We start from the raw sequence: 72,089 nt of genomic DNA, 5'->3' as shown, positions 1-72,089 counted from the left end.
AGCACAAATTTGAGCTTTCAAAACTATTATAATATGATAAATTTAGGATTTATTGAGCTTATAAATAAATTATTCAAATACAAGGTAGGTTAGGCTAGAATGTTTGAATATGTGCACAACTAGACTTCTTAGAGAAAGAGGAAGGGAAGAGATAATTATTTTGCATAATCTTTTTTTTTTTTTTTTGCATAATCTTAAATCTTACTAAAATGATATAATTTATCTATGTTCTCTATATAATATAAGACTAAAGACATTTGACATTTTGTTGACCTCTTGATGGTAAGCCAAATGAGGAGTTCCATGCATGGGATTGTGAATGGGAAATTTTCAGTTTTTTTTTTTTTTTTTTTTGAGAAAGAAACACACACACAAGAGAGAGGAAAATGGAAAATTTTCAATTCATAAAACTCAATCATCCCTAAAATGCTCAGTAAAATCACTTAAATGTCTTAGTTATACTTATATCCTTTACCACTAAAGCACACCCTAATCAATTACATCAGATTGTGCATGTTGAAATGTATTTTACTTGCTCAGAAGAATTAACATCAACCTGAAAGTTGTATGCTTACATTTTCATATAGTTGAGCCCAATCAATGATTATTTATGTTTAAAATTGAAAAGGATTAAAAGACATAGATGACGGATCCGTTTGAGTAAACATGACGCCTATAGATTGGTAGGATGATAGTAGACGGATTCAAGATGCACAGACAAAAGGTGGACGGATCCAGGGTCACGTGACATCCATCTAATTTAATCCATCTCCAAGGACTCCCAAATGGAAACAACTTGCAGCTCACGATTAACTCTAATTTATAGTATCCTAATGCATAAAGAATCCTAACTGAAAAAGATTCCATGATATATGCCCATTAATGGAGATCTTTCCTATAAGGAAATGCCTTGATGCGCAAGAAACGAAGGTCAACTCTACTATAAAAACCCATGAACCCTTAGCATACCAGGTACGCATAATTCATCCCAGCTCTATCACTCTAGAATTGTGAAAAGTTCTAACTTGACCTTCGGAGGGTTTTTGGCTGGAACCACACCGGTGCTCTCTGTTAGGTCTTCTCTTTTTGTGTTGTGCAGGTGTTATTTCGAGCAAGTGAGAATCATGTGACTAATTGGTGATTTTTCATCATCATCAGTTGGTGCCGTTTGTGGGAAAAGAAAATTTTGGAATAAGCCATACGTGCCGCTTCCCGGACAAAAAGTTGCAGAGTACTCACTCGTTCGATGGCAACAACCAACAATAATCAGGGCGACGAACCGCACACCACAGCCTTGGAGAGGCAAGTCCAAACGCTCGCAGCGGCAGTTGAACGCCTAACCAAGCAGAATCATGATTTGGAGGAGCACTTGCGGAAAAAGAATGCAGGCCTTGGTATACAAGAGGAAAACCAAGAAGAGACAAGCATTGAGAAGAGAAACCAGGAAGGACCTGAAGGTAGCAACGCTCTGAGCAGATTGGAACGGCAGGACACAAGCCGGCCATCTGTCATTGATACTCTCCCACCTCACATAGCCACCGAGATGCAGATGATGAGGGAACGGATGGACGTTATGATGAATGCCCTCAGAGGTCGAGTATCCAACGACCTCGATGACCTAGTCCAGCGAACTAATTCGCCATTCACAGCGCCATTCAGTTCATGCCCCCTTCCCCCGAAATTTTGCATGCCTTAGGTGGAAAGTTACGACGGGTCTAAGGACCCCTTAGACCACTTGGAGTCTTTCAAGACCATAATACACCTTCAAGGAGTACTGGACGAGATCATGTGCAGAGCCTTCTCCACTACGTTGAAAGGACCTACAAGGACTTGGTACAGCAGACAGACGCCCAACTCCATTAGCACTTTCAAGGAGTTAAGTGCTCAGTTTGAGTCACACTTTATCGGGGGTCACAGGTATAAGAAATCCACCGCATGTTTGATGAACATTAGGTAGTGGGAAGATGAAACACTAAGATCTTACATAGCTCACTTTAACAAGGAGGCTCTCTCAATAGACGAAGTAGACGACAAAATACTCGTGGCGGCATTCACCAACGGGCTGTGGAAGGGTAAGTTCCTATTTTCTCTATATAAGAACGACCCAAAGACTATGTCAGAAGTACTTTACAAGGCGACCAAATACATGAACGTGGAAGATGCGCTACTGGCCCGAGAAGAGAAGCCTAGAAAAAGGGAAAGACAGGAAGATACATAACTGGACGGAGGACAAAAAATGGCCAGGACTGGAGAATGGCGGGAGGACAGACGTTCCAAACCACACACTGGGAAATTCATGAGCTTCACCCCGCTGACGGCTCTGATCGACCAAGTGCTAATGCAGATAAAGGATGAAGGAGCCTTGACCTTTCTCGGCAAATTAAGAGGGGATCCTAACAAAAGGTCAAGGGACAAATATTGCCACTTCCATCGTGACCACGGCCACGATACAGCTGACTGCTACGACCTGAAGCAACAGATTGAAACTCTTATCAGACAAGGAAAGTTGCAAAGGTTTATCCGCAAAGAGAAGACGGATCCACCACAAGATCAGGCCCCTCGACGGGAGAATGAGCATCCCAGACCATCGATAAGAGACATAAGGATGATTGTTGGGGGTACTGCCACTATGGGATCTTCCAAAAAAAGCCTGCAAAACATATCTACTTGTGGTTTAGAGCGTCCAACTGATGGGTTCTACACCAAAAATGGTGCGAATTGATAACCCGATCATTGGGTTTTCAGAAGAGGATGCACGACATCTTCACCACCCGCATGACGACGCACTTGTCGTCAGCATACGAGTGGGAGACTACAATATGTTAGGGTTTATGCCCTAAAATCCTATTGGCATGCCATTAATAATTAAATTATTTAATTATAGAAGACTATTTATAAATGAACTAATGGGACATTATCTTAGTCCATGAGATGCATTGTATGTGATTTAGTCACAGAAGATGTAAATCACAAGTTCCTTGTAAACTCAAAATGTAGTTCGTAGTCAGTGACGAAATTAGGCGTTCCATCTGCGAAGACTATAACATATTAACTAAGATGATTTGTCTCGATCATGGAAATGGAGATTTCTAGTTGGTATGTTGATATGTTTTAAGTGTTAAGACATACTGAACTGGACCGCTGTGAGATTTATTATTCTCCTAACGACTGTCAAATGAATAATAAATCTCACAACTTCTATTTACATCAACTCTTAATCCTGAGAGAATAATGGACCTGGTCATGAGATGTAGGTTACTTTGATATATTAGGAGTGAGATCTATTAGTCATGATCAAAACCTCAGTATGTTGGGCAACCACATTTAGTGTTGATAGAACATATATTCTCAAGATGGAATTCATAGTCTCTTAACGGAGATACAAAATATTCCCTTAAGATAAGTTTAATAGGTTTGGTTATTCAGAGAGTTGGGCCCAACTACTTTAGTAAGGAGTTACTAAAGTATATATTTATGAAATTGGATTTCGTAAATATATGATGAATAACATTAAGGATTAAACCGGGTACTCAAGGATTAAGATGTAGTAATCCTCAAAGTGGAAGTCTACATTCATGACTTTGTATTACTACGAATATTTTATGAAGGGGTTGCATGTACAATAAAGTCTTGGGATATAATTTATAGATAAGGCCTAGAGTGCAACTATATTTATATAGTAGTATTAAATATAGTTAATGGTAACTTTGGACTTGTCAAGTTTTGACAAAAAAGCCCAAGGCCCATTGAAGCTAGTGTCTTATTAGACCCTTTTGGTCCCATTCCAAGCCACACAAAAGAGCCCAATTGGAATAGCCCAAAAAGCTAGCCCAATTAGATAATCAGTTATAAGGAGAGAAACATACATAATTTCATGTATGGAACAAAATCATTGTAAAATGGTTTGTATGTGAGTGTTGGACACTCTTCTATTCTCTCTTTGGAAACTGATTGAGAAACCACATATCTTGGGCATTAAGTGAAATTGGAGTGAAGATTAAAAATGTTCCCAAGTGCTTCTGATCTTCGATTTTGAATTTCACCACACCAAGGTACGCTTTCTTGTTCTTTAATTCTGAAACTTACATAGTATATGTTATCAATTGCGAATGAAGTAGATCCGTTACTTTTCCGCTACACATGTTTTGTATGAGATACAAACAAGTATTTTTCCAACACAATATGCATCGAGTTTTGGTTGAAAACGGAAGCTCGGCTAATATCCTCTACTACCCCGCATTCCAGCAAATGGGGATTGGTAGAGAGCGACTAGTTCCAACAAATGCCCCACTCATCGGCTTTAGAGGGACAAGGGTCTACCCCTTGGTGTTGTCACATTGTCTGTGACGGTGGGGACTACCCCCAGCAGATCACTAAGGATGTGGTTTTCCTTGTGGTCGATTGCTCATCTACCTACAATGCTATCCTTAGACGACCCACTCTCAATGCATGGAAGGCCGTGACCTCGACCTACCATTTAATGATCAAGTTCCCTACCGAGTATGGAATAGGAGAGTTGTGTGGAAATCAAGTTGCCGCGCGCGAATGCTACATAGCGATGATGGAGATAGACGATCATCTCCCAACCATGAATATAGAAGAACGGCGGATGGTAGCAGAACCGGTGGAAGAACTGGAAGAAGTACCCCTCGACGACTCTCAGCCCAAGCGGACCACAAGAATAGGCACTTCGGCTAGCCAGACAGTACGACAAGCAATCGCAACATTCTTAACGAAGAATCAGGATGTATTTGCTTGGAGTCATGAGGATATGCGGGGATCGACCCATCGATCATAGTCCATAAGCTGAATTTATCACCCTTGTTTTCTCCCGTCCAACAAAAAAAGCGAGTGTTTGCCTCGGAGCGAGACAAAGCCATAGCCAAGGAAGTGCAGAAGTTACAGGAAGCGGATTTCATACGTGAAGTATACTATCTGGATTGGTTGGAAAACATGGTGATGGTTAGGAAGGCCAATGGAAAGTGGAGAATGTGTGTAGATTTCACAGATCTAAATAAGGCCTGCCCTAAGGACAGTTATTCACTCCCACGCATTGATACCCTGGTGGACTCGACGGCAAGGCATGAACTGTTAAGCTTCATAGATGCGTTTTCCGGCTACAATCAGATTAAGTTGGATGAAGCTGACCAGGAGAAGACCTCGTTTGTTACAAGTCAGGGACTGTTTTGCTACAAAGTGATGCCCTTCGGGCTCAAAAACGCAGGACCACATCTTAGAGATTAATGAACATGTTTGCGCACCAGATTAGAAGGAATGTGCAAGTTTACGTAGACGACATGCTGGCAAAAAGCATACAAGAGTTCGACCACTTAAGCAACCTGCAGGAGACCTTTGACACCCTTCGGTCTTACAATATGAAATTAAATCTGAACAAATGCGTGTTTGGGGTAACAGCAGGAAAGTTTTTAGGATTCATGGTATCCCAAAGGGGTATCGAGGTCAACCTAGAGAAAGTAAAGGCAATAATGGAATTGGCTCCGCCAAAGACAGTAAAAGAAGTACAAAGCCTGAATGGCAAAATAGCAGCCCTAAACAGGTTCGTGTCAAGGGCAACAGATAAATGCCTCCCTTTTTTAGGCACACTGAGGAGGTCATTTGAGTGGACAGACGAATGCCAGCAGGCATTTAAAAATCTGAAGGCATATCTCTCTTCTCCACCATTGCTCAGCCCATCCAAGCTGAGCGAAGAACTATTCCTATACTTGGCAGTCTTCCCAACAACCATCAGCGCGGCTCTTGTTAGAGAAGAAGATAAGGTGCAAAAGCCTGTATATTTTATAAGCCAAGTGCTCAAAGGAGCAGAAGAAAGGTACCCTCAAATGGAAAAGCTAGCCTTCACGTTAGTGACCGCCGCACGAAAACTCAAACCATGTTTCCAAGCACATACCATAATTGTCCTGATGGATAAGCCTTTGCGAAAAGCTATGAGTGGCCCTAAAGCTACAGGACGGATGGCATTATGGACAGTCAAGCTAAGTGAATTCGACATGCAGTACTAACCACGAACTACTGTAAAGGGACAGGTAGTAGCTGACTTCATCGTTGAGTTCACACTTGTGGAAGACCAGGGGGCAGAGGAAGTTCCCATATAGAGCCTTCACACAGACAGGTCCTCCAACAGACATGCAGGTGAGGTTGGCATGGTTTTCCACACCCTAGAAGGAGATAAGATCGAGTGCATGATCCGTCTAGACTTTTCCACAACCAATAACGAAGCAAAATACAAAACCTTAATAGCAGGACTGGACCTTGCAATAGCTGTAGGAGCCAAGAGTATAGTCGCATACTCCGATTCCCAAATCATGACCAGCCAGGTTAATGGTAGTTACGAGTGCAAGAACGAAAGAATGAAGAGGTACCTCGAGGAGGTGAAGGGTCAAACAAGTAACCTCTAGATCAAATTGGTTCAAATCCCAAGTAAGGAGATCCAAGGTGCCGACCGACTTGCAAAAGCAGCTTCAGCAGAACCTATGATTGTCCTCGACCAGGTATTATCCTTCGTTCAACTCTCATCACTAATAGACAGTACCGACGTGCAGGAAGTAAGCAATGAACACTGTTGGATGACCCCGATAACCGCCTACCTAAGGGACGGCGAGCTACCAGATGACAAGGAGGCTGCAAGAAAGTTGAAGGTTAAAGAGACCCGATTCATCTTGATTGAAGACATTCTATACAAGAGGGGTTTCTCCCGACCCTACTTGAGGTGTCTCGCCTCTGAAGAGTCAAACTACGTTATGAGGGAGGTCCATGAAGGAATTTGCGAAAACCACTTTGGATCGAGGTCCTTGGTGCATAAGCTACTTCGGGCAGGATATTACTGGCCAACAATGCAAAAGGATACTGACGCATACGTCAGAGCCTACAACAAGTGCCAACGGTTTGGCAATCTCATAAGGCAACCAACAGAAGAACTCATCCCTATGACGGCCCCATGGCCGTTCGCGCAATGGGGGTTAGATATCATGGGCCCCTTCCCAATAGCAGTAAGGTAGCTGAAGTTCCTAGTGGTCGGCATCGACTACTTCACTAAATGGGTGGAAGCTGAGACTTTGGCCACTATCACAGAGAAGAATATACGAAGTTTCGTATGGTGGAACATAATTTGTAGGTATGGTATTCCAAAGGTGATTGTCTCAGGTAACGGGAAGCAATTCGACAACGACGCATTCCGAGATTTCTGTTCACAACTAGGGATCAGGAACCACTACTCGTCACCTGCCCACCCACAGGCCAACAGATAGGTTGAAGTCACGAATTGATCCTTGCTCAAAATCATCAAGACTCGGCTCGAGGGGCAAAGGGCATATGGCCGGATGAATTACCAAGTGTTTTATGGGCATACAGGACAACGGTAAGGACACCAACAGGGGAGACACCGTTTCGTCTGGCATATGGTAGCGAGGTAGTCATCCCAACAGAAGTAGGGCTTACAAGCTACCGAGTTAAGAACCATGACGAGAGCAAGAATGATGAAGCCATGCGCTTATAGCTTGATCTAGTGGACAAAGTCAGAGCAACGACCGAGCAAAGATTAGCACGGTACCAGAACTTCATGGCGAAGCATTATAATTCTAAGGTCAAGCACAGGGACTTCCAGGTTAGAGATCTTGTCTTAAGGAAAGTAACCGGCGCAACAAAAGATGCCTCCTAGGGAAAGCTAGGACCTAACTAGGAACGACCGTATAGGATCACCTCATGGCATAGGAAGGGAACGTACTACATGGAGACACTAAAAGGATAGAAGTTGAATCACCCATGAAACACAGAGCACCTGAAAAGGTATTACCAGTAGATGATGACATCACATTCTTTTTCATTTTATTTTTTCAAACAGCTTTAGTTTTTAGTTTTTATTTTCTACAATACACCTAGTGCCCAAAAGGCAATTTTCTTGTTTTTTATGAACAATATTCTACTTATAAGAGTTTATACAGGACACATTGAATGTTTTCCGTTGAGATTCATCTACTAAGTCCATCAAATGGACGAGTCGTCCCATGAAGGATAAATCTACTAAGTCCATAAAGTGGATGAATCATCCTAGGAAGGATGAAATTCACCAAAGTCCATCAAATGGACGGGTCATCCCATGAAGGATGAATCTACTAAGTCCATAAAGTGGACGGATCACCCTAAGAATGATGAAATTCACCAAAGTCCATCAAATGGACAAGTCATCCCATGAAGGATGAGTTTATTAAGTCCATAAAGTAGACAGATCATCCTAGAAAGGATGAAATTCACCATGTCCATAAAATGGATGGATCATCCCATAAAGGATGAATTTATTCAATCTATAAAGTGGACAGATCATCCTAGGAAAGATGAAATTCACCAAAGTCCATCAAATGGACGGGTCATCCCATGAAGGATGAATCTACTAAGTCCATAAAGTGGACGGATCATCCTAAGATGGATGAAATTCACCAAGTCCATCAAATGAACGGATTATCCCATCAAGGATTAATTTATTAAGTCTGTAAAGTGGACGGATCATCCTATAAAGGATGAAATATAACAACGGCCCGTCAAAGCCACATAAGTGGACGGTTTCGTCCAATAGGAATTCAACGAGTCCATGAGGTAGACGGGCTCAATGGCCATTCATATTTAAAGAAAAGGCCTTAAAAGGACGGCTACACAAATTTAACACCTAATGGAGGGGTTAAATGATCAAACTTTAACTATGAAATGAACGGACTCATTAACTAAAACCAAGATGGGTTTGAGCTATTTAACCAAAGTTATTCCCTTACTGGATGGATCATCCTTGACAAGACGGGTTATCCCATATAAAATAAAAGACGGACAGAAGTGTATTGAAAAATGCAGTCAAAATGCAATAACTGTTTACAAAAAGCCTATAAAAGGCAACGGTTGAAAAATGTTAAATAAATTGTTCTCCCATACAAGTCCAAAATTAAATAAAGATAAAAAAAAAATATATGCTACTCCAGGGTGATGGGGTTATCCTCCTTATCTTCAGATTCCAGGGCTGACGATTGATTGGCAAAATCCTCAATAGACCTCATGGTGTTATCCTTTTGAACCTCACCGTCACTGGGGTCTTAGCCAAAGAGCTCGTCCGTTCCTTCTGAATCTACGGGGCGAGCAGGGGTTTGGCCCTAAGGATCGATGGTGATGTGTGCAAGGTTCAAGTCAGGGAATGAGGCCTTGACTTGACGGAGGCATTCGTTGAAACTGTCGGCAAAGGAGGTACCCAATTCATTCAGAAGGACATCAGAATCTCGGTATTCCCGGATAGCCTCAACTTTTGCTTAATGGAGACTATCCTCTTTATCTTTCAAGGTTTCCCTCAATAACTCTACCTCTTTCTCCACATCACCACAAACCTGATCGGACAGCTTTAGCTTCTCTTCATGACGAAGCTTCCAGGCTTTCAACTCGTCTAGTTCTTCCACCGTTGCCTTTAACTTTGCACAAACATGCTCCAGCGTCTTCTCATGGGCAAGGCAACGGTCCATTAATCCCTTCACCATTAGGACCCCCTACACCAATATCAAAGAGTAAGTATGAATTGATAAAAATATGACGAGGCATATAGTGACAGGTACAAACTTGTGTAAGGCTGAACAATGTCGTCTCCCTCATTGCCTCCGTAGCATGATTGCCCAGATCCTCGTAGTCCTCATCCTTGATGATGGAGGTAACTTGATTAAGGGCATACTAGGAATCTTCTCGAAGCAGGACAAGAGGTTTCTCCTTGACTGGGTCTGGATTAACCATCAGACCCTTACCCTTGCCTAAGCCCAGCTTTAGGGGCAATTTAAACACGTCGGGAGCTTGACCAGCAGCCAGCCCCGTCACCAACTTTTGTTTCTTGCTATGACGGTCAATCTTTTCGAATGGTTGCCTCTTAGTGGACGGGAGATTTGAGCTCGTCTTGGGGGCAAGATCACCGCCTTGCTTTTTCTTAGCAGCAGCTTGCTGCTTGATCACTACCCTTCTCCTAACATCTTCCATTTCTGCAAAAAGTGGACGGGTAAAAATGATGGTAGATAATAATACAAGCATAATAAGCTAAGGACTTACGTCTGCACATTCTTGTGTCATATCGACGGGCAGCGATAGTGGATTCTGGACCGTCACAGTACCAATGAAAGGTGTCCAAAGTGACAAGTTTTATCCAAGTCCTCTCCTACAGTCTAGTGGTCTTGAAAATTTTCTCAAGGAAACCGAATTGCTTGACGGTAACCAGTGGACGGTTGCGAGCTGAGAAAAGAGACGGTTAAAATGACAAACTGAAAATATAAGGACAAAACCTAATAAGGACGAACACATACCAGACGGGGGCATAATACCCCATGTCGTATCGACGAGCATATTCTCATGGTCACCTGGACGACCCATCCAGTTGTCCCCACGGAGAAAAAAATAACAACCCTTCCAATTCCTGTTAGAGTCCGAGGTCTTGCACACTTACTTAAGTACCAGGCTTCGGGGAAGAAAACTATACATCCCCTTTGATTGGGCAATCTTAGAAGGACGATAACAATGAAAAAATTCGTCCATTGTCAGCCGTCGCGCACCATTTGACATCACCCCATACAAGACTTCTACACCCAAAAAAACCCTCCATGCTTTCGGAGAAATTTGGGAGATAGACAGTCCCAGATATTGTAGAAAACAACGATGAAGAGCACTAAACGGAAAGTGAAGCCTAGCTTTCAACATTTGCTCGTACAGCCCAACGTCTTCAAGACCCTTATAATAGCATTTCTCTGACTTGAAGGGTAGACGGATAGATATGTTGTCGAGAATCTAGTATTTCTCCCTAAGTGTATTGAAGTGTGGTTGCTTGATGGAAGAGACGAAGTCATTCACCGTCCACAGAGGGAGCATGATGAATTCCCTGAACCCATCAGGACCTATGACGAACTGGATGGGAGGGTCTATGCCATCTAGGTCATCATTTGAGTCATACCCGGACCCGTCCTCATCCTGCACCTCATCCTCCATATTGGAAGGAGAGTTGGCTGACGGTTCCCTCTCCTCATTGGAGGTGCCCAGGCTGTTTGACCTGACGGAAACACCTCATTGTAGCCCGCTCCCTCGCGGACAAACGACTGACCACTTGACGCCTCACTAGACATCTGACACCTACAAATGACGGGTAAAGAAAACCTAAGACTCTAGGTCTACACTAACGATAGACTAATGTACGCAAATAAAGAAAGAAGAGAAATTGAGAAAAATAAAATACTCACAGCTTGACGATACGATAAAGGTGACAGAAGAATGCAAAGAACGGTAATATCAATTTGTTGAGGCGACAGATCGAGTAGAGTGGACGGTCGTGCTCTAATTAGCCAAAAAATTTTCCAAAACGTAAAAATGAAAGGGACAGACAGTATATATATAGAGGGAACGGCGCGAAAGATGAAGGGATGCCTCGATCCAAGCAAACAGTCAATCAAAGTCTGCCACGTGTCCCTGACGCATTAATGACTCTAGTAGCCTGTCAATCAAAACACGATTCTCAAGGATGGAGGCAAACAATTATTCCATGGGTCCACATAAAACAGATGACAGATCCATGGAATGAGGGGGTAACTGAAGAGGATTAAAAGACATAGATGACGGATCCGTTTAAGTAAACATGATGCCTATAGATTGGTAGGATGATAGTAGATAGATTCAAGATGCATGGACAAACGGTGGACGGATCTAGGGTCACGTGACATCCATCTAATTTAATCCATCTCCAAGGACTTCTAAATGGAAACAACTTGCGTCTCATGATTAACTCTAACTTATAGAGTCCTAATGTGTATAAAATCCTAACTGTGAAGGATTCCGTGATATACACCCATTAATGGAGATCTTTCCTATAAGGAAATGCGTTGATGCGCAAGAAATGGAGGCCAACTCTACTATAAAAACCCATGAACCCTCAGCATACCAAGTACGCATAATTCATCCCAGCTCTGGCACTCTAGAGTCGTGAAAAGTTCTAACTTGACATTCGGAGGGTTTTTGGCCAGCACCACACCAGTGCTCTCTGTTAGGTTTTATCTTTTTGTGTTGTGCAGGTATTGTTTCAAGCAAGTGAGGACCGTGTGACTAATTGGTAATTTTTCATCATCATTAGAAATGGTTTTTATTTATTTTTTTAATTTAATTGTGATATTTCTGTATTTTGTTCTTCTTACTCAAATATATGTTACCGATTGTTTAACTTTCTATCTAAGCCCACCACCCAATAGTGAATGAACATAAGTATCCAAAGTTAATACAAAATCAATTGTGAAAGCTAGCTCTTATCGCTCTAGTTATGTGAGATCTGTAAAATTTTCCTCATGATTTCCACTTGAATGAGCTAATGTCAGATACTTAACAAAAAGAAAGTTGCTTTAACCACCACTTCCTTGATTCCTTTCCATCTGAGAATAAAGAAAATTTTCTAATGCTATAGATAGCTTATCCTAATTTAGCCAAAAAAAGAAGTATACTTATCCTAAATAACACTACACGAATTACCCATATCGATGCTATAGTAAGCTTAAAATAAAGTGGCTCAATAGAGATGAATGAGCTATTTCCAGCAGCATGTACAATATGTTCAATTAATTGCGAAATACTATAATAGGAATTGAATCCTAAATTTGGAGGAGGTTCAGGCAATATATTGAAGTTTTCTTTTTCTCTATTCCCAATGTAGAGAAAGGGTCAGCACTCATGTGCAACTTATGCTTTGCAATTACAAAATCAAAGAATGGAGCAAATTATAAATATGGTAACATTTAAATCTGGAAATATAAGACCATCACACACGCACAAGGGAAGAAAAAGAAGAAACAAAGTGATAAAATTACTCTTTTTGGTCCTAAAACTATTTTCTTTTGATCTCAAATTTAGTAGTTTTTCTATGCATTCCACAAGTTTGCAACTAGTAACTTAAATAGCATATTATTTTATGAAGCCTACTAATAACATGATCAAAACAACGTCAACCTCCTCCTAAAACTAAGGAACTTATGTAACTGATTCCCTCATCCATTAATTCCTTCAATAGAGTTAAGGAAGTAACTACTCCTTTATCATTTCATTCATCCCATGACAAGTTCCCTCATCATTACATCTGATACTATTACTCCTTGCTCTCCACGTCCATGCTATTCAAATTTACTTCGCATAGAGTCATGGTGAAATTATTGACTCCTATGGGAGGAGTCCTCCCTCCTCTCATAGGAGGTGAGTCCACATTTGTTGTGAGAGAAGGGAGGACTCTCCTGTAGGAGTGAAGAATTTCTCGGCCCACATGTGACTTTGAATCATAAAAATATTATATGTTCAATTGATTCAAAACTTGGGGTTATAATCAATTTGTACCCCCAAGGTTTCCTTGGCAAGCCAGATCAGTTTTATACAGGAGACATTTTTACACTTAAAAGATCAAGGTAGAAGTAATGCAAACTTGGAATGCCGTGATCCAAATGTGTATATAAAATTTGATTTGCATATATGGTAAAAGTTGTTGAATCCAGTATTTACAAATCCATTTAATGGTACAGGCCACAATTACATTCAACAACAGGTGCCCAACTGTACTAGTACTAGGCCACAATGTCTCCCTCATACGACTTTCACAATTTTACAGCTGTGTTTTAGTAAGTAGGAATGCACAAAGTTGATAATGATGCATCCTACCATTTTGGCAGTTAACCTACTCAGCTATCTCTAGTATGCATTTTGGTAATTATCTAAAATATAACTCCTTCCACATGCTTCTGAGAAATTTGACACTGCTCTTAGACACGGCCACGGCCACGGAAGCCCCATCTTCCAGAACTAGGCATTGGCACATCTGTTGAGCACCCAAAAAAAAAACACACCGATGTGATGAAAAATAGAACGCAATTAAAAAGGTAAATATTGGAATGAAATGTCAGACTTCCCGTTCATCACAGAAACATGCTCTTTTTATTTTGATATTTCAAACAAAACCATTATGCAAAAAGAATTCCAAAGAATAGCAAGAGAAAGCAGCAAATAAATTTATATAAAAAGCTAATGACAAAATTTCTATAGGTGGTCATGCTAATGGCTGATAAATGTAATCCACAATAACAAAAAAGAGAACCCTTGTATTTTTGCTAATACAATGCTGTCCACTAACAACAACAAAAATGACCCTCTTTCTGCACCCTTCTATCATATAAATGACAACGAGTGATCCATTTTGAAATTGAAAGATGGTAAAGAGGATCAACTGCTAACATGAATGAGAGCAAAGTATAAAATACTTCTCCACCTTCCACAAAACCATCTTCCAACCCCAAAATCAAATTATTGAACCAGTCCAACTGGAAGTGATATATAATGCAGTAAATATTGAATAAGTACATCTTTCTTGCAAGTGTGATTGCACAACATAGTTTACTCTATGGTTTTATCTTTCACAACTAAAAACCATCCAAGTCCACTTTCCAATTCAACATTACATACATTGAAAAAGTCAGCAGGTCAATTTATTTTTCTTGCAGCTTGTTGGCTTCAAGTGAATTTGGCAACACCATCATGTCAAGGGTTGAAAAGAGAAACCAGAGGTCAATTTTGATTATGATTTTGCTTATTGAAACAGGACTATTTGAATCTTTAGCACCATGATCAGTCTTCCATGAAAGCATGCAATTGGTGCAGGTGTGATCAATGCAGACTACCGGAGTCAAATTGGGGTTATGCTGTTTAATTCCAATTTTACTAAATGATAAGACATTTCTTCGGGAATTTTTCACTAGCATTAATCCCTTAAAAAGTACATCTGATGCATCCAAACTTCATACAAAATCAATTGTGAAAACTAGCTAGTTATGTGAGATCTGTAAAATTTTCCTCATGGTTTCCACTTGAATGAGCTCATGTCAAATACTAAACAAAATATAAGTTGCTTTAGCCACCACTTCCTTGATTCCTTTTCAACAGAGAATAAAGTAAATTCTCTTAAATGCTATAGCCTATGGTAAGCTTATTTATAATTTAGCAAAAAATAAAATAAAAATAGAAGTATACATATCCTAAATAACACTACACGAATTACCCGTATATATTGCTTTAGATAAAGTAGTTCAATAGAAGAATGAGCTATTTCCAGCAGTAAGAATACTATGTTGTCAATAAAATGCGAAATACAATAATAAGGAATTGAATCCTAAATTGCTAATAGTATTAGTTGATAGAATTATGATTTAAATCTTATGCTTCAAATGAGTTTGAAGTATGTCTTTAGATAGAATGATGTCAAGCTTAACATTAGAAGTTTATTTCAAGAGTGTTGACAATAAACAGGGAACTTTTGTTGCTAATGTAAGGGTGTGGACGGTGGAGTATGGACTTTTATTGCAAGCTCAACATTAGCCTTTCATTGTGAAGGGTGTGTGCAGTACGGACTGAAGGCTGTGACACTGAATTTGCCCATAAGTTAAACATGGCCACTGTATAGAAAGAATGCTAATATGTCCTTGGTTATAACTGGAAGCTCAATGTTTGCCATGTAAATCACATAAATGTAGAAAATGAAACTCTGAGTGAAGAAAAACTCGTTTCAATAACCTCGTATGTTTTTCGGTATGCATTGTGGCGTGCTCAATTTATTTATTTTCTTATGGCTAAGCTAATTTGTTTGAATTTTTAGGAAAATATGGGCAATTTGAGGTCAGGAGTAGCAGATTGTTATATGATCAATTCACATATTAGCTAGAAGAAATCTGCAAAGACTTAATCTTCTTATTTTTTTGCCTAATTGTTATTTCATGTAAATTTTGTTTAATAACGATTAGCACCGAAACTATACTATGCTGCCTTCAATTTTGTTCTATTTTCTAAACTCATCTGAAACCCAATTCTCTTCCCAAAAAAAAATAAAATTAAATAACTAAATTCACCCAATTGCCTGAAAATCAAGAATTTACATACCCTAGACCAAACGATTAAATTTGGAGGTTCAGGCATTAAATTAAAGTTTTCTCTCTCTATTTCCAATGCAGAGAAAGGGTCAGCGCTCATGTGCAACTTATGCTTTGCAATAACAGAATCAAAGAATGGAGCAAATTATAAATATGGTATAACATTTGAATCTTAAAATATAAGACCACACACGCACAAGGGAAGAAAAAGAGGAAACAAAGTGATAAAATTACTCTTTGTGGTCCTAAAACTACTTTCTTTAGATCTCAAAGTTGTAATTTTTCTGTGCATTGCACAGGTTTGCACCTAGTAACATAAATAGCATATTATTTTATGAAGCCTACTAAAATTGATGCCCAGATAATAACATGGTCAAAATAACCTCAACCTCCTCCTAAAACCAAGGAACTAAAGTAACTGATATTGATTCCCTCATCCGTTTATTCCTCCAATAGAGTTAAGGAAGTAACTACTCCTTTATCATTTCATTCATTTCATGACAAGCTCCCTCATCATTACATCTGATACTATTACTCCTAGATCTCCACATGTCCATGCTAGTCATGGTGAAATTACTGACTCCTACGGGAGGAGTCCTCCCTCCTCTCATAGGAGGTGTGAGTCCACATTTGTTGTGAGAGAAGAGAGGACTCTACCGTAGGAGTGAATAATTTCTCGCCCCACATGTGACTTTGAGTCATAAAAATATTATTTGTTCAATCGATTCAAAACTTGGGGTTAAAATAAAATTGTACTCCCAAGTTTTCCTTGGCAAGCTAGATCAGTTTTATACAGGAGACATTTTTACAATTAAAAGATCAAGGTAGAAGTAATGCGAACTTGGAATGCCGTGATCCAAATGTGTATATAAAATTTAAATTTGCATATGTGGTAAAAGTTGTTGAATCCAGTAATTACAAATCCATTTAATAGTACAGGCCACAATGTCTCTCTCATACGACCTTCACAATTTTACAGCTGTGTTTTAGTAAGTAGGGATGCACAAAGTTGATAATGTTGCATCCTACCATTTTGGCAGTTAACCTACTCAGCTATCTCTAGTATGCATTTTGGTAATTATCTACAATATAACTCCTTCCACATGCTTCTGAGAAAAGTGACACTGCTCTCAGACACGGCCACGGCCACGGAAGCCCCCTCTTCCAGAACTAGGCATTGGCACATCTGTTGAGCACCAAAAAAAAAAAAAAACACTCCGATGTGATGAAAAATAGAACGCAATTAAAAAGGTAAATATTGGAATAAAATGTCAGTCTTCCCGTTCATCACAGAAACATGCTCTTTTTATTTTGACATTTCAAACAAAACCATTATGCAAAAAGAATTCCAAAGAATAGCAAGAGAAAGCAGCAAATAAATTTATATAAAAAGCTAATGACAAAATTCCTATAGGTGGTCATTCTAATGGCTGATCAATGTAATCCACAATAACAAAAAAAAGAGAACCCTTGTATTTTTGCTAATACAATGCTGTCCACTAACAACAAAAAAATGACCCCTCTTTCTGCACCCTTCTATCATATGAATGACAAGTGATCCATTTTGAAATTGAAAGATGGTAAGGAGGATCAACTGCTAACATGAATGAGAGCAAAGTATAAAATACTTCACCTACCACAAAACCATCTTTCAACCCCAAAATCAAATTATTGAACCAGTCCAACTGGAGTGATATATAATGCAGTAAATATTGAATAAGTACATCTTTCTTGCAAGTGTGATTGCACAACATAGTTTACTCTATGGTTCTATCTTTCACAACTAAAAACCATGCATGTCCACTTTTCAATAAAACATTACATACATTGAAAAAAGTCAGCAGGTCAATTTATTTTTCTTGCAGCTTGTTGGCTTCAAGTGAATTTGGCAAGACCATCATGTCAAGGGTTGAAAAGAGAAATCAGAGGTCAATTTTTATTATGATTTTGCTTATTGAAACAGGACTATTTGAATCTTTAGCACAATGATCAGTCTTCCTTGAAAGCATGCAATTGGTGCAGGTGTGATCAATGCAGACTACAGGGGTCAAATTGGGGTTATGCTATTTAATTCCAATTTTACTAAATGATAAGACATTTCTTTGGGAATTTTTCCTTAGCATTAATCCCTTAAAAAATACATCTGATGCATGTTGAGAAATGAGAAATTCTCTGTAAATATAAAGATTTGCAATTTCTTGGGCAGCATACTGTTCAAATCATATACATTAACTGAGAGTCAAGTCAAGCCTTGTCTTACCTTGCTCTTCTTCATCTTCTTCATCTCCATTGTGACTTGTAAAGAATGGGGTGAGGTAGTTCCTATCTAATGCCGTGAACGACGCCGTGCTGACAAGAACAACAACGGGGTAGGAGGGGTTGTTATATTATTTTCTTAACATAAGAATTAAATAAAAGCTTTGAAGACACATATTCAAAGGCATTTTCACAGATATTACCTTTTATGGAACTCTTTAAGTTTCATCTTGATCTTGTTCCCTGATGATAATTCCTCATCATATGAGGGAGCCATGTAGCCATTGTTCTCTTCAAAACTCTTGGAGGGAGGTGGAAAACAAAGAATAAACATAGAAGTAAGAATTTAAAAAGTCACAAGTTCACTAATCATCATGCTGGTAGCAGCAGTCATACTATCTGAGAATTTTAGTACACAGAGCTGATGAGTCTGTTTGGATAAAATTGAAAACTGAAAACTGAAAACTGAAAACACTGTAGCAAAATATTTTTTAAATGTGTGAATAGTGCTGTGGGACCCATTTTTAATGAAAAAATTGCTGAAAAGTGAAATTTGTGGGACCCATGAACAGTGCATTTGTGCACTGTTCATGGCTGAAAAGTCAATACATGCGGCTGGGTTTAAAAAAAAAAAAAACAGAAGCAAAAACGCAGACATGGACGCAGGAACGCGGATCCAAACGCCCTCGATAACTAAGTCATTCTCTGCAAAACTTACTTCACCTAAGGAGCCATCATGGCCATCATGGCTATCACCTACAACGTGTAATGCTTCCAGCATGGTACCAGTTGAACCTCCAATCAACAACACCTGAAAAGTAATTTAAAGAAATATAGATATATTGTGAGAACAAGATGTCTTGTATGCAACTCACAGCATAATTTTTTTTTTTGATAAGTATAACTCACAACATAATTTTAACTCAAATACATCCTGATCCAGTAAACTTATGCAGCAAGAAAAGATGGGTTTAGTGGTATTTTTCAATTGTTATATTTGGGTTCTTTCATATGGGACCCACATGCAACACTGGATCAAGACAAGTCTCATATGAATTCTGTGTGGAATCCCAAATTGGAGAAAACCGTGAAGATTATTGGGGTGGAAGCAGTTGTACGAGTCAAAAGGGGGAAGATTGACATTACTAAAAAGTACAACTGATTTCGTCTCTTTGTTCACTATTCCCATGGTTGTAGCTAATAGATTGGAGAGTTCACAGAGAAATTTTCTCAGCAGAGGCAGTGATAAATTTGAACTCCCTATTGTGAATACGAATACAAGGTGCTTTCCTATTCTTAATGGAGGATTGGGAGTAGCAGTGAATCTGTGGATCATCTGTTAGCCCTGTGACACAACATATTATGGAGTTTTACTTTCTCTATGTTTGGGATACATTGGGTAATGCCTAAAACCATGTTTGATTCCTAAGTAGATGGAGGGATTGGTTTTGTGAACACTTCATTGGTGTTTGGAATTTCACCCCCTCATGCTATATGTGGAGAGTATGGTTAGAGGAACCATTGTACATCTTTATATGTGGAGAGTATGGTTAGAGGAACCATTGTACCTTTAAAGATGTGGGACTTTAGTTGCTTAATTAAAATTGCCTTTGGAAAGAACTTTGTTTGAGAGGGCTCGTATAATGGGTCATAATGAGATCTAATTTGTTATTGATTTTATTGACTCTCTTTCTTTTTAATTCTTTAGGACTATCTCCTTAAGAAGGGGCACGTTCCTTGTCTTCAATAAAACTTATAGCTTATTAAAGAAAAGTAGTCTAGGGTTAAAAGAGTTATGAATGAAATCAGTACACAAATCACAGTTATCTACTCTAAGGTTAAAAGAGTTTTTATTTTGAGTTATTAGTTTACCAGTCACGGGATATGCAGGCTTCACTTAAATTTAAAAAGATTAAAAGGGTTCTCAAAGAACAATTTTCATTTTAAAAAAATGTTTTTCATCCATGTTTTCAATTTTCAGTTTTCTGAAAACTATAATAACTAAAAAATTCATATCTTTTGAAAGATGAAATTACAATTTACTTCCCTTAGTTTGGCCCTATCACAATTTTAATTTACAAACCTCTAATTGCTACATTTGACTCCTAAGGTTTCAAAATAAAATAAAATTGTAGTTTTGTCCAAAGTAGTGTTAACAATTTTATTGTAATCCAAACTTTAAGAGGTAAAATGTAGCAATTTAAAATTTTATGAAGCTAAATTGTGCTAAGGCAAAACCATAAGGGGGTAAGTTCTAATTGAAAGTTTGTCCACAAAATGCAAAATTTGTTAATTTGGATAGAGCATTAATGATTTCATTTTAATTCAAACTTTAAAGGTCCAAAAGTAGCAATTGAAAATTTGTGAACTAGATTGTGATAGACCAAACCACAAGAGGGTAAATTATAATTTTCCCTTTATAAAAACTCCAAAATGGTGATATAGAGAACATAAATTTCTCATTAAATAATTTTGTAATTCCAAAGGCTTGTCACGCTTCAAACATTTGCTTCTCTCTCTCTTCTTTTTTAACTCAGGATTCTTTTATAATCAACATCAATATATATATATATAAAAGTAGAGACTTCATGAGAAAATGCATGAGGTTCTGTCATGTAGCACTCTAATTTTGCATTTAGTCTTTTTTACCTCTTTTCATTTAGTTTTTTTTACTGTTACTCAAAAGATCACATTAACTTATTTTTTACTATTATCTCATTAATCTCTCATTAATTGTCTGATTTACACCACACATTTCTCTCTTATTCATGTTTTTTAGCATAACCATTGTTTTGGTATTAAAAACAAAAGCAAAAAATATTAAGGATTAATATAACTAACCAATAAGGCACTATGGAGAGATAGATAGACACAAGAATATTGTGGATTATTAAATGAAACACATTATTTCACTATTTCCAAAATAAAAAATACTTGAAATTGACAAAGCATTTGTAAGAGAGAGAAATAGAGGAGTTTGAGGGGCTGCCACCATTGTCATGCTAACCTCTCACCACCATCAAGCCACCGAAACCCCTACAGGGTAATTATTTTTTTATTTCTTCTTACAATGAACTCGTTACTAACAAAGTTTTGTAACAATTATACTATAATATATATATATATATACACACGCATACAATATTCTCTAAAATCATCTTACATAAAACATTACAATATTATCCATGCATTGCACGGGCAACTTACTTGTTGTTGAGTAATTTGGGATGTTTGGCGTTGATTTGTGGCGGCCTGGTTGTAAATTTTTAGCTGTTTGATGGTGGTGAGGGGATGTTTATTTCAGGTTAATGAATATCTGGAACGGTGTTCTAGAGGGGAAAAAAAGCAGCTTGGAAGAAAGTTTTTTTCCGTCAAAGGGAGGTGTACTTAACTCTGAGAAATGGTACGTTTTCTAGTCTTCCCACTTTGTTCCATTTGCCAATTGGACTGGCAAATAAAATGGAAAAATTCCAATGTGATTTTCTTTGGGGTGATTTAGGGGAGGAGCAGAAATTTTATTTGTTTAATTGGAATGTGATTTGTAAGTCTATTCATTAGGTGACTTGACAATCAAGATTGGGAGTGGCTTTGGAGGAATATGGGGGAACAGGATAGCTTATAGAGAAAGATTGTGAACTACAAATATGGAGTCTCAGTGGACACTATTAGTTTATAGGGTGTGGTGGTGTTTTTGGGCTGTGGATAAGTGGCAATAATGGAGTTTGGGAGTTTTGGGTGGCGACGAAAGTATGTGGCAGTACCTTGGTGATGTCTTTTAGGGTTGTTTTGGCTGTGGTGGCCAGCAATAATATATCTTAAATTGTACATATATCACCACTGCATTGCTTGTTTTTCTTTTTTTCTTTTTTAAAAAAGTTTGATGCTGATATGGAACATAACTGGCAACCCCCTTTGAACATTTATGAAGCAAGGGAAAGCTGATTCTAGTGCTCAAGCATTAATTTGGGATGTTTCGGATGATGGAGAGCTTACTTAGGACCTTAGTTAGTCTTAAGTTAAATCTTATGAATAGTTTAAACCAAAGACCCATAAGTGTTATTTTTGTGTTTTGATTCCTTTTCCTATTGGTTTAAAAGTGCACAAGGTTTTTTTCTTCTTTGTTCTTAGTAGTCCTAGTCTTTCTAGGAATAGGCTATTTAGAGTCTTAGTACTTCTAGGAAAGGACTTTACAATAGCCCATATAAAGGCTTTATCGTAGCCAATAGCATTCACAGTGATATTGATTTTAGTGAAAGTCCAACAGCTTATTTTTAAGCTTTGACTAGTTCTATTCACTATTTTAATACCAAACAACCATAATATATATATATATATATATATATATATATATATATATATATATATATATATATATATTCAAGATCCAATCATCTTTTTACCCAAACGTACATAAACCCTATTCAACTACGGTAGTAAGGTACCAGACAATGAAATGATTTAATTGCTTTAAGTTAAAATAAAGGTCAGTTTGCCTACCGTCAAAACAACAATTGCAGTGGTTGCAGTGAATATTGTCTGGCCATGTCCTTCTGGAAGATCATGAACTGATTGCAGAGCAAGGGCAAAAGCCATAGCTCCTCGAAGTCCTACTCATCCATAATTCATTATAAGTTGGCAATATCATATTAAGAAATTCAAGCAATTAGCACTTTCTACTCTTCTTACCGCTATACCAAAGTGCTTTTTGATGCTTTGCAGGTATCTGTCGATGTGCAGGTCGGACCATATTGACCAGATATCCACAGGAAAAAACATTCACAGCCCTACATCAAAAGGACATAAATTTCCATACAATACAACTTAAATAATATAACAAAAATATGTTTATTTCAAGATCAAAAGGTTTTCATATTTAAAAAGACAGCATGCTTACCTGGCAACTACAATAAATAACTGAGATAATAGCAAGTTAAGGAGCAACGGCAACTTTCACTTAATGAAATTATCAGTAAACTATCATTTTTCTGACAAATGATGCAAGGATACAATTGAGAAAAAAATGAATCCAACATGTGACCAACTATGCTGTTCCATGGCAATATCAAAGCCCATATATATAAATCTGCAAATTGAAAAACAAGTCAATATCATGTAGACATAAAAGTTCAATCACTTGATTTAAAATACGTATAATGAAAAGCTCCCTTACACAAATGTCTCAGCTAATGATGAAAGCAAATGAAAAAACGCTTGCGCGAATTGTTGAGACTTTTCTGACAAATTTGAATATGTATAATGCTTCATGACCTAAAACAGAAAAGCAATCCATCACATAGCTTCAACATGTAGCAGGTTGTTATAATATAGTTGGTTGTGCTACAGCAAAACAATATACATCCACTTACAATTCCTGTGAATAATATCGATACAATACCAGACAGTCCAACACCTTCTGCAAGCATGTACCTAGAGAGATTGAAGTTTTAAATTAGATTGTATGATTAAGTCCAGACCAGAAAGAATGAACAATTATCAAAATAAATGGCAAAAATATTTCTTACGAGAAATATGGAAATAGCACAAAGAGACAGCACTCCAAGTTTTGAAGACTGAACAGAAAACAAGAAGTAAAATTTGTATCAAACAATTTCATATATATCAGGAGATATTTATATGCTGGACTCACTTGTTAATATATATATATATATACATACATATATATATATATATAATTCTATTAGAAATAAAAGGAGAATGACACAATAACTCACTTGTCAATATCCAATCCTGCATACTTGAAAAGGTTCTGATAATTAAGGTCTCACAATTTTGTAACAACCACGTGTCTACTAAGAGTAAAATGATAGACAGCATATGAGAAAATTTTGTCAAAAAGGATATCAAAGCAGAAGTAAATCCAACTCCAACACCTGCAGAGCCATATGAAATGCACCTGTTAGCAATCTTTAAAAAAAATGCAGCTAGTGAGAAAATCAGAAAATAAGAAAAATGAAGTTTCTAAAGAGCAAGCAATTAAATCAATTGGAACTTCATGTCATTCTTGAGTAGCTCTCTTTCTCTCTCCCCTCCCCCCCCCCCCTTTTTTTACATGTGCATTGTGCAAGTATAAAAGGTGAGCATCCTCAGTATTTCACAATTTAGTACTGGCTACAAGATATATTGAGAATGTTTTTTGATAAGTCATAACATGAGGGGAAATATGTTATCACCTGAGTTAGAATTCCAATTTTTTTTTTTTTTTGATAAGTGAGAATTCCAAAAAAAAAAAAAAATCTTATACTCATTTTAATAAGCATTTTAAAATTTACATTGCTTTGACTATGATGATGTATGGAGAAACATGTTCTTGACCAGAATTCACAATTTAGTTGTGATTCCAATTTCAAAGACATTGAGAAAATATTTTCCAGAAAACCTATTCTTACAATTATGAAACCCACACAAGATTTCAAGAAATAGCCTATTCTTTTATTTTATTTTTTTAAAATTAAGATGACAAGGAAATGTTGATACAGCATGCCTACAATCACTTATTAAAAAAGTAAATAAATTTTGAATGTGCAGAACTCATGTACAGGGGAAACATAACAAATGAATGAGCTTAAGCTTATATAGAAGTAAAAATGGTAAAAAGATTTATCAAAAGACCAAAGTGACTACCAGGGACACACTTTTCAGACAAAAATTGTTGGACGCATAGGCCTAGTTTTGGGCTACCATAAAGTATACTTAGTAACTGACCAGCCTATAACTGCTCTACAGCAACAATTCCCCCGCTCACCAAATAACTCAAGCCCATCAAGTTGGGAGTGGGAACTCAACTAACAATCCCTCAGCAAAGGCATCTGCACGCTTGATGAGGAAGAAGAAAAGAGGGAGTCATACAATATTAAATACATACATACATACATACATACATACATATATATATATATATATATATATATATATATATATATATATATATATATATCTAGGCAACCATCCCATCAAACTCTAACCAAAACACTCAGTGTCCCATTCATTAAAACTTGAAAGACTATCATGCTCTTCTCTATTGCAATTGGATTGGCTCCCACAACCTTAATGTGAAAAAATTGACTACCATAAACCCCAAAATATAATAATATCTTAGAAATTATAGTACCCTAATCAAGTTTCATTGTGGACATAACTTCAATTGACAAAAAAAAACAAAAAAAACAAAAACAAAAACAAAAATAAAAATAAAAATAAAAATAAATTGGAAACCCAACATGTCTTACAACTTAATGCTCCGGCACTGCCCATAAGAAAGTGCTGTCACCAAAGACATAAACTGATTCAGACTCAATGTAATACTACCATTCAAAATTGTAGGACGTATCTCCATCAGGTGTTGAACATGGGCCTAGATGATAGAACTTGAAATTGCCACAATTGAGATAAACAAAATAAAAGGTCCACATAATTTTCAAGGCTGCACCACCTGTCTCACCAAATTCAATGGCTCCCTAGGTTCACTTGATAAAAATTTTGAAACAAATATTATTACTGATGCATGACGCATACTCTGGTGCAATGCTCAAGAAGCTGCTGTGATTGTCATTGTCTAAGAAATCTAGGTCTAACATCTTGGTCCTCCACTCTTCCTTTTCCTATCTCTTAATCCACTTGTCTTCTTTAGTTTTTCTTTCTCATTATTTGACACTTTCTAGTCTTCTTTTAACCAACATTTTCATATAATGCAGAATTTCAATCAATCCTGCTTCAAATTTAATCAAAGCAGCTGCATGCTTCAGTTCTGGTATAAAACTACAATAAGATTTTATTTTCCAATCCAAGAGAAACATTAACATATGAAACTACCACAGATGGTAAAAATCTTTCAAAAAAATTCAATGCATGCACTCCACATGCATCTTCAAACAAATTCCAAAGAGATAATGATATTTCTTTTAAATCTATAATATTGTATGACAGAATAAATCTTGACCTGCAGACAGTGAGCCAACAAAGGTCTCAAGAAACCTGACAATCACCATGAAGAAGTTTTCTCCAGAGGAGGCATGACTTCTGTACAGTGACATTGTCCTGCATAGCAAAACACTGGTTCACTTAGAACAGAACTCCAGTAATATTCTAATTGCGGCAGAAGTGTGTAATTCACTTTACGTACCTGTACAAAGAAATTGCCATCTACCAATGATGCAACATACAAAAAAAAAATCACCCAGTAAACATGATTTGTCTTTAACCAGGACATGTACTCTACAAGAATATGGGATATCGATGACATAATGGCAAAAACTTACTGCATCATTCAAAACGGATTCTCCAAATACCAGGGCATATAGGTTCGTGTCAGTGCCAAGTTCCTGCATAAAGCCATCACAAATATATATATTACCGCAAAAACAACAAACAACAAGCCTTAGTCCCAAAATTTTGAGGTCGGCTACGGATCTTCAATAGACTAATCAGGGTTGGCCACATGTATTCTTTTCCACCATTCTAATCTATCTAATGTCACATTCTCTATTGCCCCCCTCAATTGACATGTACTTTTTTATTACTTATACTAATATTATTTTGAGTCTTCCTCTACCTTTTTCATTCCCATGACTTGAATTAACTCAATCTTTCTCAATAGTGCATTAATTGCTGACCAAAAATTCCAAGCAACTTTTCTCATCTTTCATCAATGAGAGACACTCTTATCTTTAAGCAAAGTTCCTCATTTTAAATCCTGTATTTCCTTGTTTTTACTGAACCCTAAAGAGACTAAAAACTATAGTCAACGATATCACAATGAAGAAGTCAATGATCAGTTGTCCCCCCATTTTTCTTGCACTAATAACACCAATCTACACAAAAAAATTACACTTACTAAATATTCTTCATTTTCACATTAGAAGCCTTAGTTCTAGGATAACCAGTTGGGCAATTTGGTTTCACCAAACCGTATACAATGTCTTACAATAGATATGTGTTTAATGGATTGTATGATACAGAATCAGAGCATGAAATCACCTGAAAGATGGACAAAACAGTGACCGGATCTGTTGCTGATATAAGAGCACCAAACATCAGACACTCAACAAATGGAAGTCTGTACATGAGGAATGTAAGACCACCAAGGTATCTGCACAAACCCCCCAATAAAAAAGAAAAAGTGAGGAAGATGGAAACTCTAATATCATGAAAGCATGGTTTCTATTTTTTATTTTTGATAATTCAGTAGTTACAACAAGTGGGGAGGGGGAATTTGAATTCCAGTTCTCCTCATAAAGGAGACCACGGAGCGCCACCGAGCTACAATGCTCTTGGCATGAAAGCATGCTTATAGGGAGCCAATAAAAACTTACACTAGAACACCAGTAACCATTGAAGCTATAAATGTGCCAAGGATAGCAAATGTCACAATGGCTCCAAAGTTTGAAAAGAATGGTTTCTGCAAAAAGCACAATGATAGTGTACATCACATTAAAAGTACATTAGTTGCAACTAATCCAAATTGGAAAGCAAAACACGCGTGCGCGCACACAAGTGAGCCCCCACACATCCAAGTTGAAGGTACCGAGTACATACAGGAGAGAGACTGAACCCCGACTGAGTAAGAACACAAGTGTCAAGGAAAACCATATGTAGAAAGCCAATTCACAAACATAGTTTTAGTCAGCAATTTTGGACCCTGAAGTTTAAAGTTATCATTTTTAGTCCCGTAGATGACGTGACCAAACTAAAAACTGACACGCCATCACTCCATATCACCAAAAGGCGATCACTTTAAGCTTTTTAGGGACTAAAAGCAATAATGTTAAACTTCAAGGACTAAAATCGCTCACGAGTTTTTGACCATAAACATAAAACATTAAAGTCATAAAAGGATATAATATGATGGGAGGTAACAGGAAGAGGAAGAAAAATTCTTCATGAAAATTGAACCAAGACCTGCAGAAATGAACCCAAAAAGATTATTAACCAAACAGCTCTAACTCCTTTTTTTTTGGAACAATGAACTAACTAACTAACTAACCTGATGCTAGTTTCTGTGTTAGATATATTAGCAAGACCACCCACAATTAAACCTGACCAAAATGGAAACAAAGCTAGTAAATTTTGGGGGTTTTTTATTTTTTTTTTTTTTTCAAATTGCATTGAATGAAGCAAAATACACGTATACCTATGAGAAGAGAGGCACTGGCTTCAGGAAGATAATAGAATTTGTGACGACGGAGGACATGGCCGAGGACGAAGGAGAGAACGAGCATCATGATCTGTAGAAGAATGCCCACTCCCGCTGCCTGCTGCTCCTTTCCAGGGCTGCTGCCGCCGTGCGCATCCGCCGGTGATATTTCATCCGATAACCCCATCTCTCTCTCTCTCTCTCTGTCCTCTAGAGAGTGCCGATTGGAAATGATGCCCCCAAATTCTCTCTGTTTTTTTTTTTTTTTTTTGGGCCAATGGTTTTGTTATTTACGGTCTTTTTTTTGGGAGGGGGGAGGGGGGGCTAATTTGATGTGGAAATAAATTTCCAGCCTTTTTTTTTTTAATTAATAACTAAATCTTTGATTTGTTATGATGAGAATTTAGTTAAGTTTTTGAAAAGTAATGTAATTTTTTGACTTTTTTGGGTTGTTGTTTGGTCAGAAACCGAGAAGGAAGAAACACAACACACGATTCTTTTTTCTTCTTTTTTTTTATGACTTGTTCTTTTTACTATTTTATTCAGTTTTACAACTTAACCTTTATTTATGTTTATTTTTAAGGTGAATTTGTCTTAGTTGTAGTTTCTCCTGGATTGTGGGAGCGTTGATCATTTATTAAGGAAAATTTTGGCAAAAATAATGAAGGATACTATTCTTCTTCTTCTTTTCTTTTTCTTTTTTTTTTAAAAAACACACACAAGAGAAAAAAAGATTCTAACAAAAAAAAATGAATGAATGAAGCATAAGTGATTGTTTATTTGAACTTTTATATAATAATTTATTAACATATTTCAATATATTATTTACATTATTGTTAAAAAAAAAATTGGTGGTGACTTCACTTAACAATAAAATTACCCAACAAATCATCAAAAAAATAAAAATAACAACAGTGACTTATCCAAAAAAAGAATAATTTAACATATAACTTGATAAATTAATATTGATTCAATTTTATTTTATTAGAAAATCATATACAAGGCGTAAAATTTTTTTTTTTTAAGTTTTAATTTACTTAAGGAAAGACGATATAATGGGTTTCAATTAGCACAACTAGTAAAGTTTTTGATGGTTAAATAAGAAATCTAGGGTTCAATCCCTACCTATATTAAAAACTGATTAGTGTGTTAATCTGATGATAAAAAATATATTATCAGGAGCGGACTCTATAGTTTGAAACTTTGAAAAAAATAATAGTATATGATAAAAGAAAGCTAAAATATACTTTTCAATTTTGTTTTTCATGTTAAATGTACAGTTATTATCCGGAATAGACTCTATAAATTGAAACTTTAAAAAATAATCATATATGGTAAAAGAAAGCTAAAATATACTTTTCAATTTTGTTTTTCACGTTAAACGTTGAGTTATTGCATTATACTGTTAATTGGAATAACCTCACACTTCTTTTAAGTAGTGTTTGTTTTGTGAATATATATTACCTTTGCCATTTAAAATTCTAAAAATGTGATGCTTTTTTTTCTTTTCTTTTTTATACAAGATAGAATTCTACTCTAGCCTAATCTAAGTGTATATATGTGTGAAGCTCCCTCTTGGAGATTTGAACCCCGGCCCTTGCCCCCCATACCCCACAAACAATTATACTTGTGGAGTGACCATCGCACCAAGGGTGTGCGGTGGTTAAAAATGTGATGCTTGAAAATGTGGATGCTTGGAATATAACTATTCCTAAATTTAATTTGACTAGGAATCTATTAAGATTTTAAGGTATATGAGAATCCTATTTTTGGTTTTGTAAGTGCACAATTGCATCTGGACCCAAGAATAGTTATGGGCTCAGGCCCAATGAGCCTTAAACAATAAGAATTTGTAAGATACACCCGGTTAGAAGTATATGAGCATTAGATCGCAAGTAATTGAAAACAACAAGGAATATTATGCTAATCGGCCTCCTCGGACGTAAGCGAAATTGTTCTTATATTATATCTCACCACTTTGTCTTTTTTTCTTTTAGGTTACAAAAAGTTCTCCCCTGCTTACATTCCAGTCCCTCCTTAAATACTCCTCTTTTTAATACTTTATACACGTGTTGCCCCGAATTCCTCCCTTAGCCTAGATATTTCTTTTCTTAGTGCCTTCGAACGGTAACTAGAAGTTTCCCTTCCACTGTTCCAAGTGTCACCTCCCCATTAATGCGGCAGAGGGTGGTAGGTGCGGGGTCTTTAATGTGGAAGTAGCGGCCTTTATTTTTGACATTTCTTCAACACCGGTGCTTGGGGCATTCGGGGTTCACCCCCGCACCATTGGTCTTGGCCAGGTGCCATTCCCTAACTTGCCAGTACCATGAAGTCCGGGTTCTTTGGTGTCGGTCCAGGGGAAAAGCATCCTCGGCTCGGTCCTCGGATCCTCGGCGTATGGGCCGACCTAGAGTATCAACAAGCCCTAAACCCAAGAGTAGGTCGGCCTTCCTTAGCAAGGCCCAATGGCCCATATCCCTATTAAGATATTTTTACTCCCACGATAGCCCCTCAAAACTCTAATTTTCAACATCCGAGGAGAAAAATAGGGTTTTGATCCGACGAGAACTCTTTCTACACACTTTATAAGTGACGGCACGTGTGGAAATCGTTTCGCGTCCCGAGAAGATGACACTTGGCGGTTTCATTTTCGAAAACGCGCGCATTTATTACCGTAAGTTACTCTTTGTCTCCCACGCTCGACGGTGAGATGGGCATCCAACGGTTCTCCTCGCTCCACGAAATTTTAGGCGGGACGGACATAATTTTCGAGGCCGCCTTTTCGCACGTCGTGACGCTTCGGGGAACTGCGCCTTCATTTAAGTCATCGGGGATCAATCCCATCAAAACAACAACAATCATTCTTCACCGGCGAAAGGCCGTGGAAACCGTACCTTGACTTTGTAAGTTCTTGCTCTCTCTAGTCTTGACCTTTTCTCCTCGGATACGGTCCTCGGCTACCAATACAATCACTCTCCCTTTTAAAGTTTAGTCTATCGTCTCTCTCCGTAATGGGAAGATTCAAGTGTCTAGTTGATACCGCCGGTTGGGATGGAAGGCTTTAGAGCCAAATACCATATTCCCGGCGACGTAGGGTTAGAATGCGCTCAACGGCCGTGGCTGGTTCTAGGAAAGAGGGAGAGGTTATCATCCCTATGATAGCCTTCATAGAGGGTGGGATGACCCTACCAATGAAACCCGTAATGAGGGAGTATCTTCGCAACCACCGGTTGTGCCCCCGACCAATGCCTTCCAAATGTTTTTAGAGTTTTAGGTAGTGTAGATGCTCTAAACGAGCAGATGAGTTTAAACCTCACATGGCACGATGTCGTGTTCCTATATGAGTCCCACAAACTCTCTAAGGTAGGCTATTATATGAAATCTCGGTCTAGCACCGTTAGGCTAATCTCCTGTCTGCCCAAATCAAATAAAGGCATGAAGGACGACTACCTGATCGTGTCAGGAGCGGCACGACGGCCTCCACGCCCGATTCGGTGGGGGGATCCAGGTGCGACACCATAGGATTAATCTCCCCCAACACAACTTCTCCTAACACACACACAGAAATGCGTATTTGTATTTACTTAAATTCGTTAAATATTTGTGTGAATCTGACCAGGTTTGTTTGTTTTGACGTCTTTTTTGCAGATAAGCAGCACGTGCGTCCTCGTCTGAGTCACTGTAACGTTGCCAATTTAAACCGAGTACTTCGCTCCGAGGTATTCGTTAGTGCAGACCTACAACTCCGGGCTGCTCATCTTATTCTAGGATACACCCCCTTTCCAAAGACTTCCGGGAGATGAGGGACGCCATTATTGCGGCGGCCGAAGACGAAAGAGGATAAACGTAGCTCGGCCCCATTTTTTGGACGACCGTGACCTCCGGACGCTCCTGACACTATTTTGTACAACCGGCCGATAGCGGCGGTCCCCCCTCGCCATACACTCGCAAACAATGTGTCGTTCCGGAGAGGAGGTGTCTTCTTCACACACTCTTGACGACGAGATAGACCAATTCCATCTCGAAGACACCGAGAGACCTCGCGGAAACCGGTTCGTGGTACTTTCCGGACGAGGAGGAAGAAGCCACCAGGGCCTACGGAATCGCGGGGTTTGTACCGCCCTTCCCGAGGACGAATCCGTAGAAGACATGGGACGAATGGAGGGTCTTCTCACTAATGGGGGCGCAAAGTTGCGAGAGAAGAAGAAAACGGGGACGTCCCAAGTTCCCCGGCTTACCTCCTCCTCCTCCTCTAGCGAGCCAAACTGCCGGCCCGAGGATCCCAAGAAGAAGAGAAAGGGGGATAATGACGGGCGATCACTAAAGACCCCGAGAAACCACGCCAACAACTCCCACCGGCCCGGCGAGGGGACAAGTGCAAGGGTAGAGCACGTTCGGTGAACTTGGGGAAATCGGGGATGAGGGGCGCGTGCACCGAGCACCGGCCACCTGGTCCCCCGATCCTAAGGCCGGGACGGCGCTCCTATCTCTGCCCGAGTCCGGTATAAGGGCGGTTCAACAAGGCCACGCCCACCACCTGGCCGAGGTCCGCAGAACGCCTGCCTGCCGCCCAAGGACATGGAGACCTTGGAAAAGATGGGCCAACCACAACTATTCCTCTCTCTAAAAAGAGACTTAGCACCGGTAAGTGTTTCTCCTTTTAACAATATTTATAAGTAAATTAGTTTTTGTTATTCCTAACTCCATCATGCTTTTTTACGAGGCTATTCGAGGTCTTTGTAGGCTTAAAAGTTTATTGAAGACGCTCGGAAAGTAGCCGGGGGCTGAGCTCGAAACTAGGGTGGAGACGCGAAAAGACCTTAGGTACAGCCCTTGCCGAGAACGAGAAGCCGACCTCGGAGGTAGCGGGGCGAGGAGAGAGAAGAATGGGGTCGAGTCAAACTTGAAGACCATGAAGACCCGGATAGAAGGACGGCGCAAACTCCTTAAGGAAAGAAATGAAGAGCTCTCCCAAGCTCAAAGGAGTGCTCGGATGCCGAAGAAACAAGCGCTCGATGAAGGAAGAAGCCGGCTCCTTCCAACTCTCTCTTCAAGCGCCAAGCGAGGCAAGTTTTGACGAAGGGGTAGCGACCACCGAGGAACAGTGACTGACAGAGGAATTCGCGGCTTTATGCCGCGACCGCTGTCAAAAAGTATGGGGGGAAGCTTTAAACGTAGCGAGGAGTTCCCCGGTCTTCGGATTTGAGGAAGTCCGAGAACGTTTGGCTTCCCCTAGAAATACGAGGAGATTGAAGAGGCTCTGCGCTACTCCTACCCCCGAGACAACTCTTCTGTCCTACCTCAGATGGTCCCACAAAGAAATTCCTGATCCTACGAACCTTCTCGGTTCCCAATAAAGAAAAGGAAGGAGGAGTGGATGCGAGAGAAGGACTTGAACCGGATAGTGGAACCCAACGTCCTTCCAACAAAGACGAGATAAAGGAAAGCGAGTTATGACTCTTTTGAGCTAGAGTTGAGAAAGACCGAGGGCACTAGTACCTCTCGGCAAGATCCTCCTCCAACGGACTTAGGACTTAGCTTAGGGCTTCTCTTTTTCCATTCTTTTTTTTTTATTTTTGAATTATATATTGTAATGTATATTCACCTTGATTAATGAAGAACAATTTCGTTTGCTTTTCACTTGGATTGTGTACGCTTTTCTTTATTCTTTATGTACTTATTACAAAAGTTTTCCCATTAAGTCATATCGAAGTTTCTCGAGCATCAAAATCTAACTCCAAGGATTGCATAGTCATAACTTTCACATAATCATGCGTATATTATTAAAGATTTAATACAAGGTGACATGGTTAATTCATTTGAATAATACCTCGATTAAAAAAGGAAAGAGGACTTCATATAACAATTAAGCCCTTATAATGCATAACACTGTTTTTAGTAGGTTGTAAGATCCGAGGACCATTCCTTACACAAATTTCCTCAATACTTAGAGATATAAAACTTAAGATCCGAGTTAATAAACAGTAAGGTATTAACATCCAGACATAATCAGAAGTTAAGTTTAATCAAAATCATAGTCCGAAGATAAATCTTAAACAATCTTTCGTTTAATTCTTGAAAATTGCAACTGTAAATGATAAGACATCAATTTCCTCAAGGTTTGTGGTCCGAGGACTACACTTAACCAAGTTTCTGTTTGATTCTCAAAAATTGTAACTTCAAATGTTAATTTTCCCAAAGTAGGAGGTCCGAAGACCCGGCATAACTAAGGTTGTTTAACAAATGATAAGACATCAATTTACACAATGTTTTGATCCGAGGACTACACTTAACCAAGTTTCTGTTTGATTCTCAAAAATTGTAACTTCAAATGTTAATTTTCCCAAAGTAGGAGGTCCGAAGACCCGGCATAACTAAGGTTCTGTTTAACAAATGATAAGACATCAATTTCCACAAGGTTTGTGGTCCGAGGACTACACTTAACCAAGATTCTGTTTGATTCTCACAAATTGTAACTTCATATGTTAATTTTCCATAAGTAGTAGGTCCGAAGTCCAGGCATACCTAATGTTCTGTTTTCCAAATGATAAGACATCAATTTCCACAAGGTTTGTGGTCCGAGACTACACTTAACCAAGTTTCGCTTGATTCTTAAGAATTGTAACTTCAAACGTGAGAGCTAGCCATAACTTTGAAATATTAATTGAAAAAAGCTTATTTGATTAATAATAATACCTTCTAAGATTATTTACATTCCATGGACGTGGTACAACTCGTTCATCTAGGTCGACTAGCCTATATGACCCTATGCCTGCTATTGAAACAATGCGGTAGGGGCCTTCCCGATTAGGTCCTAGCTTACCCCATGTTTGGGTTCTTAGAAGTGCCTACAACTTTCCTTAATACAAGATCACCAGTGCAGTGGCCTTAGCTTCACGTGGGCATCATACCCTCGTTTTAGCTTCTGCGATAATACGCCAATTGGACCATAGCTGCCTCACGCCGTTCCTCGAAGTAAATCAAGATCTTTCTCTAGAAGTCCCTCGTTTTTCTCTGGACTAAAAGAACTTGTCTTTAGAGTAGGAAAACCGGATTCCGGTGGTATTACCGCCTCGGCCCCATAAGTCATAGAGAATGGAGTTTCTCCAAAGTGGACCTACGCGGTGTGGTCCGATACGTCCACAGGACATGAGGGAGCTCTTCTACCCACCGCCTTTCGCATCGTCTAACCTCTTCTTAAGCCCGTTGACTATGATCTTGTTAACGGCCTCGGCTGCCCATTTCCTCGAGGATAAAGGAGTAGAGTATCTATTTATAATACCCATCTCACCACGGTATTGCCTAAAGGCCTTGTTTGTCAAATTGAACGCCATTGTCCGAGACGAGTGTATGTGGTATACCGAATCTAGTAACAATATTTTTCCGGATAAATTTCTTGGAATCAACATCTCGGATATTGGCCAAAGGCTCGGCCTCGACCCACTTAGTAAAGTAGTCCGTTCCCACGAGCAACCATCTTTTGTTTCGACGGCTCTCGGAAAGGGCCCTACAATGTCCAAGCCCCATTGCGCGAAAGGCCAAGGGCTGGAGAGAGGGTTAAGAACCCTCCAGGTTGGTGGATATTAGGGGCGAACCTCCTCGACACCGATCACATTTTCCGGCATAGTCCGAGCCTCCTCTGCATATTGGGCCACCAATAACCCCGAGTCGAGGGCTCATGGGCTAAGGACCTTCCTCCGAGTGTGGCTTCCACAAATTCCCTCATGCAATTCCTCCGGTAATGATTCTGTTGATTCGGGGTGTACACACAACAAATACGGTCCCGAAAAGGATCGTTTGTATAGCTTCGGTCCTCGGACAACCGGAAACGCGGCGCCTTTCGACGTACCTTTTACGCTTCAACTTTGTCTTCGGGAAGGATGTCATTTTTGAGAAAAGATATGATCGACTCCATCCAACTAGGACCGAGGCCTTATTAGATGGATGCGAGGTGCGTCGGCTATAAGAGAAGGTTCTACCGGATCCTCGACGAGAATCACCCTTGGTAGACCTTGAGCCGAGGATGTGGCCAATGTAGCCAAAGAATCGCATGAGTGTTTCCACTCCTAGAGACATGAGCTAAGGCAAATGAGTCGAATTCGAAGCTCGGCTCGACGTTTAACCCGGGCCAAATATTCTTGCATTCGGGGTCTCTAGCCTCCATGGTCCCCATGACTTGGCCGACCACTAATTGAGAGTCCGAGAACACATGGATTTCCTTGCCACCCATCTTATGTACCATTCGCATGCCTACCAAGATCAGCTTCATACTCGGCCTCGTTATTAGTAGCCGAGAAAGCCAATCTCAAAGATTTTTCAAAGACAATTCCTTCGGGGACATTAGAACAAGTCCAACGCCGGACCTTTTATGATTAGCAAACTCCCCCGTCCACATAAACTTTCCAAGCCGAGGCGATACGGGCGTGATCACACCAACTGATTTTTCACCCATGTGCGCTCCCTTTGAAGTTTCTTCTAACAATGGTTCGGCAAACTCGCCACCAAATCGGCGAGGACCCTGACCTTTCACCGAGGTGCGAGGCTTGTACTTAACATCAAAGGCTCCCAAAATGGTTCCCCATTTTGCCACTCGCTGAGAATAGTCGCACTACGCAACACGGCCTTGAGCGAGCTGCTCGGGTCAAAACAACCACGATATGAGATTGGAAATAATGAGGAAGTTTGCGCGTGGCGTGGACTGACGCCGAAGTGCTTTTTCCAAGGGCAAATAGCGCACCTCGGCTTCATTCAAGGACTTACTAACATAGTAGATCGGCCTCTTGCACTCCATCTTCATTCCTTATAAGGACTAGACTCCCGCATGAATAGCCACGGCCGGATAAGCGAATAAAACCTCGTCCACCTCGGGCGAGATAAAATGGGTGGCCGAGATAGATATTGCTTAAGCCGTTGGAAAGGCCGACTCACAATCCTCGGTCCACGAAACCCTTTCCACTTGTTCAACAACCGAAAGAAAGGACGGCACGGTCAGTCGACCGAGAAATAAATACGATTTCAACGCAAAGCAATCATTCCGGTCAATTTACGAGATCTCCTTTGGGTTCCGAGCGGCTGCAAATTTTGAATAGCCTAACTTTTGCTACTTGGGTTCACCTCTGTGCCCCTATGAGTGATCATATATCCTAAGAACTTTCCGGATCCACGCCAAAAGAACACTTGGAGGCGTTAAGGCGCAACTTATACTTCCTCGGCATTTGGAAGGTGTCGGCCAAATCCGTCATGTGCGAAGGTACCGTCTTACTCTTTACCACCATATCATCCACGTATACTTCTATGGTTTTCCCCGATTCTTGTTCAAACATTCGGGTCATCATTCTTTGATAAGTAGCCCCGGCATTTTTTAACCCAAATGGCATGACCTTATAATGATAGTTCCCCGTTGGAGTAATGAAAGCCTTTTCCCTGATCCTCTAGCGCCATAGGGAATTTGGTGGTAACCCCGAAAGGCGTCCAGAAACTCATCCGAGGATGTCCAGAAGCGGTAGCATCTACCGGGTGATCAATCCGTGGCATTGGGAAAGAATCTTTAGGACGAGGGCCTTGTTCGGATCGCAAAGTCCACACATACTCTCCACCTGCCGTTTTTCTTCTTAACGACAAACGGTATGAGCCAACCATTCGGGGTAGAAAACTTCTTTGATAGCCCCCGCCCTTTTGAGTTTAAGAACCTCTTCCTTCACGGCCTCGAATGTTCTCGGGAAGATCGCCGAGGTGGCTGCCTCCTCGGAACGATGGCCGGATTGACGTTTAAACGATGACAAATAAAGCTCGGATCTACGCACGGAGCCTCATAAGGGTCCCACGCAAAGACATCTATATTGTCCTTCGTAAATTCCAACAACTCCATCTTTTCTTGGTATGGCAAAAGTATGCCAACTTGGAAGAACCTCTCTGGATCATCTGCTATTACAAACTTCTCTAACTCCTCGCAAACTCATCTTCGTCATCGCTCCAGTGCCTCACGGGCCGTTAATTGCTATGACTCTGGATGGGCAAGGTTGATAACTCGACTTCGGCGACGAAGTCTTGCGGCGGAGATGCATTGTACGGCCACTACTACCGCCGAGGATTTCCTCAACATGTTCCCAGGGGAATTTAACCTTAACGTGCAAGGTAGAGGAGACGGCTCCCCGGGCGTGCAGCCCATGGCCCGGCTAGGAGATGGCTGTATATGGAGAGTACGCGTCAACCACAATGAAATCTACTTCAACCGTTTCTGTGCCGGATTGAACGGGTAAACGGATCTGTCCTGGCACAACGGCTCTCCCTTCAAAGCTAATAAGAGGTGAGTCATAAGGAGTTAAATCTTCCAACTCCAACCTTAGCCCCTTAAATAGATCGGGGTACATGATATCTGCACCGCGCGATCTATCATCACCCTCTTCACGTCATAATTCCCTATTCGAGGGTAACCACAGAGCATCGTCATGGGGCTGGATAGTTCCTATTTTATCCTCACTCGGAGAAACCCAAGACAGTAAAGTGCTCTTTAATCTCTTCGGACCTACCACCCACATCCTCGGCTTTGCGGAAGGGAAACCGCCATGACCCTAGTGGGACTGAGCCGGTCCTACCGGGTGCGGCGAAGATAACATTAATTGTTCCCAATCTTGGCCGAGATGAACTGTTCCTTTGGTTGTTTGAACCAACTCGACGGCTTGCCCAGGTGGCCGACACAAATGCCGCTTGACTTTCCCTCTCCGACGAGTTTCTAGATGGTTCCACGGGGTCCGGCGGTTCTCGGTAGTGTGGCCCACATCCCGATGGTATTGACAAAAAAGGTTTTGATTTCTTCTCGCAGGTCCCCCGCATTATGCGCCGGGCCATCTAAAGAAGGGCTCTTTACGAACTTTTTCTAATAGCGATGTCTTGGTTCTCGGAACACGGTATTTCACAAGTCTTCTTAGCCGAGCCGGATTGTCGAAATAATCCCTCCTCGGCTTGTTGTTGTGATATCGTCCGACTGAAATCCCTTCTCTCCTGCGGGATAACCTTCTCCTTTCCTTTTCCCTGTTCTTTGGTCTTCCTCTACCACTTTTATATTCATCAATACGATCCATAAGACGACGTACGCCGCGGACGGGCTTTTTCGTCAAAGACTTTCTTAGGTCGTGATCGGCAGGGAGGCCTACCTTAAAGGTATTTAGCGCCACCTCATCAAAGTCGCCGTCTATTTCATTAAACATCTCCCAATATCTGTCGGAGTATGCTTTCGGTGTCTCCCCTTCCTTCATGACCATGGATAGCAATGAGTCCAAAGGGCCGAGGGACTGCTACAAGTAATGAACCGAGAAGCAAATGCCCTAGTTAGTTCCCCAAACGAGCCTACTGAGACCCCGACTTGAGACCGTTGAACCATCTCATAGCCACGGAGTCCCAAGCCGGAGGGGAAGACTTTACACATCGAAGTCTCGTTGTGTGAGTGCACCGCCATCCTTTGGTTGAAGTGACTCACGTGCTCCACCGGATCAGTCCGGCCATTATAGATGGTAAACGTGGGGTTTGGGTGAACCTCCCGGGGAGCCTCCCCTCTCAATCCTACGTGAAAACGGAGATTTAGAGAGTTGGTGCAACGCCCTACTCATGGTATCGTTGCCTAAACCCCTAGGACGAAGCTTCTTACGTCCGCGGATTGGTGGTCGTTCTCCTCACCGAGAGGATGTTGCCGGTGGGGGAATATGACCTTGAACCGTAGCCATGTCCCCCATCCTTCTCTCGAGGAAGAACTAGATGAGGACGGGGAAACCTTACGTTTAGCACGGCGTAACTTCCTCTTCAAACGATTGATTTCCTTCGCATGGATTTAGAGCCCTCGTCGTGGGTAGTGCTATCCCCTCCACGTGAGTATGGCTAGCCCCTGGATATTCGTATGGACGCTTCTCTCACGATCCCTACGATGTTCAAGACGTTCGAAATGATCTTCCGGTTGTGATCCTTGTGACTCGCATGGTGAGAGCCTAAGCTGCCATAATATCCCTACTACTTCTAGACTAGATTTCCCACGTAGACGGCGCCAATTGTAAGTGCACAATTGCACTGGACCCAAGAATGTTATGGGCTCGTGCCCAATGAGCCTTAAACAATAAGAATTTGTAGAGTGTGGGCTTGAAACCCGGGTTAGAAGTATATGAGGATTAAATGACAAACTAAAGATCGCAAGTAATTGAAAACAACAAGGAATATTATCGGGCCTCCTCGGACGTAAGCGAGAAATTTTGTTCTTATATTATATCTCACCCTTTGTCTTTTTTTCTTTTTAGGTTACAAAAAGTTCTCCCCTCTTTCTGTTCCAGGTCCCTCCTTAAATACTCCTCTTTTTAATACTTTATACACGTGTTGCCCCAATTCCTCCCTTAGCCTAGATATTTCTTTTCTTAGTGCCTTCGAACAGTAACTAGAAGTTTCCCTTCCACTGTTCAAGTGTCACCTCCCCATTAATGCAGCCAGGGTGGTAGGTGCAGGGTCTTTAATGTGGAAGTAGCAGCCTTTATTTTTGACATTTCTTCAACACCGGTGCTTAAGGGCATTCTGGGGTTCACCGGCACCAACCATTGGTCTTGACCGTGCCATTCCCTAAGCTGTACCATGAAGTCCCGGGTTCTTTGGTGTCGTCCAGAGGAAAAGCATCCTCGGCTCGGTCCTCGGATCCTCGGCGTATGGGCCGACCTAGAGTATCAACAAGCCCTAAACCCAAGAGTAGGTCGGCCTTCCTTAGCAAGGCCCAATGGCCCATATCCCTATTAAGATATTTTTACTCCCCACAGGTTTATTTCTCAAAATATTATAGGAATTGTTTATTACACCCAATATATCATTAGATTTATAAAGACATTTTTACAAATATTCTTTTCTAGATCTTTAATTCTATGTTTTTGCTATATTTTTAACGATTAAAGTGATAAGGTGAGTAATGGTTATATAATAGAGCTAATCTTAGGTGAGTAAAATCATAATTTTAAACCACAAGTAAACAAAATGAACTTAGTCCTAACCTCTCAGGGTGGGTAGTCTACATTTATATCTTTTGTATAAAAAAAAATAATAATAATTTAAATTGTTTTTCTTCGTAACATATCACAACATCATGCCTTGTCAATAAAAGTAATTTATTTTCTTTTAACATCTAACTCATCCTAAAGAAGAGATACTAATAATGAAAATATCACATTTCAAATTTTGTTTTTTTTTTCCTATGTAAGAATATCTATAATATATTGGTTAAAGGGCATGGAGGAATTGAGTAAAATTGTTAGTTTTATATAAATATAACATTTTACAAGGATGAGAATGTGGATACCTATCTTTTGAAACAATAATTGACATTCCTACAAAATTAGGATTGAGTGGGAATCTAGATGCTCATAAACATTTGAATTCTCTTCTATGATTTACAATCAAACATCACATCATATCATATCATATCAAATATTATATAATAAAATTTGGGCTTAGAAGTCGTAATTGCGCCAAGTAACTACTCTAATTAGTTAGTAAATTAATTATATATTTTTTGTTATGATATATTTTCTCAATTAAGGTATAATATTTAACAACTGTTTAATTCAGGTAAAACTTTATCATTTAAATTTCAAAAATTTATATTATATTCAAACAAAAAGCCTATTACAAAAAAATTCTAAACTTAAATCCCACACAACAACCCACATTTTGACTAAGAAATAAAGATTTAACAATAACTTAAAATAAACTTAAATTATATTCAAACTAAAATTCTATTACCAAAAAAATTTTAACTTAAATCCCACATAACCCACATTTTTGTTTTTGTTTTTTTCCTCAAGTTGCATGATTTAAAAATAATTTAAAACAAATTTAAATTCTACTCAAACTAAAAGTCTATTATAAAAAATTTATAATTTTAAACCCCACACAACCCGCATTTTTTTCCCCAAGTTGCATCTTATTAAATTAATATTTTATTAGGATATTAAGCTACAAAACTCTTGACTAAGTCATAAGATTTAATAATAATTTAATTTAGATAAAACTTTATCATCTAAGTTGTAGAAATCTAAATTCTACTCCAACTAAAAGTTTATTATCAAAATTTTCAGAACTTATAGTTTAATAGTTGCTGTTTTTCTTTTTTTCTTTTTCAAAATGCAACTTACACTTATATTTTGATCTAATAAATTCATCTTACTGTTGTTTTTTGCTTTCTGAATTGCATGAAAGATAATATGCTAAAGGAAGTTTACTATAAAGAAATAAAACAATTGACATCCATTTAAGTTCTTGGTTCTCTTATGTAAGTTTTTTTTTTTTTCTCTCAAATTTTGAATCCTTTTGTGTATGCTTTGATTTTCAGTTTTGGTTATTGTATTTAATTTGTGAGTGTGTTGATTTTTTCAATCAAACTATCAGTAAGAAAAAATTGGTATTAAAGAATTATTTTGTTTATTATTTGTTGGTACAAACACAATAATAATGGAAATAATACAACGAGAAATTGAATAATACTTCTTAATATTATTAATTTAAAGAAAAAAATTACACAACATTATTTGAACTGAGGCACGGCACTCGCTCTCTTTAAGGAGATTCAAGCCCTTGGTTGGCTAAACTTTGTAACCGATGTAGACCTTCTTTAACTTGTCTCTCCAAGGATATAACAGCCCAACAAATGTCGTATGACTAAAACAACCTCTGCGTAAAGTGTTCAAGCCCAAAGCTCCACCAGAAAGAACACCATTCTTTGCCAAGAACCTCTCTATTTATTTATTTTTTTGTATATTGCAGTAACTTGTATTGAGTCTAAATGAGGCTATTTATAGGCTCAACGGGCCTAATGAAATTATTACCCAAATTAATGTAATTAATTTGGTCCATTATTTTGATGTAGTGAGTGTTATAAGATTAATTGCTGGATATTAATCTGATAGGCTGGAGTTACACAATTAATGATGAGATAAGGAATTTCTAAAGAATAAAAAGGCCCAAATGGATAGTCCATTAAATGGGTTAATGGTTCTTCATTTTCCATATCTCCAAGGATACAACAGCCCAACAAGTGTTGTATAACTAAAACAACCTCTGCACTAAGTGTTCAAGTCTAAAACTCCTTCAGAAAGAACTGGATATTAAATATCCTAACAAGTTTCGTATGGCTAGAACAACTCCACCAAAAAGAACACCCTTCTTTGCCAAGAACATATTGTGGGTCTGAATGACAACGGGTCTCACGAAATTATTACCTAAATTAATCTGATTAATTAGGTCCATTATTCTGATGTAGTGGATGTTATAAGATTAATTGCTGAATATTAATCTGATGGGCTGGAGTTATATAATTAATAGTGAGATAAGGAGTCTCTGAACCTCCACTCTTCACCTCATCCTTGCGCACATAACTAGCCCAATATTTGAAACAATTCATATTAGCTCATTAATCACCACAATTAAAAAGAATGAAATAGTCTCTCTCCTTTTCAATATGGGATTCAACATTTTCACTAACTTCTCGTCTTCCATATTCACTCTCACATCTTTATATTTATGTTGTGACATTTATTCATTTTAATTATTTAATATTAAAATGCTCCAATATTATTGTTTGTATTGGCTATGGTATAAATTAAACATAACCTAAGTAGGAATGATCAAACTCCTTCCATATCTCATATTAAGATGTTAACACAAAGCACAAAGAGAATTGAAAAAGTATGATTTATTTTTAGAAATTGTTTTTTACTAAATTTTTTTGGAAAGCAACTCTACCTCATTGCAAGCTAAATAAGTGAAGTTATAAGATTATTTTTCATTTCATTTAAGGTTGCTACCAAATATAAGAAAATTAGATAATTTTTTTATTTTAAAAATGACTCATTTTTTAGAAAATATTATTGCCAAAACAAATAGAATAAGATATTTTAAAAAATCTATGATATAACAACCTGGTATGTTTGGAAGTTTGACAACATGGTGGTATGTTTGTTTTTCTTTTGCTTCTTCCACTTTTGATTACAGGATACTAGTGATGTAAATATGTAATCCCTTTAGAATATAGTTGCAATGTACATTGCATGACTTTGCAATTGATTTGGCTGCATCAATGAGAATAGAATAGCCTTGTATTCCACCTTATTAAACTCATAGGGAAGTACAAATTAATGTATAGAATCAACACGATATTATCTTGACATATGAACCATAGGAAGTACCATGGTATTCACATTTTCCACTTCAATTAAGTAGTTTATATTTACGCACCATTGAGGGCTAATCAGTAACACATTTATCACATTCAACTGTTACATCATGTTCACTATCTAAGATTTTACCTTCTTGCGGAATCTTGTGTTCATCAAGTATAGTGGAGTCTTGTTGAGGCTCTAAAGTGTATTTCTACATGCATGCATATTGACTTGTACTTCTTTGTCAACATCAGGTTTTGGTGGTACTTAATGTTCCCCAACGACCAAAGTCTCATTACCAATATTGTCATCTATGTGGGAAGTAGGAATCGCATTGTGAAATGAGGCCTTCAATGTATTAAGGTAGGTATATGGATCTAATCAAGCTCTTCTTGGAACCTGACAGAATGGTCTTGAGTCGCCTTCATTGGTTCAGGAGTGAGTTAAGGAAAAGAAATTGTACAAGCATTCATCTTATTTTCTTCAAAGTGTGCAATTGGTTGTCTACTCCATTGCCTCATACTATCTTTTTGATCTTGAAATTGACCATGCTGGGATTGGGATGGATAACTCTGTTGAAAACATTGTGATACATGTGTGTGTGTGTATATATTCCTAAGGTTGGCTTTCATTTTTTTCCCATGTATAATTGCAAGAAGTGAAAGTCCAATAAACATTCCAGAACTCCAAAACTTTCTCAGCAATTCGCATTCTAGCACTAGTCAACGGGTTTGGCTCTTTAGAACCGTAAAAATAGGTGGCCCCCAAATAGTACCTTGATTTTCTAAAGTAATAAACCTTAATAGAAAATTGTGTCGAGAATCTGGATTGTTGACTAGGTTGACTGACTGATTGAGCATGGGTCTGAACAACTTGGGCTAGAGCTTGCTGTTCATGACGTCACGTCACTAAAGAGACAATTAGGCCCCAAGTTTACCGTGGCCTTGCTATTTTAGGAGAAGTCTATTGTAGTATTGTTTCATGAGTTTTGTGCATGGTTCAGGGTTTGATTAAGCTATCAGTACGAGGCATCGTGCGTGTGCACTCACACACATCCAAGTTAAAGGTACTGAGTGCATACAGGTGAGAGACTGAACCCTGACTGGGTAGAAGAGAGACATTGGCTTCGGGAAGATAATAGAATTTGTGACAACGTAGGAGATGGCCGAGCACGAAAGAGAGAACCAGCATTGTGACTGTGGAAGTATGTCCAACTCTTGTAAACTCCCTTTCCCTCCTCCCTTTCCTCTTTATTCAAAACCTAAATAGCATACATGATGGATACTGGGGGGCAAAGTGAGGGTGAAGTTAGAAGATTGTTTCATCACATCATTATAGATTTTCCTCTTTTGATTTCCCTTTCAAAAAACCAAGAATAGCCAAAACTCAAATGTCTATATTTGATTAAACTCAAATGTCTATATTTGATTTCCCAGTTGCATCGCTAAAAGCTCAGCTGGTCCATAATAGCCCATCTTTTTAAGAGCTCAATTGGACAGTTGGAGGAAAGAGAGTGTCACGCCCCAAACCCAAAGGGTCCAAAGCATGAGAAAGACGCCTTAAGTACCTGTAAATTTTTAATTTTTGACAATTCAATCCACATAAATCCTATCAAGTACCAACATCAATAATTATCATAATAATTTCAATGAACATACTCTCAAAGTAAGTCAGAACTCTAAGCAATAATTACAAGGATCATTGGCCACAAAAAAATAGAGATCTGAATAAATAATTACCTATCATCAGCTTGTCCCATCAGTGAGAATAACGTCACAACCACTATAATATATAAAAGAATGAGTCAAGTCTATTCTAAGATGTACATCATCTAAGATCTCAATTTCAAAAGTTCAGCCTCTATCAGTAGTTAGTCTAGCTATTGTTAGCCACCAAAAAGTTGTCTCAAAAGATTGTTGCCTATTCTGAAAAGTTTATAAAATAATGGAATGAAACAGAGCCCACTAAGTAGCATAGTTAATGGGGGTGGGGGAAATGCAAGTTTTATCTTCAATAATAATAATATGACAAGAATGATTAAGTAATGAAATACAAAGTTTCTCAAAGTAAATACCTTGAAACTATATACTATAATCTGTGAACACAACAATATAATTCTCAAAGTCATAAGATCTAACATAAGGTAAATTATCACAAATATATCATACTACCACATAGACCGATCAGGAGATCCACCCATTCACAACTGGCATGATATTGTCCTCTCTAGTATGCAAACTCTTGACCCCATAGACAACAGCTAGGGCTGTCCATGGGTCGGGTCAGGTCGGTTTTGGACCCAACCCGAAACCAACTCGCTAACGTCTGGTGAAAGGTGAAGGGACTCAAAACCGACCATCAGCGTCAATCAGTCGAGTCGGTTTTGCGTTTTGGTGATGCTCAGGTCGGTTTAGTCGGTGGAGAGAGTCGTCGGATCCTGCAAACGTTGCCGGAATCTTTAAAAACTTCACCAAAATCTGCAAAAACTTTGCCAGAAACTACAAAAATTCACTCCATTTGCACCGAAAATCCCCGAGATCACGAGATTACCATCAGGTCTGGATGAAGAACTTAAGATCTCCATCCGATCTGGATGGAAATCGCAAGATCTACACTAGATCTGGGTGAAGAACTCAAAATTTCCACTCGATATGGACGAAGATCTTGAGCTCTCCATTGGATCTAGGTGAAGAACTCGAGATCTCCACCGAATCTGGGCATAGAAAGGAAGATCTCCACTAAAACTTGGTTGATTTGAGAGAGAAAATGAGGAAAATCAAACAAATCTACCTATTCATCGATCGGGTTGGCTCCGGTGGGTTGTGAGAAGTTAAACCAAAAATTGAACCGACGAGGGTCGAGTTTTGTTGGACAAAACCATCACCAGCCGCATGGTGCTCAGGTCGGTCGGCTTTCAGTTCGGGTGGCTGCAGGTCGAGTGGTTCCTAGACACCCCTAACAGTAGCCTCACCTATACCCTCAAGATTTTTCTCTCCCCCCATAGGCAACAAAGAGAGCGCGTCAAATAAGACCTATTTTGCATGTGGTCTTTTGGCCCCATGGACAGCAACCTCACCCACACACAATCAAGGAACCTCTTCTCCCCATGGGCAGTAAGGAAGAACGCATCATCCAAAGTGAAAGGACACTACCTTGGATCTAATTCCGTTGTCACAAAGACTACGAAAACCAAATCAGATGATCACCAGGAAATCATACATGGCATGGTGATAAAACTACATAAAGCTCACAGGTTACATATACTTTGAAACACATTGTTTATGTCTAGATAATTTCAAAAAACCCTTAAATAATCTAACTTCCACAAAGTTTGTAGGGTTTTCAATTTCGTTCTTGTCAAAAGATTTTCAATCAATTTCCCAAATAACAGGACAAGATAAGCATCTTTAGATTTTCTAATAAACCATAAAATCCATAATTTTCTTATCAAAGATTAAATAAAAGATGCTCATATTTTTCATATCAACAATTTATGCATTTTCCCAAATGCAATATCAAATATGATGCATTTTCATATATAATAGGGTTATAACACAACACTTTTACGAAAACATATATTTATATATAATTTCCAAAGTGTGTTTGACCCAAAAACATCATTTATGAAACATGATTATTTTCCAAAAATATCCCATTAAGAAGCTACTTACCTCGCAACCGCAAAATCCTAATACTCCAAGCTCCAAGGAGATTAGTTAGAACCTAAACAATATCTAGTAAACCTATCACAATAAGCATAAAGCTTGAAATTGCATCTAGCTACAATTTAGGAATTGACAAATAAACACTTAATTAGGCAAGCCTAGTATTTACCCTCATCAATAATAATATATTTCACTTCCAAAGTTTCTCAACAAATTGATTCACAAGACATAAACTCCAATTTATAAAGTTAACCCATTTAATATCATCTCCAATATTATGAAATTTACACTACATCATTAGGAGACCCATGAAAGCAAAATCAATATATCCTCCAAGACAATAAATTTAGAACTTCAACTAACTCCAAATAAACCCAATGGTAATGAAAAATTAAATTTACCAACCATAAAATGTTATAATTTAAAACCCCTCAATTTTCTACCATACGTAAATCTTAAGTAGTCATCATTAGCACAAATTATATACCCACTCATCAAATAATTCCACAAATACAAAACCTATACATAAAAACACATAAATATCACTTCCAATGCTCATAAATCACATAGGTATCATTATTAAAGCTTAGATAAAAATAACTTCAAGCAAAAGTGTAAAACCCACCAAAAAGATTAGAAATTTTTACCTCAAATAAAAGGGATGAAGATGCTTAGGAGTTCCTAAGGATTTTTCCGGTGAGCTTGCTGGAAAAAATGATGGTGAGATGGTGGTTTGGAGTGAAGTTCGGTGGGAGAGTGTGGGAAATGAGGGTGTGTGTGTGTTTAAGTGAAGAGAAAAGAAAGAAAAGAGATAGCCCGCCAAAAGAGAGAAAAAAGATGGTGTGAAAATGAGTAGTGGGGGAATGTTGGGTTAGGTGGGGCACGTGTGGTCCAATAAAAATTTGATTTTTTTTTTTTTGGTTCTGACTGGGACGTTTTAGAGAGGGTTGTGTCTTCGGCTATGCCAAACCTCTTCCATTGCCATTGGAGTGATAAATGAGTGTGTGTGTGTGTGTGTGTGTGTGTGTGTGTTATTAAGTGACGAGAAAAAATGAAAATGAAAGAAAGAAAAGAGATGGCTAGCCAAAAGAGAGAACAGAGATGGTGTGAAAATAAGTGGTGGGGGATTGTTGGGTTAGGTGGGGCAAGTGTGGTCCAATAAAAATCTGACTTTCTCTTCTTCTTTTTTGGGTCTGATTGGGACGTTACAGAGAGGGTAGTGTCTTCGGCTATGCCAAGCCTCTTCCATTGCCATTGGAGTCTAATATTAGTTGGGAACTTGGGAGAAAGCGTAAACTTAAGTTTGATAGCAATAAGTGTTTGGTCATTTGATTAGCCAATTCTTGGATAATATGAAGAATGCTTATTTGGAATTAAGATAGTTAACTGTATTATATTTTATCATTCTATTTAGCTGTGTGGCATTTTTGCATATAGGTGTGTGTATTTTGGTGTGTGAAATAGACACCACCCTTTAATTTTAATGTCTTAGCTTCTTTATCATGCCTTTTCAATGTTTATTATGATAGGATGGTGGCACATGCCATGTGTGTGCTTCTTGTCAAACAGCACATATTTCTTCTTATAGACGACTAAATTTTTAATTTAAAATAAATCAAACAAGTAAAATAGTTTCACAAATTCGAATTTGTATTGATGAATATGGAGTACAATTCTTTGAAATTACAAAAGAGTAATCCTCTGATTCGATTTCCTTGAAAGGCTTGTTGATTGAAATTGTAATAATGTGATTTTGACTCAAACACCAAATATCCTTCAATTTGGCTAGAGGATAAGTCGAAGACCCTTGAAACAGAATTACAATGAATCTCTGGTTATGAGCTTGTTAGAAATTCTTTGTTCTTCATGTTCTTTGCATGTTCTTTGTGTTCTTCGAAGGTTTGTAGTGGAAGTTCTTTAGTGCTTTGGAGTTTTGAATCAGTATAACTTTGTTGATTCCAACAAACTTTAAAATCTAGGCAAATAGTTTGGATGGTTCTGCTTCAAATGTTCTTCGATTTTGAGGTTGAAGTTCTTGAAGGTTTTGAGGCTTGATTCCTATAGAGCTTCTATACTTCTGAGTGCTTCTGAATCTTCTATGATGCTGCTTGTGCTCTAGATGTCTTGGTATGTAGAAATGCCTTAGGAAGACTTCTATTTATAGCAGTTTGGAGGTGGGTAAGCAACACGTGACGAAGTTCAATTGGTGACATGTGTCATAGTCTAATTGGAAGAGCTTTAAGACTTTTTTTCCAAGACGCATGACATCTTTTGATTGGCCGAAATGTTTTGATTTTCAAGGTGACACATGTTAGCACCCGATTGAACTGCCTATGTCATCGCTTACATGCGCTAATGCGTAATTAGTTTTTGTATGCTTTTTATGTCCCTATTTTAGCGACACTTGGCAAATTTCCGTTGGTTTCTAAATAGTGATAGCAAAACCTAGTAACTGTACGTGGCGCTCTGTAATTGGCCGTATTTTGTAGACTCAATAGTATGATGTGTCAGCTTGTGATAGAGGTCGGAAATTTTCCCTCTCTACACCTCTATTTTGTAGACTCAATAGGCTCCAAACATGTCTTGCTCCACCCATGATATAGCAATTAGCATAAATAGTTTTATAAATCGCTTTGCAATGAGTTGAAAAATCTATAGCTCCAAACATGTTTGGAACCAAACTTTGATTTTCCTCTTAATTCAACCTGATTTCCTCTAGAATTTTATGGAAGTTGTTTTTTTGGAAAAGGTGGCATACAAGAAACAATAGTACTTGCTGTTTTTTTGCTAAATGAAAATGGGGGGTGTTTGGTGTGGACTTATCAACCCCATGCACGAATCTGGTCACTTGCACAAATCTGGTCTTTTTGCCACTTTCAGCCTTGACTCACCTAAGTAGAATTTGTTCATCCAGTTCATTTCCAAGAACTGAAGTCCTCACCCCCTCGTCTTCTTACTATATCTCTCAAGTCTTTCCCTCTTTTTGATCTACGTTTCAAGCAAGGACAGATGGCTGTTCTTAAGAAACATTTCTCAAACTACAATTTGATGGAGAGAGGAAGAGGTGTCTTATAATAATTGAAAATTTAGAAGAGGTACGTCTTATACATTGAAAATTTAGCGTAGTGTAAAGGAGAAGAGGTACGTCTTATAATTGTCTAATAATTTTACATTGAAAAGTGATCAGTTCTCTAAGAACCCAACCAAAAAACAAAAATAAAAAGGCTAAAATACATATATATGATTCCTTTGGCATGTTTTTATTTACTCTAATGTCACCATGAATATCACAGCGCTTTTCAAGATCAGATGCGTCGAAGAGAGGCTAACCTCTTCTCAAGATTCTCAACATCAAGAGATTCGGGGGGCCTGCATATATAGAAAGATAGTTAGGATTAAAGGATGAATTTTGATCCTAAATACATTGTCAACAACAAAAAAATTGGACTAATATAAATCAATGGTAAACATGTAGACGTATAGGAGACAAACCAGCTTCCACCAACCCATATGACTTGATTATTCCATCTATGTTGATGGATCTTAAGTTTCTTTTGGTAAAAAACAAAGTCGCAATTTTCACAACTATTTGTCAAAGTACCATACTTCCCAAACTATTCAGGAAAATGGGGCTGTATAGGGTTCCAATAAAGTTGAACCCTATACAAAATCATCACTCAATTGCCATAACTTGTCAATCATATCCTCCAACCACTCAAAAACAGTCTTGATTCTTCAAGTCACTTGAGCCACTCAACCAGTCCATCTAAGATATCCTCATAACAGTATTTTAAACTCAAAATTTTATCATTCAAACACTGATATTTGATGATATAAGCAATCACAGTAACGTATCGCAGTGTATACGTTCAAACATTTATACCTAGTAGCAACATTTTGAACATTTCTTGATGCAATCCGGCCTTTTGGAGCTGAAGATAACTGTTAATTCATACCAGAACCAAACAGTTGTTAAGATTACATTGATCAGAACAAAGAAAAAAGAACATGCAAGGTAATTCAAGATCTCAAAGCAACTAACCTGGGATGCAATATCCACACCAATCTCATCAAGCACCTGCAGAAAAACCATAAAATTAGATACACAAGGGGGAAGGGAATGCAATGGCCCCAATAAGAAGAAAAAAAATTCAGGCTTTCAATTGCACCTGGTTAGTCAGCTCCTCTGTTGCCTCCTCAGCCTCATCTTTATCTAAAGTTTCATCAATAGACTCTGACATCATCTCTATCTGGAAAATGGACAATAGAACATGAAAAGCATATATTATAACCACCTGTATTATAGAATGAAAGCATAATACCAACTAGGGAAGAAAAGATGCTCTCCAATGATGTTCTCAAAACTCAATTCAATGACCATATGTAAAGCTTTTTTTGCAGAGAAAATGGGTAGGAGTCTCTTGTCTGGGGACACACTAATTTGATGGCTTAAGACAAGAATTGTGGCAAGAAGTAAAATGGTGAAACTATAAAGAATCTTCTGAAGAAGCTGAAAGTATCACTACCATCCTTTGTTATTTATTCAAAGGAAAGTGGGGAAAAAAGAAAGAAAGAAAGAAATGAGAGTGTTACCGTCATGTCCATTTGTGCTGACTGCATCTGAAATTCTTTAATCACCTTAGCTTGTTTTGCTGGTGCCATTTGCTGAAAAAGAGAAGCAGAAAGTGATGATATTACTCCCAAAATCAGGTTGACCTTTTAACATTAACCCTAGATGCTAGACAACGCAACCTCCTAATGGCAAACATATTCAGGTGTTGAGCACTACACTGGGTTTCAGTTTATAAGTGTCTATGCCCAAGAAGTATAACTGAACAAATAATGAAGACTGATTAAGAACAATTCTGTGGATCATTCCATATACTTGTCTATCCATAATAGAAGCTTGACTGGACAGTGGACAGCAAACCATGGAAATATCAATTTTGATGAATAATATATCTCCTATGTATGATTAGGATTTTTTAGGGTTGTTGATAATAACAAATGGTGACCTTAGACCCATACCTTGTTCATTGCCACCATTGCTTTAGTTGCACCCTTCATTCCAGTAGAAATTGAAGTGCTGGCATACAGTGCCTGCAGAAACAGAGATCAATGTTTAGCAAAATGAAAGAAAGTATACAAATTCCTATCATTTTAAACACAAGGTTTTTCCAGGAAAAATAGTGACCTGTGTATGAGTTGCAACGCCTCTGATTTGGGCACGACTCCCTTGCAAATTAGTTATCTGTTGACGTAGCCGAACGAGCTGACGAGCTAAGATTCTGGTGGCAGCCTGGATGGTTGAGGTAAAACACGTGTTGAGGAATGGAAAAATTAGTTGAATAAAAATTGTAGTGGAAGTGACATAAAGACTGGAGTGAATTGTGTAACCTGATTAAGGTCAAAACTGTAGGTTTGTTGAAAGAATTAGGATGATTGAGGTAAAATATGTGTTGACAATGAAGAAGGAAAAAATGTGGGGACTTAATGAAATTCTCAATATGTATAACAAATTTGTAACTATTATGGGAACTATTGGAGGAGTCATCACTAGTAAGCTTCCTATCATAGGTTTGCATCAGGAATCAGAACAAAATCCATATCTCTTTACACTAATAATGGATAAAACTAGATATGGAACTAATGTTAAGTTAGGGAATTTCGAGTCTCAGAACCTAAAATCTTTCAGCTAGGTAGGACTAAAATAGAGTACATGAAATGTAAGTAAAAGTAACTGTAAAAATGAAGGGGTTGTAAGACTCAGTGATGATCAAGATAGAGTAAATGGAATGTAAGTAAATGTAGCAATATAGATGAAGTTATAGGACTCAATCATTAAGAGATACCAAAGAGTGACAATTTTAGATATGTTGGATCTACTAGAGGGGTTGTAACATTTTATCACCTAATGTACATGAGATTGACCTACAATGAACCGCTTGGGAATCAGTCATAATATAGGAATTCCTTAGAGTTCTGTTCTATCATTAGCTATGTCATTTTTCTTCAGGTTCTCTCCTATAGAGCATGCAATTTTTCCATGTCTTAAAACCAAAACAAAAAAGCTCATCTAATGCATGCACCCTTGTCTTTATGATGCTTTACTTCAACATAAAGCAATAATCAGGGATACAAGGTTCAATTCACTAACAGTCACATTTAGATTGACAAATCCTAGCTGTTTCAGCCGTCAATTTGCCATAAGGTAACAGCTTACATTCTATGGTATATGAAAATGTGAGAATTATTAAAGCAGGAACAAAAAACTTGCCTCATTTCCAGTTTTAGCTGTTTTCTTGATTTCTGCCACCAATTTCTTCTCCTGAAATTGCATTCCACAGAGCAAAAATTGGAGAAAGAAATATAAGTGAAGATTTTTTAGAAGGAAAAAGCACCCATGAACAATTTCATACCTCCATCTGAAGAGACGAAATCTCCCGTTCAATACCTACACAAAAGAATGGTGCAGCATCAAGTAATAGTTGCAGTAAGATAGAACTTTACATGTTACAGTTTTCCTTAGTATATAGAAGCTGTTCTATTTAAGCTTTTACAAATCGGAACTATGGGCATGGAGCTCTTACTCAACTAAACTTTAATCTGAATCAAATTGGGGTTGGCTTTATGTATCCCGTTCAATTAATCAGATTCAACTAGCTACTCCCTTTTAACCCTATCAAAAATAATACTTTCTCCTATCAAAAAAAAAAATCATACTTTCTCTCACCTCTGTAACCCATTATATATGCGAAAAATGAGAGATATATAGCTCATTCCTAGGTAAGTAGATGCCATTTGAGCCCCCTAACTAACTAAAATACTAAATGTCTGTTTGGAAACAACTTTTCTTTTGGCTGTTTAGCATATTTGCTTTTGTTAAATCTGGATTTTTTTTTTCTGGGTACGACTAGACTTTAACAAAATTTGAGCAAATCAACAAATAAAACTTCTGCAAAAGCTAAATTCGAATGCACTATCATTGGCAAAATCAGCATAATAATAAATATAGATACAAAGAATGGACTTGATGGATTCTGTGCATTAACTAGAAAAAAAAAAAGATTTCATTTTCATCAGTAAAATTAGTAAAAGGGAAAGAAAAACGTTCATTACATACATACATACATACCTCTTGTGGCAACAGCCATTTCTCTCTTGCTCGTTCGCAGAGCATCTGTCAGAAACAGCACACAAACCCACTTTTTAAAAAACGTTATACAAGAAAATTTAGCAACAATTTATCAATATCTTGCCTAGAAAGCTTAGAAATTTCCTGTCCTAAAAAACCCAAATTTTGTTTTTTTTTTTTTTAACTTCGTTTCTTTTTGCAACAATTTCTTGGGAACCAAAGACACCCAAAAAAAAAAAAGGAAAAAAGATTGAAGCTAAAATAGTTAGATAGAGAAAAAATTGGACCTTTGGGCGAGGTTTTCTTCTTGAAGATGTTCATAGTCTCTACTCTTCAGTCTTCAGTGAGAGAGAGAGAGAGAGAGAGAGAGTGGAAAGCAAGAGGAAAAGCAAAAGAATGATTAGTGCTAATGCTGTAGGTGATGCCACTGTGGGAAGACTTTTCTCAGGAGAAGGGAGCGTGCTGTTTTTCTCCACGTGTACCATCCAGCGGTAATCAACCAAGTAGCCGTTACAACTGCTCTTTTACTAAAGTGTCCCTACTATTTTTTTTTATTCACAATCTCTTATCTTATCCCCACGTTTGACTGTCCATTTTTTCAAATACTTTACCCCCAGATTCAGATCCTCTAGAGTTCCTAGGAACTCTACCAAGTAGAGTTCATTAAATCCTAACCACTCTTTAATGATTTAATGGTCTAGATTCTGCCATGTCAGCATTTCATTAATAATATTCTTAAAATAATAAAATAATGTTGTAAACAAAACAATTAAGATGATTGTTAATGAAATGCTGACATGGCAGAATCTAGACCATTAAATCATTAAAGAGTGGTTAGGATTTAATGAACTCTACTTGGTAGAGTACCCTAGGAACTCTAGAGGATCTGAATCCCTTTACCCCCACACCACAGCTCATTTCTTTTCTCGATTGTGTGTCCAGGTCTAGCCTTTTTTTTTTTTTTTTCTCTCTCGATAATTTGTTAAATGATTTTTGGGGGAACAAAGTTTCTCATATATTTCTTTTTTAGTTGTAAATTTTAAGAATTTAACTGTTAAATTTCATGTTCTTTATGTTCTTAACATACGTATCAAATTTCGTTCAAATTAGATATTATTTACTATTTGATCAATTAACTTATTTTTTATATATAACTTTAAATCACAAAAACTTAAAATTATAACATTTATTTGATGACATAGCAATTGATCTTTGATCTTCTTGAAATTTTGTAAGTATTAAGAATGTAATAAGAACATGCAATCTAACGGTTAGATTTTCAAAATTCACACTCAATATAAAAATATATGATGAGTTTGTAGAGTTTCTCTTCAAACTAGTTTGGAGAGAAACTTTGTTCTTTTTGAGGGAATTTTTTATTTATTTAAAATTAGCTTGTAGTTTGCTTTTATGTTAAAATTTCATTATCTCTCTTTCTATGTGTATGTGTGTTTCTTTGGGAATTTTTTTTTTTGGAAAGAGTTCCCTGAAACAACTCTCAACTTTAGGTATTGTGGCACTTACACCACTTGATTTTTTTTTTTAGCATTAATACCTACACTTCATACATGTGTCAAATAGTTATTTATATTAGTGTATCGTTTAATAAACTAATTTTCTAGTAATGTGACATGCACAATGTGGACAAAAAATAAAAACAAAGCCAATTGTTGCAAACCGATTGAGAAGGTGAGACAAACTTAGGGTCTAGGAGAGAGAGAGAGAGAGAGAGGGTTGAATTAGACAATGCCATTAGTGATCAAGTCGAAGCCAGATTTTGTGGCCTTGCCAGTTGCCATTGGTCGTGCCATTCATGGTCTTGCTTTGAATAAGAAATTGATCAATTGTAGGTTGACATACTTAACCCATAATCAACTTGAATTAACGTGATTAATAATGAGTCAAAGTGGGTTGACCGTATTTGACACGATCTCATTTAACCCATATAATTAAATATCATTTTTTTTAAAACTCTAAACCTACATTTAAATTTTAAAAAAGAAAAATGTGTAATTAAAAATTTTATAAGGGTTAAATTGTAAATTTGATCCTATACGTAAGCTTCTATCCAAACAAGCACAAACTCATTTCTACTTTCTAGTTGATTTTGATGATGCTGTCTTCCTCTCATTAATGAGTTCTCACTCATGTTTGGATTTTTTTTTTTTTCTCTCTTCTTGCATTGTTTTCATATCATTTCCCCCTTTCTTTGAAGTTCTCCACAACCAACAACAATTAAAATAGAATCCCAATGACCTTCTTTCACTAACTTTCTCGTGTATCTTTTTTTCTTTTTCTTTTTTTCTTTTTTTTTTCTTTTTTTTTTTAAATAGTGATATTACTTTTTGGCTAGTGTGGATTGTGGACAATATTTTGTACTGATTTATTAGAAATCCCTAGTCTCAATGATGAAAAGTCCCAATCCCTACCAAAATGAATATAACTGGCCTAATCCTCTCTCATCAAGTATAAAAACAAATAAAGTTTTGTTTTTACAACTAAGGTATTCTCCAACTTTCTATGTTTGAATACATTATAAATAATACTAACCCAACTCTCAACCACTATCAACAAAAGTACAAGTAAATAAGTATCACACTTAAAGTCTACTTGAAATTTGCTTATTTTGCTGAAACTGAAAACCTTTTGCTGAAAGTACCGTAGATAAAAGTAAAAGTTAGCTGAAATAAAATAGTAAGACTCATGAATAGTACCAAAAAGTGAATTGAGGCCTATGAATAGTAGCAAAAATAAGCTGAATAGTAAAATAAGTTGGTTGAAATAGTACAATGAGACCCATGAAGGCATGAATAGTACTAAAAAGTACAGTGGGCTCATGAATAGCAGCAAAAATAAGTTGAATAGTAAAATAAGTTACTATTCAACTAACTTTTACCTTTATTTACAGTATTTTCAACAAAAGATTTTCAGTTTCAGCAAAATAAGCAGATCCCAAATAAACTCTAATGTATCTTCAAGATTTAAAACAAGTTTAGAGCCTACTCTAAAACTTAGGTATAAAAGAATCAACATAATACATTTGTTAAGTGTGTACTTAAATATTTTTTTATTTTCTATTTAAAATTTTTTTTTATATATATTTTTTCTTTTTGTGGATGACTTGATGAATTCTAACATACTGTTTATTTGTCATATATACATGGTAAAAAATATTTGAAAGCGTTACAAATATATAAAACAATAATAAATTTCTAGAATATAACATTCAACTAAAAAGTCACATAACACTATTTGAAAATTCCCTTATAGGATCCAGTTAGCTCAATTGATAAATTTTATTGCTGTCGAATAAGAGATTTAGGCTTCGAACTTGCCTACAGTGAAATCATTTGGTGTCTTTAAAATTTTAATTCAAGACGAATGTGATTTATTATATTCTTAACCAGTGGAACCACACACTGCATACCCATATTGGTCTTAACTTCGAAATAGATTGGTCTCAATATTGAGAACAAATTGAATAAGACTAGAACTTGCGCGGTGTGACCGAATTTTGAAACAAATGGCTCATATGGCCATTTAAATGATTAGAATTCGTTTCAACAATCGAGTCATCATAATCTTTGAACATGATCAACTACTCTGAAAATGTTTTTAGATCATGAGATCCAAATACTCAAGATGGATGTCAATTTTCAAAGATATGAGAATTGATAGAAACTTGGTTTGACATCAATAGTTTTTCATATTCCCTATCTTCGAATAAGAACATCGAATCTAATGGACCGTTTTGATCCATTGATTCATTGGCAATTTTTTGTCATTCGAAATTACACTTCTTAAGATTAAAATCAAGGGACACTTCACGCCCCTTGACTTTTAATTCTTGAGTTTGAACCTTTAGTGAAATTTCATGAAGACATTGACATATCTCATGAAATTCTTTCCATAGTATTTCATTACGTTCATATAATTTTGGAATGATTAATGTTCTCGATTTCTTTCAAAAACTTCATTTGGGTCAAGATGATCCACAAAGTTGAACCTTTAGGCAGGTTCCATATGGCCACTTTTTCTTTAATTTGATTTCACTTGCACTTGACCTCTTCTTCTTCTTCTTCTTCTTCTTCTTCTTCTTCATGTTCATCTAATATGGCCATGTTTTCTGTAATACGGCCATAGATTGCATCAAGTGTAACTCTTAAAAACCTGTCCAATTTGGCATACCATCTGTCACTGTGGTTGCCAATTATTTATTTGACAAAAATAAATTCTTGGTTGATGAATTTATTCTTGCAATGTGTGGGTTTCGTACAATGCCTCAATTAAGAGGACTTTTTAGCATGGAGAGATTGCAATAAACATAATTGAAATGACAAGCATAAAGTAAATTGGATTGAAGACTAAGCATTTGTGACTAACAACTAAGAGTTTAATTGAATGTACTTGAACTAAATTGAAGATCACTACTTGATGAAAGATTACTTGATGTTCATTGGAGATCATTAATTTCCCATAAGAACTAATTTAACTAGAAGACTACCCTATGTCTAAGAAGACATGTTGCCTTGAAGAAGTTCTTGTTTTCTCTTTGATGTGTTTGGTTGTCTTCTTCTTCTTGCCAAAGCCTCATTTAGTAGGCATGGAGGGAAGTTTTTTCAGCCCAAATCTACCCCCGCAAAACAAGGGAGGGGTGGTCATTGGTAGGAATTATCTACTCCATCTTCCATGCAATGTGACAAGTGTTTTCCACATAGCATTTTTGCCAAAAGGCACATGTCATTGTTACTATACTCCCACATGTTACGCCTACCAAGTCGCATGAGTATTTTTTTTAGTACTACATTTAGCTTTATGCCGACAAATAATTATAGGGTAAATTAATAACCATATCTTTGTCTTGAAATTATTTTTATGGTATAAACAAGAGGTTTCTGTTAGCTTCATTGTCATGGCAATGCCACCACCTTCATCTATAATCATCATATATGCAACAATAATTTTCACCTCTAATCATCACATATGCAAACATATTTCCAAAACTATCTAAATATTTTACTCATATATGCAACAATATAACATGTACAAACATAATATATTTTGTCTTTAATCTCTGATAGGTATCGAACATCATAAAATTTATTTTCAAATGAGAATATAAGTCATTTAAATATTATGCCTAAATATATTTTAACATTAGAAATAATGTTCTAAATTTAATAGAGATTTACAAATAGTAAAGAGAGTTGCTACTTTATCTATTTAAATTTGTCCATATAACTTTCCATTTGTGAAGTATAATTTAAATTCATACTCCAAGTATTAGTGGTATTCATGAGAATATTTTATATGTTTTGATATCTTCCCTTCAGTTTTTTGGATAACATAATTAGTAACTCATTAATTGTTTATTGGAATAATTTTTTATTAAAAAAAATTGTAATTATATGATTTTTGAACCTCCTCACTTGTGTGTAAAGCCTACTTTTATATATTAAAAACTCATGATTATGTTTATATATATATTTTTTTAAATTCAATAGTGATTTACAAATAATAAAGTGTGAGTTGCTAATTTTATTTATTTTAAATATTATCCATATAAGTTTCCATTTATAGAGTGTAATTTAAAATTCATACATTCAAGTATTTAAGTTTAAATAGTCAATAGTTTAAAACCCTTGTATTTGTTTTTTCGTTAGATGCATTTAATTTTTTTGTGATGGCTTTTTTTCATAGAATGCTTGATTATTTCTAACATATAATGTTTACTTTTTCATATATATTTGTAAACCAAAATAAACTTCAGTGTTGTTATTGAAAAAGGGTAAACTATGTTCAACCTAGTATGATTTAACAACAATGCATTGAGACAAAACTGAGAGAAAAATGAATGGAAAATGAATTTTCTTGATCCTTATTAGCTATTGTTTTAGGTTTGATTTTAAGTTTGATCCATTCTCAATAGGATGTCTAATCATGTTTAGGGGGTGTGTGGATTGGGGCTAACTCATTACTCAAAATTCTTGACTCAAAACTCATATCTCAAACTCATTACTCATATCTCAAAATTCTATTTCACCAACAACCCAAAACTCAAAATTCTTGTTTGATTCATAACTCAGATTTTGTTCATCTTCACTATTTCTCCTTTTTAGTGGAGCCCACACCCTGCCAAATACTCAGAACGGTAACTCACGTGTCCTCTCAGCCCATATAGAAATTGCTTAAAAACAATTTCCTTCTCTCCCACACACTCTGACTCTAGCATTTCATCAAATACCCTTCTCCCCAATTCAGTGAATCCTCCTCGAATCCATCTCCGGCACCTCCAACACTCTCCGATTTCCATCTCTAACACACTCCCTCAAATACCCATCTCCCTAATCTCCAACCCACTGCATATTCCATCTCTAGCACGAATACCCATCTCCCCAAATACCCATCTCGTCATCTACATCGTAGACCCATTGAAAGCAAAGTTCGAAGCTTCTATTCATCTCCAACAAAAGTCGAAGAACATCTCTAGCAAAAATCAAATATTATCGGTGAGTTTTTTTCGTTTCTTACTTGTAGTGCTCTATTGGTCTTCATTTTGTCTTCTTCTCTGCCCCATAAGGAACATCGAAATTCATAGTGGGTTTATAGAGGGAGAGGGGGAAAACATTTTTACTTGAGCAGTACAAGGATCAGATTCTCAAACCAGTGTTGGCACCGATATCGGATGTGTTGGGGTGTGCTTGTTTTTGGCTGGGACTCCTTCTTCTTCCTCTCGGTTTGTGTTGGGTTAAGAGTAGCTTGTGAAAATATGGAACAAGTGAGAGGTCTGAGCAATAAAAGAAAAGGCAAAAGTTAGAAATAATGGTATGTTGGTAGAGGTGGGTGAGAGGTGTTAATGGAGAAGGAGTAAATGAAGTAAATGGAGAAGTCAAGAGTAAAGAGAAGAGAGGAAAACAGAGGCCTTGGCACAGCAAAAGCTTCCAACGGCTGAGGATGATTTGACCAGACACTGAAAAGGGTCCCACACGTTTCCAATTATTTACGAAAAATGCCACAGAACTCATATTCCAAAAAGTGAAAACAGCTTTTGAGAGCATCCAGATTAGTTCATTCATTTTACACATTCATTTTTACACTAAAAACCTACTTTTTCTATTTTACACATCCATTTTTACAATACACTCACATCAGTTCGTCTATCCTACAACCTCTTTTAATTAAATAATCAATTTCCTCACATTTTTTATTATTTTCCTCAACTACTACATATAATACCCTTGCGCTCTCTCTCTCTACCCATTTCTCATTTCTGATTTGTTGCTCTCTCTCTCTCTCTCTCTCTCTCTCTCTCTCTCTCTCTCTCTCTCTCTACACCCATCTCTCCCTCTCGATCAACTCTCCCTCTCCGATCCACGAGCTCAGATCAACTCTCCCTCTCCGATTCTCCATCTCAGATCAACTTTCCCTCTCCGATCCACGAGCTCAAACCAATTCTCCCTCTCCAATCCACGAGCTTCGAGCTCTGATCCATGATCCGCGGCTCTGATCCACGATCCGCGAGCTCCGATCAATGATCTGCGAGCTTCGATCATGATCCGCGGCTCTGTGTTTGTGTATCTCTGTTTTTTTTTTTGAGCAAGTGTATCTCTATGTTGATTTTCTGTGTGGATGTGTTTGTGTGTGGGTGTGTTTGTGTGCATCTGAGGAAAAAGAAGAAGATGAAGAAGTTGAGTTTTAACTGAGTTTGTTGGGCAGGGAAAAGAGAGAGAAAAAAAGGAGCGAACAGAAAATTATAAAATAATGGGATAAACGAGCTACAGTAACCGTGTAAATATACACGGTTACTGTAGCTCATGGATGGATTTGCACAATTTTAGACATTTTTACATTCACTGATGTGGGAGTTTTTTTGCTCAAAATGTGTAAAATTGGTAGTTATTTATATTTTAGAAACTTTTACATGAATTGGTGTGGATGCTCTGAGGTGTTCTCATTTCTCATTCTCAAAACTCAAAATTTTGAGATATGAGAACTGAAAAACAAATACTGAAAACTAATCCAAACAATATTTCAACTGGTGGGTCCCACAGTTTTTGAGTTTTGAGTTAAGGTTTTTGAGTTATGTAACTGAAAACAGGCCAATCCAAACACCCTCATAATCTCCCATACCTAACCATATTAATTGCGTTTTCAGTTAAGCTCCATTCTCTAGTACGATCTACCAACTATTTTGTTAAAAGTATGGTTCACTAATCAGAATCTATGACTGTAGTTGTAATCAATACAATTTATCAACTTTTTGATTGTTGGAATTCAAGATTATTTACAATCTTTGCAAGTTCCAAAAAGTCTGTGGATGGAATTTTGAATTGGCATACACAATTTTGTCATTGGAGTTTTAAATTGGTATTGAATTTTTTTATTAAAAAAGAGCTGAAATATTTTTATAAAATTTTACATTTAAATACCTTTGCTTATATTTTTAAATTATTCCAAAAAATAGTTTTTATTAAATTTATGAATTTTCAGTGTTAAAATAAAAACATAACAAAAAAAAAATACATTGGATAATTGAACAAAATTAAAGTGATAGAATTGAATTGAATTTTAGGAAAATTTAGTGTGTAATTTTAATTAAGCCTATAAAATGTATATGTATATGTATATGTTAAAGTTTATGTTTATGATTTTTTTTATTAAATATTGTATTCAAAGCAAATCTTTGTTCATTTTCTACATTGTATCCCTTTTAAGATTAATAAATGGTATGTGAAAAGTAAACACGATAGAATTAATTAAGCATGATAAAAAACATAAAAATTTAAAATTAATATTGAAAAATTAAAATCCATTAGGTAAATATATACTTGAGGTGTATATGTTAAGTTTTTCTTAACCATTTGCTTTGAGTGTTTGGGTTTTAGATAGATTTCTCTATTTGAAGGTCATATATTAGTTGAAAATGGTGTTTGGGTTCTCGAGCCCAAGATTTTTTTTTTTAATATGAAAAACAGATGAGTCTTAGAGCCCAATATTTAAATAGTTAAAAGAATAGGCCCTTAGGCCAAGAATTAGGACATTTATTTATTTATTCTCTCTCTCTCTCTCTCTCTCTCTCTCTCTCTCTCTCTCTCTCTCTCTCTCTCTCAACATCGTCCTTTTCAAAGAATATGTACACATCTTCTCTTGCTTGTAACATTTTTCCCGTCCTTTTCAAAGAATATTTACGCATCTTCTCTTGCTTGTAACATTTTTCCCTTTCTCAAAGAAGGGGAATTTCTCGATCATATAAATTGCAATCACAAAATGCAAAACGATAAATCCAAACCTGAAAAAAAAAAAAAAAAATTTGCATCCAGTTTGTAAAGAGAATAAATAGGTAATTGAAGAAGGCCCCTAGCGATATGGATAAATCATAAATGAGCATGCAAACATATTTGAACTTCCTTGGCACCCCCTTTGATATAAAGAGTGGAGTTGCCGTCCTTGATATTCCAATGGCAATGCTTAACACGCCTTTCCCAACTTCTTTTGTATTTGGAAAATGCACCAACTAGAGACACAAAAAACAGGATATCAACACACTGTAAAAAACTTTTCTTATATTTAAAAAAAAAATTCTCAAATAAATTAATTTTATGAATTTTTATAGTGTGATATTTTTTTTTAAAACACCTTGGTTGCTTAATGGTGATCATCTAATGAAATTGTATAAAATTAAAAGTTAAAGGATTAAATTGAACAAAATCAAAGTTACAAAAATGAATTGAATTTTGGGCAGTTTAGAGGGTATAATTTTAATTTAGTCTATAAAAATTTAATGTATATGTATATGTTTATATTTATGTTTATGAAGTTTTTATAAAATATTATACATAAAAATGGTTACTAATTTTATCCTATCACTTTAGGATTTTTTAAAATAATATATGAAAAGTAAACGTGATATGTTTGAATTGATAAAATATCTTATGTAAAAATATAAATTGAAATATAAAAAGTCATTGAGTGCATATATACCTGGGGTGTAAGTTAAGCTTTTCTTTGTCATTCATTTTGAGTGTTTGAGTTCTAAACAAATTTCTATATTTGAAGTTCAGCTTTTGCTTATTTGTGTCCTATCTAATGTTATCTTATTTCACATGTTTTGACATGTTAAAAAAAAAAGACTTTTTGATTCTTTTACAAGCACCATAGGCATAGTGGTGTATGATCTTGGTAGAAGGTGTCATGTGTGAAATGATGGCAATTGAATTTCATATAAGTAAGATCGACTTGAAGTTGAGATTGAAAGTGTGAATGAGGTTTTATAACCACTTAAGGTAAATTTTACCTTTTGAAGTAAATGAATTTTGGAGACAGATTTTGAAAATGAGTGTAATATGAATTGAAAGTGAGAATGAGATTTTATGATGATTTAAGGTATTTTCTCTATTTCATTTTGAAATGAAATATCCAACCTTGGAGGTTTTCTTTTAAAAACCTTTGTATGGCTCGTGATGGCACTTGATTTGATTCTGAGGAATTTTGAAATTGGGGCAATTGAAATTGTATGATTGTGAAAGGGATATGACTTTCTCTCAAAATTTGGTTGTGGGGTATTTTTGAAAATCTTGCCTTTAGGGCATTTTTTGGAAATACTTTTGGGCTTTTGGCTTGATTCGGAAAATTTTGATATTTTATAAAAATTCGAGTTTTTTAGATTCGAAATTTTGAAGGACTTCTTTATTTGTGAATGATTTTTGGGCTTTCATGCCTTAATTTCAAAAAGGACCTATCACTTGAAAAAGGTTTTTGGACTTTTTGGACCAATCTTTGATAGAATATATTATTTGAAAAAGGTCATTGGGCTATTAGGCCCAATGTTTTCCTTTTTTGTGAAATTTTTTTGAGTCTTGGAGCCTAGTATCTAAATACTTATATGGTTAAGAGAATAGGTCCTTAGGCCAAGATTTGATTGTTTGGAAAAACTTTGGGCTTTTGGGCCTAAGAATTAATGATTCTTGAAAATAGGTTTGTTTTGAAGTTAGGCATATGATACAAAATTTTTATTAAGAGTTATCTTTGGAAAGGTGGGCTTTGGGATTAAAATTTTGTTTGATTGTTATTTTGTAGGGTAGGCTTTGATTAGAGTGTCTTATCTTTGAATGTGCAGAAATTTTTGTTTGCATAGAAATTTTGTTTATGCAAAATTTTGTGTGTTTTGAATTTCGTTTTTGTTGAATTTCTGTATTTTTATCTTAGGGGAAGGTGGGCTTTGGGTCCAAAATTTTATTTGATTGTTATTTTTGAGGGTAGGCTTTGAATGAGTTTTGCTATGGCTTAGGTAGCGATTGGGAGTGGCAGGTCAGCAAGTTTTGGAGGCAAATAGACAATTCAGGTTGGAGATGTTGGCGGCAGCGAAAAGATATAAATATATGGATAAAATTTAGCTACAAAATTAGTTGTAGCCTAAGATTATAACCTTACTCAATAAAATAAACGTTATTATATATTTTGAAAATCTATTAGTTGAATTGTATGTTCTTTACGCTCTCAATATACATGTCAAATTTTGTATCAATTAGATACTATTTACTATATGATCTACAAGCTCATATTTTATGCATAATTTTAAATTACAAAAAATTGCAATTTAAATTATTTATTGATGACATAGCTATTAATCTTTTAATTTTCTAGAAATTTTACAAGCATGGAGGATATAAGAAGAATATGTAATTCAACAATGGATTTGTGTCAAAATTTACCTCAAATAAAAAGATATTGAGTAAGGTTGTAACTAAATTTTGTCCTAATTATATTTAAACAAAGGACAAAGTTTAGCTACAAAATTGGTTGTAACCTTAGGCTACAACCTTACTCAATATTTTTTTATTAGAAGTGAATTTCGACAAATCCACCATTGGATTATAGTTTCATTTTATATCCTCCATGCTTGCAAAATTTCTAGAAAGTTAAAGAATAATAGTTATGTCATCAATAAAATTCTAAAATGGCATGGTTTTGTAGTTTGAAATTATGCATAAAATATCAGTTTATAGATCATATAGTAAATAATATCTAATTGACAAAAAATTTGACAAGTGTATTAGAGCATAAAGAACATGCAATTTAACGGTTTGATTTTCAAAATATGTAATAATATTTATTTTATTGAGTAAGATTATAGTCTTATGTTACAACCAATTTTGTAGCTAAACTTTGTCTTTAAACAAATATGAACTTTTTTTGTAAAAGCAAAATATTTGAATTTTTATACCAGATCTGATTTACAAAAAATATTTTCCATTTTGGTGGATAATATTGCTGATTTGAGATTTGTTGGAGTTTGTTTGTTTTATTTATTTATTTATTATTTTTGTTATTTTTCATATTATTAAATTTGGATGGGCTATGGGCAATGAATGGGCTGGATTTTTTTTTTTTTTGGGTTCCTCTTATCATTTTCTGTTTTCTAAAAAGTTTTTTTCAACAATTAAAAATTTGAGGAGGCCCAAATGGATTTAAGGTAATAGTAATAAGTCTTTGCAAATGAGTAAGTAAAGCCAGTTCTATTTTTTCTTTAAAATCCAGGGGGGCCAATAAGTAAAATTAGAGAGAATTTAAGATAATTTTAAAATCTAATAGCACTGTTGATAGGAACATAAAAAAAGTCAAGGGTTTATAGCCCCCTTGTCCCCCTCTAGCTTCACCACTACTTGCCTTTTGTTTTACTTCAACATAAAGTGATCATCGAGCTCGAGGATACTTCTAAAACACCTCATAAAGCGGTATTATATGGATACAAGGTCTATATATGTGTGTGTGTGTGTATATATATATATATATATTTTTTTTTTGAGAAAAGCATTGATACAAGGTTAAATTCACTAATGTAAGGGCACAATTCGCACTTGGACCCAACCATGTGAAGGGTGCAGGTCCAAATAGCCTTATACAATGAAATTTGTAGAGCGTGAGCTTGAAACCTAGGTTTTATAAATATTGGATAACAAGTATGATGAGCTACATCACCAATACATGCACAATGAAATGGTTTTATGACAAAAACTTTCCTCGGACGTTAGCTGAGGATGAATTATATTCCTTTTTATTCTTTCCATAATAGATTGTATTTGAAAGTGGTGTATACAGTGTTTTTCTCTTTCTTCTCTCCATCTCCCCCCCTTGAATGCCATTTCTTTTCCTTTTATATCATCTTCATTCTTCATACCATCCTCCACGTATGAACCAGATCACCAATCTAGATACTTGTCCCATCCACCATCTTCTTGAAGCCCTCAAACAACAGCTGTAACACTATCCACCACTGTTCAGAGGTTATTTCCCCATTAATGCGGCTAGAGAGGTAGGTGCAGAGTCTTTAATGCAGTGGTAGCAGCTTTCTCTAAGATATTTCTTCTTCACTCCTTCTTCCTGTGCTCATGTGGAACATATCCTCCCTCATCAAACCTTCTAAAAATCCCTTACGTACACCAGGATATATGGCACGACCTTTATTTCATGGAGCCGAAGAGATCTTTCTCCTTGGACCATTTCCACCAATTTCTCTCATAACAATTTGCTTGTGGGCCTTTATATCCAGTATAGTCATTATCACTGAGACCTCCTCTGACGAGTTAATATCCTCAGATCAAGCCCAAGGCCCACAAACACACTTTGACTCTTCTGCCCCCACAATAGCCCCTCAAAAATTCATTTTTTCCTCCCATTCGAGGGGAAAAATGAAGTTTTGATTCAACACCATCACTCTAGCACGCTCATAGAACCGTTACATGTGAGAATGCCATCTCACTTCATTTGAAACTGCTCCTGACGCCTCGAAATTCATAACACCCCCATTAAATGCTCCAAGCAACACCCTGTCTGCCACGTCCAATGGTAGGTCGCATATCCAACGTTCTGGGTTCTTTTCCAAAATTTTAGCGGGATAACTCCCAATTAATGTTGCTTCCTTTATGTCAAAACACCTAGGAAATCACGGCTCGAACCATTACTCTAGAAATCAATCACATCTTACAACTTCCTCCTTTCCACTTTTCTCCAGAAGATCGCGAAGAATCGTCCACTCATTTCTTGTAAGTTTTCATTCTTCTAAAATCTTTTTCTCCTTAGCCGTAGTCCTCGGCCATTAGCTGCACCCCTTCCCTTTCTAAAACTCCATTTTTCTTCCAACCAAATGGGTAGATTTAAGTGCCTAGTAGATACTGATGCCGGTATAGAGGGTTTTCGGGCCAAATACCACATCTTTCCGGATGTGGGTTTGAGATACTGCTCCCCAAAGGCCATAGCTAATGATAGGAAAGAAGGGGAAGTTTTCATTCCCATAGTTGCCTTTTTAGAGGGTGGAATGACACTTCTCACAAAAAACGTAACCAGTGAATACCTCTGTAACCATAGATTATACCCAGATCAATGTATACCTAACATCTTTAGAATCCTAGGTTGTGTAGACACCCTCAACGAGCAAATGGGCTTAAACCTCACATGGCACGATGTCATCCATATGTATGAATGTCATCAACTTAAAAATGTAGGTTACTATTTTAAATCCAGGTCTAGCATTGTTAGACTCGTATCATGTCTCCCCAAATCTAACAAAGGCATGAAGGACGACTACTTAATCGCCTTCAGGAGATGGTCCGATGGCCCTCATTGTCCGGTCAAAGAGGGAAAACCAGGTGTGATTCCTTAGGACTTAGGTTCCCTGGTTTTGGGTCTAGCTCCCCTAACTTCATCACCTAGATTCACATTTGTATTCCCTCGTTCTTTACATTTAACGTTATTATTGATCTAACCAGATTTGGTTTCTCGGATGTTTTTCTTTGCAAATAAGCAACCCATATCGCCCCACTTGAGTTTAATCAACGTTGCGGACCTTAACAGAGTTTTGAGATCCGAGATATTCGTAAGTGAAGACCTGCAGGTGAGGGCTGCCCATCTCATCTTGGGATACGAACCACTGTCGAACATCGTCCAAGACATTGGTAACGCGATGATCGCGGGTGACCGGAGACGTAGATAGATAGACGTCTCGAAACCAGATTTTCTTGCTCCCCACGACTTACTAGACAACCCCTCTGTCATCCTGTACGTGCGCCCAATAAAAGCAATCCCTGTTTCAGCACGACCTAAAGCAAAAACCATCCGAGAAGACCCTGCATCTTCACGTCTATCCCTTGAAGAAGAAATAGACCAGTTCCGACTTGAGGAAGAAGAAAAACCATCAAAGGACCACGTTGTCAACATCTCGGACGAAGAAGAGGAATTCGCCGAGGGCTCTTGTATCCAGGGTCTGATAGTTGCACGTATCGATAAGAGTGACGAGGAAGAAGAAGAAATGTCTCGAAAACAAGGGTTAGGTTTGAGGGGTCTGCTTACCCAAAGAGGCTAACAATCCACTGCGAAAAATGCCTCGGCGTCCCAACTTCCTACCAATCGCCCTCCTCCACCTCCTCCTCCAGGCCCTTTTCTCCCCGATCCTAACCCCAAGAAGAAAAGAGCAATTGAGGTTGAAGAAGAGGAACTAGCCCAAAAGAAGATATAAACAACAAAAAACAAGAAAGGGCTAGACTCGAGCCTCCTCCACGGAGAGTAGAGATAGCCGTGATTTGGCCGAGGTGCGTCGTACCCCAGCCCACTGGTCACCACCGCTAGAGTTGGATGGAACTCCTATCCCAGAACACTCGTCCATAAGGGAATTCCAAAAAGGGCATGCTCACCATTTAGCTGAAGCCCTAGAAAAACCCCTCCTCCTGCCAAGGTATATGGAAGCCTTGGAGAACATGAATCAGCCTCAAATTTTCCTTTCCCTAAAAAGGGATTTGGCTTTGGTATGTACCATTCAACTAGTTCTGCTTTGCTTTTCAACTTTTCTTTTCATATAAACTGTCTTATACATACTTTTCTACTACTCTCATAAAAATGCATTTGTTCGCCATTGCTTCTTAGGCTATCCAAGAGGTTTTTGTGGCTGAAAAGTGGGTATAAGATGCTCAGAGCAAGACTAATGCTGAGATCAGGAACAAGGTAGAAACTGAAAAAGCCCTGGGACAGGCTGAGCATGAAAAGAAGAAGCTTGCTGATAAGCTGGTGGAAGAAGAGCAACTAAGGAAGAGCACTGAGGCTGGTCTTAACACGGCCGAGGCACAAGCCGAGGAGCAACGCAAGCAGCTTCGAAGCAAAAGAGAGGAACTTGCCACTGCCCAACAAGAGATTGAACACTTGAAGGGTGAATTGGCACAAGCCAAAGAAGCGACTCGTACCATCAAGGAAACTATTAATGCTGCATCGCTTGCTTCCTTCAACAAGGGGGTTGAAGAAACAGAAACCCGCCTAGTTGAAGAATTTGCTGAAGTATGCAAGGAATACTGTCAACAAGTATGGATAGAAGCCCTGAATGTTGTTGGGGTCCCTGCTACTTCCGAGTGGAGACAAGCTGAAAACATGTGGATTCCTCCAGACATTCGCGTGATTGAAGCTTTGCCTCCTCCAACTGTCTCTGAGTCAGCGCCTCCTTCCCAAACCTCAATTGTCCAAGATCCACTTCCACCCATTAAAGCATTCATAGGCCCTAATCAGACTGCAACCCAGGATGAGGAGACTAACAAGGGTTTGGATAAGAAGATTGACCAGGTTGACCCTTCACTTAGGGCAAAAGACAAAGGAAAACATATCATGACCTCGTCTGAGGTGAAGTCTTCCACCGTTCCTCTTGTTATCAAGGAAGTGGCTCTTCAATCCAAAGAAACTGGTCAAAAAGGGGCAGAGAACAAAGCAAAGGAAGCAGAGACC

At 37.3% G+C, this 72,089-nt stretch overlaps 2 protein-coding genes across 2 annotated transcripts; both read right to left on the bottom strand.

The window, feature by feature from the left end:
- Positions 1–16,797: 16,797 nt before the first annotated feature.
- Positions 16,798–64,402, bottom strand: LOC142636642 (sodium/hydrogen exchanger 6-like). Its single transcript, XM_075810913.1, has 23 exons — positions 64,384–64,402; positions 28,354–28,543; positions 28,207–28,258; positions 28,062–28,121; positions 27,759–27,783; positions 27,536–27,621; positions 27,201–27,312; positions 26,483–26,545; positions 26,347–26,366; positions 26,164–26,261; positions 24,069–24,097; positions 23,939–23,970; positions 23,729–23,776; positions 23,573–23,633; positions 23,377–23,474; positions 23,214–23,289; positions 23,101–23,120; positions 22,893–22,990; positions 22,704–22,813; positions 18,925–19,017; positions 18,410–18,507; positions 18,211–18,299; positions 16,798–17,136 (listed from the first exon to the last, which is right to left on the bottom strand). Exons 2-23 carry the CDS (start codon positions 28,541–28,543, stop codon positions 17,081–17,083), a joined length of 1,614 nt encoding a protein of 537 aa, XP_075667028.1. The 5' UTR covers positions 64,384–64,402; the 3' UTR covers positions 16,798–17,080.
- Positions 51,241–55,756, bottom strand: LOC142634100 (vacuolar protein sorting-associated protein 2 homolog 2). Its single transcript, XM_075808375.1, has 11 exons — positions 55,619–55,756; positions 55,332–55,376; positions 54,616–54,650; positions 54,474–54,524; positions 53,391–53,495; positions 53,225–53,296; positions 52,790–52,861; positions 52,366–52,446; positions 52,239–52,274; positions 52,080–52,138; positions 51,241–51,565 (listed from the first exon to the last, which is right to left on the bottom strand). The coding sequence occupies exons 1-11, from the start codon at positions 55,650–55,652 to the stop codon at positions 51,502–51,504; spliced, it is 654 nt and encodes a 217-aa protein (XP_075664490.1). The 5' UTR covers positions 55,653–55,756; the 3' UTR covers positions 51,241–51,501.
- Positions 64,403–72,089: the final 7,687 nt, after the last annotated feature.

This window comes from Castanea sativa, chromosome 5 (assembly GCF_040712315.1).
Source record: "Castanea sativa cultivar Marrone di Chiusa Pesio chromosome 5, ASM4071231v1".
NCBI lineage: Eukaryota > Viridiplantae > Streptophyta > Magnoliopsida > Fagales > Fagaceae > Castanea > Castanea sativa.
The sequence above is the reverse complement of the archived record's forward strand: the minus strand, read 5'-3'. Positions and strand labels throughout refer to the sequence as shown.

What these genes read in the sequence shown, in the direction of transcription:
- LOC142636642 (XM_075810913.1), bottom strand. Translation starts at nt 28,543, where the DNA reads ATGGGGTTATCGGATGAAATATCACCGGCGGATGCGCACGGCGGCAGC. An exon ending in CGGGGTTCAGTCTCTCTCCT is followed by an intron (nt 27,622 to 27,758) that starts GTATGTACTCGG and finishes TGCTTTTTGCAG; the next exon opens with AAACCATTCTTTTCAAACTT. An exon ending in TGTTGGCTCACTGTCTGCAG is followed by an intron (nt 24,098 to 26,163) that starts GTCAAGATTTAT and finishes ATGGCTCTGCAG; the next exon opens with GTGTTGGAGTTGGATTTACT.
- LOC142634100 (XM_075808375.1), bottom strand. Translation starts at nt 55,652, where the DNA reads ATGAACATCTTCAAGAAGAAAACCTCGCCCAAAG. An exon ending in AATGGCTGTTGCCACAAGAG is followed by an intron (nt 54,651 to 55,331) that starts GTATGTATGTAT and finishes TCTTTTGTGTAG; the next exon opens with GTATTGAACGGGAGATTTCG. An exon ending in GTTCAAAATGTTGCTACTAG is followed by an intron (nt 51,566 to 52,079) that starts GTATAAATGTTT and finishes CTATATATGCAG; the next exon opens with GCCCCCCGAATCTCTTGATG.